The sequence below is a fragment of the Nyctibius grandis genome, chromosome 3 (genome assembly GCF_013368605.1).
Source record: "Nyctibius grandis isolate bNycGra1 chromosome 3, bNycGra1.pri, whole genome shotgun sequence".
Classification (NCBI taxonomy): domain Eukaryota; kingdom Metazoa; phylum Chordata; class Aves; order Nyctibiiformes; family Nyctibiidae; genus Nyctibius; species Nyctibius grandis.
In genome coordinates, this window is record NC_090660.1 from 113296654 (window position 1) to 113368742 (window position 72089).

Below are 72089 nucleotides of genomic sequence, written 5' to 3' on the forward strand. Positions count from 1 at the left end.
GGTTCATCACTGTTGCTTCACCAACCATGTGTTTGTGCTCCGTAGATCTGTGTTTGTCCTTTAAAATAGCCTCATCAATAATATTGTTGTCCCATCCATCACAAAAATGCAGTGAGCTGAGTGGAGCAGTGCCCAGTTGCTGGTTGTTTTAAGTCACAGATCAATATTTTACATCTATTAAGGTGAAGAAATGAACACTCCTGTTTCTACCAGAAGGCACCATGAGGTGATCTACACAGGTAGGGTGTTGTTAACTTGCACCGCTATTAACACAACTGAGATGGCCATTACTACTTCTCCCCCAGTGATACAAAGTAGAAAAAGCCTCATAATTTGTGGCCATTATGGACACATTTAACACAAACAGGGCAATTTACTTCCATGTCCAGCCCCAGCTGCTGCAGTTTCAGTAATTCTACAAAGCCCCAATTTCACTCCTACAGTTTTGCCTCCTTTGAACACTTTTACATCCTCTTTAGCACCCAGGCTTTGTTGCTGCACTCGTCCAAGCAGCTCCCACCCACCTCCCCAGAGCTGTATCCTATCTTACAGGGCCCCCAGAGAAAAGATAAAATTCTATGCAGCTGGTACTTACGTCAATGAGATGCGTGTCTCTGTAAGTAAGGGAAGAATTAAGAATTAGGTTTAGTTTGGCTTTGCACGTAGCTAATGGAGTATTTTCCAAGGTATAAGGTGTTATATAAAGACCAGCCCTTTCATTGTGTTTCACCTTTTATTTGTAAGCAGATAAGAAAAAAGGATATGATAACCACACAACAAAGCACATCATTAATCTCTGGGCCACTTTTTCCCCCTTCTTACCTCTTCTGTTTTTCAAAAGAGAGCTTAATACACAGAACAGAAAATAAAATACCAGTGTAACAATCATAAGTGCAAGGCAAAGGTTCAGTCTGTTTATTTTCCACCGTGAATTACTGGGCTTTGTGTAAATCAATATGTTGTTCCCTTGGCACTTCAGTACATAGCAGAGTGGATTTTTTTAAATATATATATATATCTCTATGCCCGCTGCACCGTGCCATGCAAAACAATTAACTTTGAGCTGGGGTTGTGTGTCAGCAAAAAGACTTGGTATCAACATAAGTGCAGACAACAACTGTTGTGGTGATCCCTCTGTGTGACAAAGGTTGCAATGACCAAGGCAGCAAAGGGGAGACCCAGGAACAACCTGACGCCATTGAGTTGTGTCTCATCATATATTTGGGTGAACAATGGACACATTATCCCCAGCTGACTAGGAACGACTTGCTTGCTTCCCTGAACTTCACACAGAAAGGGAAACCTGTTTTTTTTCCTCTTTCTTTTGGTATTTGATATGTTACGTGTGGTCTTCTCTGTACCTCTACAAGAAACCAGCTCATTCGCACCCAGCATCCTGCAGCCCATTCCTGTCTCTCCTTTCCCATGGGAAAATTTAAACTATTGAGACAGTGCTGGTTTGTTTTCCATGGGAAACCTACTTACTCAGTAGCCCAGCAGCCCTTGTCAAAAATGTTCTAGCATGGATATAGCCATCCTGTGTTAATGCTCTCCTTCAGAAAGTGGGTCTGTTTCCATCTTTGGATGGAAAAGCAAAAACTCTTTAAGGGTTAACACTCTTCCTTGTTATTCCTTTTTGCTATTGTTGGCTCATTCCATGAGATTCTGCTTTAATGAGCTCTCTTTAGCTTTGCACTGAAAGTGGAGATCTCTAGTCTCATTAGCTTGGCTGATTAACCATTCTCTTCTAACTGTCGTCTGAGGTTCATCTAAGTACAGGAAACCTTGAGAAAATAACTAACAATTGCATTATCATGAAAACTCATAGTTAGAAGTGAGCCAAGTTCCTGCTTAAAAAAAAACATGAGAACCTTTAAACTGTGTAGGCAGTGCTGTATTCCACAGTGATTCAAAAATTGCACAAGCAAACCCTCTCTATTTCCTAAAACTGGAGATTTTCAAAAGAATACATACCAGCATGCTCAGAACTTGCATCAGCCTGTAGTTAGGGGGGAGAGCTGATCCTGATGGAAGATTGTCCAAAAACTTATTTCATGCCCAGGTGGACACCAGGTTGAGGACAGAACGTGGCTGACCAGCTCAGGTCTGGCAGCAGTCTATACTTCTATGCAGTATGGTTGCACTATGAAATGGAGCTGGTAAGTCCACATGACATTGCTTTGCACTAGGTAGACTGCCTGGGATCTGCTACAAGAAAAGATGTCTTCATTGCAGCACGTGTTGGATGCAGAATGGGAAAGGAGGTGGCAAAACAGCAATTCTCTCTGAGAGACCAGGATATATTGGTAAGGAAGAAGACAAAACTTCCTTCACTGTTCCAGACAGCACTGTGAGCCTCAATGAACCCTTGGGTGATGAAGGCGTGCTCATTCAACCAGTCACTCCAGACTTCCTTCTTGGTCTTGGAGATCAATTCAATGGCGCCTGCAGAACTTAAGATACAATCACACCATTACATCCAATGGTACGATTGCACCATCATGCAGTCAAGTAATTACATCCTAAAGCAGATTCCAATATTTGGCCAGAAGTATGGTCTCTGTGCTCCACTGACTCCACACATTGACTATCCAAGGACCACACAGAGATCTAGGGCACCCATTCAAAGACAGCCACCCTTCATGGTCCCTGTTGTCTACCCAGGCGATATGGGTCTCATGTCCTTTCTCCAGTTCCTGGCACCCAGACCTCTGATCCAACTCACCTGCAAGTCCAGCTTGACATTTGCTGGGGAATCACACCCCTTCACAGCTTGCATGTTCAGCCAGAAAATGGTCAGGAATGGATTTTAATAAGAAGATCAGACTGTGGCAGTCAGGAGCAGGGTTTGTTTTCACTCGACCAGCTCTCGTTATCCCTCTTTCTCTCCATTTCCCTGTGCTGCTTCTTCCTCTAACTCTCCCTTTGATCCTCTCCTTTCTCTGCCCTTGTTTCCTCACAAATAAAAACTTCCCCAACTACTTTATTCCCTATCAGTCCCAGTTCTTCTACATCCATACCCAAATTTAATATTTCTGAAGCAGTTATTGCAGCACTGTTGGCCTTGTAAAATTCCACTTCCCCAAAAGGTCCCCAATGCTCTCTTTAATTAACTGTGAAGTTTGGCCAGTTCTCACATAACTCCTCCTTAAACATCTGTGAAATCTGTCCATTCCTCATGGTGCTATCTATAGCTTTGTCAGCTTCTCACCCTGTTAATTTGTTATGTTCAGCAATTTATCATGCCATATAGAGTAGTTTCTTATGGTATGTTCACTTAGCTAAACCTCAGACCAAGGCCCCGTCACCTCCTTGCATACCCTAGCAGAAATTATTTTCATTAAAAAAAAAAGGAAAAAATGAAGCCTCAACAGCCAAAACATTTGGCTTTTATTTTTTCCAGGTTTAATTACCTTTGAGGGGGCTTTAAGAAAGTTGCCTTTAGAAATGCAAAATGTTTCTGAATCCTTGTGGCCTCCCATGTGAATGATTCTTCACCTGCTATTTACATAACTCCAGGCTTTTTGAAGGGCATAGCGTATAGATTTGTGTCCACAGGGGCTCCTTTTGCAGCATGATGTTAGATGCTTATGTGGAATAGGGGTTAAAGGATCTTTTTAAAACCTCCTATGCCACTCTTTGCTGTAGATTCTCTATAAAAAGGTGAATCAACAGGAAACTACCCATTGTGTACTAGGATGGGGTTGATTTTAAAGGCAAAGAGAGGGTAATAATATGAAAAAGAACAAAGTGAGTCAGAGAAAAGCATAATTCTAGCCCTGAGGCCACTCTCTTGTGCTTCTCTTTCTTTGAGCTGGTGCCTGTTGGGACATGCTGGGAAGTTGGTAACTGCTCCTAATTACCCCAATAGCTTCCATTCACTGGCTGCAGATCATGATGCCAAGAAAAAAGTTACACATCCTCTCTTTAAAAGAAGCTAGGAATCTGCCAGTATTTCCACTGTGATCTCAGCACTACAGTTAATGCCTTAAAACAAAATTGTACCATGTCCAAAGGTGCTGAGTTGGGAGACCAACACTAGTGTGGAAACCTTACCTCCCTGCTAACCATACTCAGTCAGACTCTCCTGCAACCTGGGAAAGCACAGGACCAGTTTTGATAGTTTGACACCACCACTGATCACTGCTCTGAGACATAAGCCCAGATAGGATGCTCTTCCCTGGGAGATGCTTTTCCCTGCAGAAGGACTGCAAAGACAGATGACTGAAGGGAGGTTGTAGTGGAGTGGGAGTCGGCCTCTTCTCCTGGGCAACTAGCGATAGGACAAGAGGACATAGCGTCAAGCTTCACCAGGGGAGGTTCAGGTTGGACATTAGGAAGCATTTCTTCTCAGAAAGGGTCATTAGACATTGGAATGGGCTGCCCAGGGAGGTGGTGGAGTCACCATCTCTGGAGGTGTTTAAGAAAAGCCTGGACATGGCACTTAGTGCCATGGTCTAGTTGCCATGGTGGTGTCAGGGCAATGGTTGGACTCGATGATCCCAGAGGGCTCTTCCAACCTGATTGATTCTGTGACTGTAACTTCCCCCAGACACGTTTGATCAAGCAAGTTCTGCCATATCAGAAGGCGTAAGGCTCTTCTAGACCACAGCAAAGTGTCCCAAGGGGTGTGATGGTAGCCGTGCTGCTTAGAACATTTATGCCAGGATTTGCACTGAAGGAAACAAAACTCCAAAGTGTCTTCTAGAAAATGAGCCAAAGATAATTTAAGTTTTGCAGTCCTCAAGGTGTGATTCCCCACTGCTCTTAGGGTTAATGTCAAGATATGGAGACCAGTGTTGACCTTTAACACTGCCTCAGAGCAGTTTAATATTTTCCAGATAACAAGTGCCTAAATATTTTGCAATAGACAGCAGCTGATATTTGCAGTAAATTTTGGCCTCCTTGAACTTCATTTTCCAGGTTACCTTCAAATATCTGCTTTGGAAAAATACATGAACAAACAGGCTAAAAATCACTGCTCTAATGTACCAAAGGAAGAAGCAGGTTCATAAAGACATTTAAGTAATTTTAAAAGCTATTTAGGTGTCTAAGTAGAAATTAGAGAAAAAAAATCTCAGAGAAACTGGGTAACCATCTTTTAACTCGAATTATGGAGCTTCATATGGGTAAATCCAGGTGATACCAGATGGTTCAGTAAAAGTAGGCCTCAGAGCAGGCCCTAAAAGGCTTACTCTGTGTAACCTTTAGACAAAATCAACTTTCCTTTCAGTAATTTTCCTTTCAGCTAAAATAACTGCACTTTCTGAAACTAACTGCATGTGTTGTAGGCAGTGTCTGCTTCTGGGACTGATAACACTTAAAGTTATATCTATCACTGACTCTTGCTTGTGCTTATTCTTAGAGAATCCAAAGTCTCTGTTAAATTCCTCACTAACTACAAAGAAGGGCCAAAGGTAAACAAGACTGTGAACAACACCTTTATAGTGTCTAAAATGACTTGGTTCATAGCTCTGGTGCCAGGAGTAGAGATAAATTCCGTAGGAACCAGAACAGGATCTTCTCCTTGAAGCCACCTGCATGTGTCAACAGAGTCATACAGCAGACAGCGTAACTATGGGGGGATTACGACCACCAGAGACCACCCAAAACCCCTTTCCCAATTTAGTACGCATGCGCAAAGACATTACATAATGTATTAGCATATTCATAAGGTTTCTTGGAATAGGTGGGCTCTTCTCAGAAGTGTATGAATATGCATTTTTCTATAATGTATATAATGAGTGTGCTTTTTTGCCTCAGTGGACATGTTAGGTGGAGCGATCCCCCACGTCCCTCGCCCGAATAAAGTAATGCCTGTTTGTTAATGTTAAAATCTGGCGTTAAGGAGTTTTATTCCCAGTTTTGGTGACACAGGGACTTGATTCTCTTTGGCTTGATACCTTACGGCTATATTAGCTTTCACTACGTCAGTACCAGGGTACTATCTGCAGTCTCCCCGGATACTGTCACCTTTAAAACACAAACCTTTTTTTTTTATTATTATTCTCCTAAAACAGATCTGTAAGCCATATTTTTAGAAACATAGCTGAAGCCAGGCACACTGCCATATCAGAATACTCTCCTCTCTTTTCCACACACCTCATGCTTTTTGAAGGGTTGCAGCTTGCCTTCTGCACGCTGATGCTATTCCATGATTGCATCACTGTGATCATATTTTGAGCTAAAAGACTGTCTCAGCCTGGGATTCACTCCTCCAGGTTTTGCATCAGAATTGCTGTCCTCCTCCCAAGACACTGAAACTATTGACACCTCTGTCATTCCTCAGGAGTGTAGATTTATGCTTCATTTGTACACACTTCACTCTGGGCTGACAGATCTCTTTGGCTCCTAGGAGAAAGTCTTTATGAAAAATGTCAGTGATATCAAAATAAGCCATAGTGATTTACTCACATGTCATCACTAGAAAAGACATTGCTCCTGTGTCTTTTATTCTCTGCATTACAATAACAATCATTTTCATATTCACTTCCACTTAAACATTGATTTTCTAGTGACTGGGCTGTGCAGCATGTGTCTTGCAGAGGAAAGTGAATAACAGGTAGGTACCTTCATGTGGGGTGGGCAAAGCCTTTGTAGCTGACCTGTGTGTTAACAATTAAAAGACGAAACCTACTGGGAGTAAATTAAGCCAGACCTCCAAGACAGGAACACAACCATGAAGAAGTCTTCCATACTACCAATTCAGTCTTTACTAGTACAGAAAAAAAGCCAGAGCACAAACCAGTATCAAAAAAATATGGGATGATCATTCACACTGTTTAATGGTTCACATGTTCTTTATCATGATCTGGGGATAGTACAAGCCAGGGACTCTTCCCAAGGGATATAATGACCAGTGTTCCCTCTTTCGTAAGGACAGGGAAGAGAGGTCACATCCATGGATGTGAGCCATGCTGCATCACTTGGTCCTGAAGCCAGAAAATCACCCCCAGCTTGTTTTATTTACTCATACAAATGTTGTGTGTGTGTATTGTTAGGGCTGTATTTTCTACTGTCTCCAGTCAGGACAAGTCTACTGCCTGGTAGAACAGTGTTAGTTTCTGTTGACAAGGATCATGCCCACAGCATGGAAATGATCTTTCCTCTCTCTTGTAGCAAGCCTTATCTGTGATCCTTGAAAAACACAGCAGCACTTCCATTTTATAATCCTAGATGGGCAATAAAAAAAAGAAAAAACCTTAGAACTTCTTCGAATGCATAGTAGAATTGTGATTCTACAATAATGGTGATGGTATTGCACCAAATTCCATAAATAATGCCTTTCAAGGTTTACTGCACATACATCTAAAAGGAGAAAATAAAATTTAAATGATCATGTTACAGATGTTGCACAAAGAATGTCTTTTCTTGTCTAACATTAATAGGCAAATAAGACATATTTATGTTCATACATCACTACTTTTGAACAGAATATATTATTATGCCAAGAATGCAATAAAAATAACACAGCACACTTGGACTGGCAATCATCCACACCAAAAATTACATCCTATACCATGGTTCTTAAACACAAAAGCTAGAGATCTGTGGTAAGTGGGAAAGGGTCAAAGTTAAGCCTATTGCATCTGAATTAATTGCACCTTTGTAATGTGACATCTGGCTTCCAATAGACCCTGTTTACATCAGTTCTTCACCCTTCAGAAATTATGATCTCTAATATTGTCTTGAGAGGTGACTAATTCTACTGTGAACTGAAATCAGCTAGTGAAATCCCACATCTACTGAAAATGAATGACAAAACACACATTGCCCTTAAAAAAAGCAAGATTTTTGCCTTAAAACAGTTTAGTCTTGCTAGCAAGGTAAGAAGCCACACTCTGAACTTGTTTCCTATGAAAGTTGTGATGGAGGCCTGATTCCTGAAAAGTCTGAAAACCAGATAAAAGATCCAGCCTGGATCTGGGGAGCTGCAGGTGTTAATTCTGTTTAAAACCCTGTGCATGGGCAGAAAGGACCATCCTGTAGCTAGTGCCCTTTCTACAACACCATAAAACAGGGCAGGGAGTCAGGGGATGAACTCTGCAGCAAAGCCACAGCATGGACCAAAATGGATAAGGGGTAAGCCAGCTCCCAGGTGACTGCAGGGCCAACTTCAAAGAGTGTAATCCCTTTACAGACCAAGCAAGAAAATGGCAGATAAGAAGAGGATTTGTTGAAAGGAAAAGCCTTAAGAGTTCAACTGAGGATGCCCCAGCATCTGTATCTTAATGTTCACCCTTGCTCTCCAAAAAGGCTCAGATTCCTCCTGTATGTCGTAAACATTTCTGCCATTAAAATTTTGCGAGGGCATCCAGAGGAGAAAGTCCCTCCTGTGCTGTTGGCATGTTAGGAGGAGAAGAGGCACAGATCCAGCAAACCAACTGGATGCCGTTTGCAAGTGTGGTCATCTCCTGGGGTGCTCGATACTCAAGGCACATCTGGGAAGCACTGGTGTGATAAGGGCTGTCACCAGGCACTCTGCTCCAAGCAGTGCAGTATTAACAGCCTGCTGTCCAAGCAAATGGAAGAAACCCTGGATTAACCAAGGCTCTGAAGACACAACAAAATCTGGAAAGTCTCATCTGGGTGTCACACAGTCTTTGAGAACAGTGTGGTAATTTTGCATTGAGAAAGGTGTTAATTAAAACCACAATGACTCCTGCCAAAGCCACAGTACGGTACAAGCAGATGAGAGCCTCTTCAAGGGCGTTTGCTTATCTCATTATTTACACAATTCTTTGTCTTTAAAGTCTCTCTGATGGCTTGTTTTTTTTTCTCTAAATTATTTCTATTGAAAGTAGATTCATGGAGTAGAGCTCCCAAATGAAAGCCACACTTCCTGCTGAGAAACCTTTTCTGAGGTTGGCCATGGGTAGGACTTTCGCCCTTCCAAGCTCTGGGATAACAATTTGGACAGAGAGAAATGCTGTTGTGTGTTTGCTGTGTCAGGGGACACCTTCTAAGTCATGGTTTACACGAGTGCCAGACTTGGGGGAGCTGGGTTTCTTCCTAATTGTCTGCTCTTGAGCTGCTGCAAAAAGAGGGTCTAGAAACACTGAAGGATTTAAGAGGACTGTAACTCCATTCCTCGCACAAAGAAAGAGAGTGAGTTAAAAAAAAAGACTTGCATTAAAAATAGAGTATTGTATTTGGTGAGACCGAAAAAAAAAGTCAGTCCGGATTTTTTCCCAATAGTATCCTTTACCTGAAGACGAGTAAGTTCTGATCTTCCAAAGTGTGAGATGTAAGCTCAGTGTCTGATTATTGACTGTGTGCAAGATTGTTTAATAGAAGGAAGAACAGAGCCAACAATAGATTCAGCTGAAAAAAGCTTAGTTACAGTGTACATACACACACACGCACGTGCACATAGATAAATATAGATAGATGTAGATATAGATATACGCACACACAGTTCTAAATATACACATGCATACAGTGTTTGAGAAAGGGAGAGGATGGTTCTTAGTCACACCATTCTGGCGCAGAGCTATTCAGACCAGAAGGTTGTATGACTGATTCTTTCACGCATGAAAGGGGATGTTGCCCCACAGGGAATGGTCCAACCTGCTGTCACATCACAGACTCATAAAAGCACCCCTGGGCTTTCCACCTTCTTGCCCAAGGTCAGCCAAGACTCCCTTGGGGTAGGTAGGAAGGATGCTGAAAGCTGAGAAGATATTTTAGAAAAAAACATGTTTTTCTCATGGGGCTCAGCTTTAAGTATCAACCCCACACACGTCAAGAATGTCAAGGACAAGAGAGTCAAGCTTAGAAGACAACCATGTGTTGCCAGTAAAATGCCATGGCAATCACAGAGCTGGTTTTCTGGCCAAATACTGACCTCAGCAGTTGCAGCAGGCTGGAAGAAAAGTTCCCCTGGTGTTTCAGCTCAGTACTAGACTGAAATCCCAGTCAAGGGTTTGAGGTGGCCTATATCCCAAAGGCTGCTGAATAGCACTGCCAAGAAATTTCTTCAGATGGTCTAAATTTATAGTAGGGAGAAGGGACAGTCTCTCTACAGAGGAAGCTGCTGCAGAAATATTAAATTGTTATTATATCCCTAGCTTTTTTCTAGCTGGAGGAGAAAGAAAGCAAGGAGCAGCAGAGAGCTTAAGAAGAGCTTGAAGGAAGGTCCAGGTTGGCCTCTAAGTTACACAATAGGCTGCAGAGCTGTTGTGGACTGGATGCATTTCAAGCCTGGATTATTTGGATCTCTGAGCTCTCCCTCCTCTCTTTGCTAATGTCCCTGTAGAGAATTGATAAGGAACCTGTTCCTGATAAGGACAAGGATTAAGAAGGAAATCTCTGGAGGAGATCAGCCATCAACTCATTTTTAGCCTTCCACAGAAATTGGCCTCAGAGCACTTTCAAAGCCTTCTTCCAGAGCAAATGTGCCTGCCTGCCTCTGCGTGAAGGCCCAAATCTTGGTATTTAGAGAGCCACTGTGTATTTGAGCTACTGAATTATTCAGGAGAGGGTTGCAAGTAATTTTAGGTTCCCCTAACCAGCTCTGTCCTCAGTGGCACTCATTATCCACTGCTGCTTTCAGGTCACAGATGCAAAGCAACTTATCCTGTCTCTGCAATTTGCCACCCGGCATCTACCAAAAATTAGGTAACAGCTAATTGTAGGCAAGGATAGGTCACAGAGGGCAGAGCATGGGCCAAAACTGTACTGATGTCTGTCACAGCTGCAGTGGTCTTAGACTTTCAGGTTGGCAGCAAGGATCCTGAACATTATCAGACAGACTCTGGTAATGCAGGTGGTGTTGCTGAATTTAGTTGCAGAGGGGAATATTTGTTAGCAACATCTATCAGAATCATAGAATCATTTTGGTTGGAAAGGACCTTTAAGATCATCGAGTCCAACTGTTAACCTAACACTACCAAGTCCACCACTAAACCATATCCCTAAGCACTACGTCTACTTGTCTTTTAAACACCTTCAGGGGTGGTGGCTACACCTCTTCCCTGGGCAGCCTGTTCCAATATTTGTCAACACTTTTGGTGAAGAAATTTTTCCTGATAGCCAGTCTAAACCTCCCCTGTCGGTTTTCATCAGTGGTTTATTCATCAGTGGAGGACAAAGAAACTGCGGGTGTGGATTCTTCCAGTCATGAATGAGTGTAGAGGTATGGCAAAGGGAGTGAGCTTGGTGTTGCTCTTACCTCTCTGATAAACACTGTATGCTAAAGAGATATATTTGTGCTACTGTCTAGCATGATGTAGCCATGTTTCCCTGATCCAGACCAGTCCTGGTTAACCCTGCTCATGTCCCTAACACAAGCTGACCACCCTGGTCCCTCTGGCCTTGAAGTAGATGCAGCTTTTAAAGTAAGATCCTATGGTTTCTGTTTTCAGTCAGGCTGCAAAGACTAGGAGTTTTGCTCATGAGTATTCAGGACTCAAATATGCATCAGACAATGCTGAGAGTGGGGAGAGGAAGAAAACAAAATTTTCTTTTTAAAATATTCAGGAGTCTTCTCTAGTTAGGGCCCATCATCTTTAGCAGAGCCAATCCTGACAGATCTTATTCATCCTGATTATTTTGTTCTACAGTCTGTAGGATTTATTTTCCCCTTTTAATACAAGGCAAGTTTTCTGGTTCAAATCAAGAATGACCATTTTCACCTGCCATAAAGTGAGAGGTTAATTGCCCACCAAAAGAGAATGACTCTAATGACCATTCCCTATTAGGAATGTCAGAAACAGTCTGCTCTGCACTTTCTCTTTTTGAATAAACTCTGCAGAAAAACTAAGCTGAGCCTACAGTGTATATTTTTATAGCACACAATTCAGTCCCATTTTACACTTATTTCTCACTAACTCTGCTCTGTAGTCATGCAAGTCATCAGTGCATTTAGTTTCTCTGGCAAATCATCGACAAACAAATGGACAGTTTCCCTGCTCCAATCTGGCATGTATTGTTTGAAAGTTTTTCTGTCTGGCTAACACAGAAAGGTGTCCTGCAGTGGTCAAGGACAGCTGTAGTCAGATGAGGAATCTAACACCAGTCCTCAGATATAGACAGATGTGAGTCAGCTTTGGTCTGAAATACTGCCATATATCCGCTGGAGAAACCAATGTTTGCATACATGGCTTTACACCCCCTGTAGCTGCAATGATACACAATAACATATTTTTTTTTGAGAAACAAAAAGAAAGGTCCAGTGTCATACATCTTTGGGCTTCTGGCCTGTAGAATAAAAGGGCCTGACAAGTATTAATGCATTTATCTACGCAAGAGGAACGTTGTCTCCATCTTGGCAGTGGACATTTTAGATACATAGAAAATTCCTGATCTCCAAAATACTTTGCCATCTATTTGAAGACACAACAACAACAAAAAAACAATGGAACCATCTGGAGTATTCTAAAGATTAGGACTGAGTCACTTGTCCTAGAGAAACTATAACAAGTGGAGAATGATTTATGGTTTCAGAGGATCATTTATCAAATCTCATAGCTAGAAATAGGTGGAAAGAATCTTCAAAAACGCAGAGGGAAAACCAAAGGTTTCTCCCTCTTTCTACTCAACTTAGCTAACACACTCCTCTCCTTGGGCTTGGGACGTGGTGCTCCAAGCTGATCCTCCCTCTGATGAACACCCCTCAGATTTATTGGCAACTGAACACCCAAACAACACTTATGGGTCCTCTCAAGGTCAGCAGGACTTGAGCTCTCCTGAACATGAAGATCGCCAGCCACAGAGAGTGTCTCAGTCTCCAGAAGTTGTTCCCACTGTGAATTCTGTTGAAGAACTCTGGTGTCTCCTGAGTTTTGCAGGGCTTCACCATGAGATGTTACACTGCATAGGGCACTATTACATCAAGCAATACATGTGCAGGGATACTTCCATAAACAAAATGAACAAAATATACCAGCAATTCTTCTCAGTCCCTGAGGCTAAGAGGCAAAGGAAGTCTCTATGTAATTCAACTCTTTTTGCCTCCAAAGCAGTGTGTCACCCTCCAGACTACCTGCTGGGAATGGCCCCTGGCTTGTTAGGTTCAATAAAACAAATGCAGCCCTAATATTGAGGATATGTTTTGTGAGACCCTAAAGGATAGGGAGGAAAAATTCAGGGACAAAGTCTGTTCATGGTGTGATGTATTTATCTGCCTACTGACATACAGTGTGAATACAGGAGACAGCTGTTGATCTCAAAACCACTCCAGGAAGACTGGTCTTTAAAGAGGTCAATAATCATCAGCAAGGATAATCCCTGAGTGAAGCATCAGCAGCTCACTTCAGTTATTCAATTTTTGTGTGATTTTGAGCAAGATATAAAGACATTTCAGGGAAGCAGGGACTCACAGAATTATAAGTAAATAACTTGTAATAATATTTTCCAGTTAAGCCCAACAATTTGCCACCACCTATTTCTTCAACTAGCCTATAGCTGTGCTATTAAATAAATCAGTGCAGGGACTGTTCTCTGTCCCTGAGGCTAATCTGCACAAAGTGGCTACATTCATATTAAATAGTATTTTTCCTTGGTTCCCTTGTAGACCTCTTCAAGAGCTGGTTGAATTTACCATAAAGTAATAATATGTGTGCGTGTGTGCGTCTTCAATTCCAAGTATCTGATTTAATGCAGATAATCAAATAATAATTGCTTCTTGATATTTTTTCATTTATTATTTATTGCTGTGTGCTATTTATTAATTGGGATGTCAATATTAATAACCCACCCTAGACTGAGGAATTGCATGCTCTGGGAAATGCTGAAGTGTCTGTAAGTGCAAGAACTGCTGATACAAGGTGAGACTGGAGAGTTCCCAGCCTTGGTGCTTCCTTGTTTATAAGAGCTATTCAGAACAGCTTTGGTCTCTTTGTGGGAAAAGTGAAGGCTGGTGGAGAGGAAACCCCCCAGGTTTATTCCTGACTCTGCTGGGTGACCTTGAGCAGATAAATCCCCCATTTTCTGCAAAGCCGCCTTTGCTGCAGAGCTCCTTTGTACAGCCTTTGGAGCAGTGCCCATGAGAAGCCCTGTAGACATTCTGGTGTGTTGTTCTGCTACAGGAGAAACCTTTTGTGTTTGCACAGTGTTTAGCACAACAGGGCTTTGATCCATGGTTAAACATCCAGGCTCTGACATAAAGGCAGGAATAAATAAGGAGGGGTATCCAAGCACCGCTCTTACTCCCTTTATATCAGAAAGCGTAGGCGAAAAATTACATCCAGAATTATTACACAAAGATATCACCTCTGGCACAAGTTGTCCATTTCTTCACACAGCGCACAGTGAAACTGTGAAGTTCTGGCCATAGGATATTGCATACACTTAAAGTGTTTAAAAAATACTTGGTAAAATTCCTGGGGAAGGAAGGGAGAAGTTATGAATATAAGACTATAAACTACAAAAATCTCACATCTGTGTTGAAAGACCATGGACCACAGATCTCCTGACAAGGGGAAAGTACTCTAGGGGAATGTATCACTGCATACTCACTCTATTATAGTCTTTCGTATGCACACGCTCTTTGCTCCTGGGGATATTGGACTTGAGTTTAGAGGGACTTTATACTGATCTTGTACAGATATTCTTATGGTCATTGATGACTTGCAGACATGGTGGACACAGATCAGACCAACAGCCAGACCTGCTTGCCTCCTGCCTTTCTGGAGAGTGCACACTTGGTATTATCTCACCATCCAGACAATGACTGTCATCTCTTCTTCAAAGAGCCTAGTGATCTCTTGTATTAGCATTCTGGAGAACAGCTCTGGGTTAACAGGTTCCCAACACATATAGTTTTTCTTTGTTAGCAAGTGAAGCAAAGAGTCAAAAGATAAATATGTAGCCCCCAGAGGTCTCTTCAGAAGTTGTCTTTATGTCTGTAGGTAATTTTGTCCCTTTGATATCTCAATGCTTTACAGAATCACACAGAATCACAGAATCAACCAGGTTGGAAGAGACCTCTGGGATCATCGAGTCCAACCGTTGCCCTTACACCACCCTGTCAACTAGACCATGGCACTAAGTGCCATGTCCAGTCTTTTCTTAAACACATCCAGAGATGGTGACTCCACCACCTCCCTGGGCAGCCCATTCCAATGTCTAATAACCCTTTCTGTAAAGAAATTCTTCCTGATGTCCAACCTGAACCTCCCCTGGCAAAGCTTGAGGCTGTGCCCTCTTGTCCTGAGAATTTGACAAATCTTCTTGCTTTTGGTCTTGCCCTAATCATTAGGTCTGTTAAGACGGGTCCCCTTGGAGTGGCTCCATAGAGCTTAAAACAGGTGGAGGGGGTGGAAGATGACGAGTAGTTTTCATAGCTGGTTTGTGAAATCTGCCAGCAACGGGAGCTGGAATGGGTCCTGTACTCTCCCAGATGTCTTGAACACACACCTATGCAGGTTTTGCAAAATGAAGCCCATTATTAGCACGGATTTTGATGGACAGGTCTGAACAGAAACGACATGAACAGAAAACTCACAATGAACTGAATCCCATCTTCAGCCCAAGCCTTGGAGGCATGGACTGACCAGAAACACCAAGGGAGGGAATATCTCTGTAACAAGCCCAGAAGAGCTCACTTCTGTTCTACTTTTTAAAAGCTCACACATGGACCCACAGGTCTCATGGGAGACTGCAATGACCCAGGGAGAGACCATCACGGGTAGTAATAACTTGATAGAGTAAAAAATAAATCAGAGGCAATGAGACCTGAAACTAAAATTTCTCTGAGATAACTCAGCCTGACACTCAGTTTAATTTCCACTTAAAATGGGAATGTTTCATCCTGAATCTACAGAGATCTAAAATCAAACATTTCAATCTGAGAATGTCTAAAATGGCTTTTTTTTTTTTCCTTTTTTTCTTTCAAAACGCACAAGTAGGTGTCCTGGCACTCCCAAATCAATTAACTCCAGCCTGAGAACAATTTTGTTGGGAAAAAAAGCAAAAAAGCTTTCATAATCCCATATCCTTCCTCAGTCAGAGCTGAAAACAGATATCAGGAGTTTCCACAAGACTGGCAATTCCACTTCCTAATTACTTCCATGTGCAAGAAGTCAACCTGTTGTTGAAGTTATCAATGTCAATTTATTTCCATATTACCTTCAAACCCTAGAGATTAAACAAATGAGACCTCATGCAGTGATTACTGATGTTTAAGGCAGCCTTAACTGGGATCTCCTGCTGTCTCCCTGTGTCCTTCTACTTTTTTTCTGTTGTCACCACCTCTCTCTCATCTTGCCCCTTCACTGTAGCACGTTGAGAGATGCAATCTCTTCACTCTGCATTTGTACGGTGCCTACCACCTCCTGGTCCACTCCTGGAATAGTTTAATCATACTACCCAACAAAAGCAATCGTCCTGCCAAAGTAGCAAAGCCACTTCTGCAGAACACGGTGATAACAGCTTGACATCTATGCAGATCATACAGGGTTTTAGTTTTTTACTAGGAGATCCCATCTGTTGCTGGCACTGTGTAAAAGAACAGTGCTCTGATACTCGTCATAGCACCTCTCTGGGTGTGCAAAATTATCATTCCACAGATGTGGCAAACTCTGTTCCATGAGGAGCCAGAAACACTCCAGGCTAAGAACCTGGGTGATTTAAAATGAACTGCCTTGTGACTCAAACTCAGCAGTTTAAAAGGAGGAGGTTTGTTGAGATTTTTTTCTATATTTTCAATGACCTCAATTTAGAGAGAAATTGTATATAAGTAAAGTTAAATATAAATGAAATAAGATGTTGGAGATTAAATCTGCCTTTGCTTTTAGTAATTATCTTACCGCTATGCCTTTTGCGTTATTTCTAGTTGTAAAAACACCTGCCAGTTCCAGCTATGTACTCGGTGCAACGCAAACAAAAAACACAAAGACTAGCCTGACCCACAGTCTTAGCAAACCTTCCTTATGTCTGTGTAGCTGCCCTGGTAGCTCCTACCTGAAGACAAGGAGACGTAAAGAGACTTTGGCTTTAAGGAAGACTTTTAGGATGGATGGGCAGGATGGATGGGAAAAAAAGAAGCAGGGTGATTTGGAGGTGAGTGAAGATGTAAGGGGAATGCCCTTCCTGCTCTGACCAGACCTTGTTTCTGGTCCATCACACCTTTTTCCACAGGCTTGATAACTCCAAGAGTATGTCTTTGAAAATCACATTCTCAACTTCATCTTCCCTTCCATGAAATCTGACTTTCCCAAGCTTCCCCTTTTATATCACTTGATGTTTCTAGAATTGCAAAATCTGAGCAAAATTCCCAAATGTTCCCTCCAAATGATTCCTTTCCCCACCCCACCTCCTGTTTGTGTGTAAATTTATGGAAATGCTGAAGGAAAGCTGTGCATGCTTAAAACTAAAATAAGCCCTTCCACAGCCAGCCTTTAAACAAATTTGTGCCTTAAAGCCATCAAGTTGCAATTTCAGGTTTAGAGAAGAAACCTATAGCTTTTACCACAGAGAGAGGCATGTACGTCCATCTCACCTAATACTAGTGCAGGAACATATTTCCTTCACATACCATCAAAAAATAATTCCTCATCCTCAGAAATAATTAACAAACAATCCAGTCTGGATGTTTTAAATATCTTGCCCTTAAAAAAAATAATTTGAAGAAGTAAAATAAAGTGTATAAACTGATTTAAAGCTTTTATTTGTTTTAAATGATTGTCATTTGTATCTTATAGCAGTGCAATAATGTGTAAGTAATTTCTACCACATCACACAAACAGGCAAAGACCTATTTGGTATGAGTTATTTTAGGTGACATTCCATAAACACTCAGCAATCCATCAGATCCCTGTAATGTATTGGTTTCTCAGCTCAGGCTTTTTGTGAAAAATAATGAAAGAAATAAGTATTTTGAGTGATTTGAATACCTGTGAGTGATTCCTGGCAAGTGTAGGGACAAGATGCCTTGGAAATTCCTGCCATACTTGTTGAGACACTTGAGATCTGTTCAGAGTTAAACCTCTTCTAATGATACTGGGGTCTAAATATCAGTCAACAAATACACTTTCAGGGTGGCTGGTGGTGTCTCCTCCATCTCTTATAGTCAGGGATATCCGCCTCAGATGGTAAGAATACATGCACAGCATCGTTGACAAGTCTAGCTTTGTGCTTTCCCACCTCTCAAACCATGAAAATATCTTCCATGGTGACTTGTGAGAGAGTGGCATGTGGTAGGACATGTGATGGGGAATGGACTACAGATCTAGTCTGTGCAAGAGGAGGAGAGCCTGCAATCATGACCCAACTGCATGCAGCACAATGGCTTCTCTCCCTACTCAGGATTCCAATGCTGGATCTACAGATGAGTTGCATCTGGTATTTTGGGTATCAAAGTGGAAAAGAGGTCCTAATGCTCTGAGAACCAGCTTGGCTGTGGGGAAGCAAGCTATGGGAGTTGGTTACTTGAGTTTGTACCTGAACTCAACACTCCTGAGCTCTTTTTGCATAGCACCATTCTCTTCTGTAGTCCCCCATTCTCCCACAGCCCTGATTTCTCCTCCATGGACATCCATGTGTAACTCAAACAGCATATCTTCCTCCCAGCCTGCAACCCCATCCAGCTCAGCTGGAAGCAGTCACGCTGAGGCTACCTAAATTAAGAAGAGATGGATCACTTCCAATTGAGAGATCCTAACAACCTTTTTTTTTTCCCCAGGAGTAACTCCCCTAAGTGAGAAGAGGTAAGTATTTTTCCTGTAAGACCTTTGGGACAAAGGCCATCTTCCCAAGCAGAAAGCTGTCTTTGTAGCAAGCGTGGTTTCCCTACACCTCTGCCACAGATCAGCTTTCTCAGCATCATGAAAATGAGAAGGGGTTGAGTCTTTTTCCCTATCTTCTTCTAAGGGCTCGGATAAAATCTTTTCAGATGTACTTCACTTATCTCCTTTTCTAGTAATATGGAAATCAAGGGGTTTGCACAGATAGATTTCTTAATAGCTGAGGAGCATTAGCAATGCTGAACGTACGCATGCAGTATTTTTAGAGTCCCCAGCTTTAACTACTGCTTATGCTTCTGTGCAAACTTCAAATCATAAACACAGCTCCGCCTTGGACTAAGACTTCTTGACAAGTATATGTACCATAGAGGCACCCACAAGCTTCAGCTAGGATTGAGGCAAGGATGTGTGAGTAAGAAAAAGCCTGTGATTGATTAGAAACTAAATAATTACAGCCTAAACACTACTGAGGAGTGTCCCTGTCATTGCTTTCCAGACAGGAGATGGAGACAGAGAGGCTGTACACATCCTGCAACCCAGCGTGTTCCACACCTCACTCATTTACTGAGAACATGCTGGAGAGCTGGCACAGTTTTCACCAGTGTGCAACTGTGCCATCAGACACTCTGGTTTTCTCCTCCATGAGGAACCCACAGGGCTGTTGGAAAGTTGCTTTGACTCAGTCTTCATCTGTTGGCTTCAAATAAATGAGGTATCCAAGACCAGCTTGAAACCCAGGGCTACCTTCATCTAATGGTGAGGTCTAAGAGTGGACTTCAGCTGGATTGCGTTGTCTGGTGTCAACAGAGATAAGAGGCGTGCATTTGTGTCATTGTGGAATCAGCCCCTGTCAAGTTGAGCCATTGACCTTGGACTGCTTTGTGGCAGTGCCTGAGGTCCTTGGAGTAGCCCATAGCTGCTCTGCAGTAGCCTATGAACTTGTCAACTCACAGCTGAGCTAGTCCATGAGTGATCACATGTGGGAGGACAGGATGGGCTGAGGATTCCACTGCCAGTCCCACCATCTCACTGTGACGTGCACCACAGTCATTAATGAGACCCATCCATTCTTCTGAAAAGTGTAGGCATTTGCTCCTCTCCTGGGACCAGCCTGTGCCTTTTACTCTCCATCCCATACAAACACAACCCTCATGTTTTACCAAAGGCTTTTACTGATCTGTTCACCCTCTTTTTCCTGGGGTGATTCAGATCTTTCCCTACCTTGGCAAAACTAAGGCTGATTCAGCCCTTGTTCTAGCAGGAGTTTCAGTGTCTCCCTGCCTTTCCCCTGGCTTTTCCTCTGAAAAGGTGATACAAAGGACTTGCTGAAAAATAACACCGTTGACAAAATGTATTATTCAGACAGTGACAGACACAGAAAGGCCGGGGTATGTTGTTAGTTGTCAAGTTAAACAGCCCTTTCACTGCGGCTCTTAACACCTATTACTGTTGCCAGGCATTGAGCAAGCTTTCAGATGATCCCACATCATCGAGATGCAAAGTGACTTGACAGCTCCAAGGCTGCTTATTACATTTGTTAGTGGAACTGGGGAAGCTGGTGCCGGCTGCTGAGCTGCAGGACTACATTTTCACCAAGGACTTTCTGCTGTAAAAGACTCTGCATGTGTAGAAACCAGTCCCCATGGCTGGGCTGTGCAATTTGGTGGTGGAGTCACCATTTCTGGATGTGTTTAAGAAAAGCCTGGACATGGCACTTAGTGCCATGGTCTAGTTGACATGGTGGTGTCAGGGCAATGGTTGGACTCGATGATCCCAGAGGTCTCTTCCAACCTGATTGATTCTGTGATTCTGTAATTGGAGGAACAGAGTTGATTTAAGTCCCTCTTCAAAGAAGCAAGAGATTGCTCTATGCCCTAGCATGAAGATAACTAGATAGGACGTCCATCCACGAGGCTGCTTAATTAGCCACTCCACAAGTGAAAAAAGGGTGATGGGGTCTTAGAGGGGATGGGAAGTACTCTATCCACCTGCTAAGAACACATCCTGGGAATGTGGACACTAAACCATAGCTATCATGGACCAAAATCCTATAACTGGCCAAGTATATCAGTCAAGCATGCCTAGGATGGATAGGGCAGCAATGTGGTCCTTCAGTAGTTCTTCTATGTGATGCAAAGGGAATACATCAGACTACACCTCAGTGGATGCAGAAGAAGAAACCTTCTCGGTGTAAACAACTGTGTGCGTCTTTGCCAGACTTACTGATCAGGTGCTTAAGCAAGCACACAAATACCTGCAAAGTTACACACCTGCCTCCTGAGCAAGCAGTAACCTCAATTAAAAATGCACTACTGATGCAGGGGGATCTAGGGGAAAAATATACAGGCAAGAAATCACACCAATGCACTCCATCGTCCAGGCATAAATATATTCACAGTGATCTCGGGTGTATTTCCAAAGTTACAACTCCTCTGTTGTAACTCCTCTGTTGTAACTCCTCTGAAAGGAAGATGGTTTTGAAAGTCACAGGCTTCTAACAACAGAAAAGCAAGTGGCAATGAGTTCCACAGGGACAATATTGTACCTGTATTAATTAGCATGGGAACAATTACACCTCTGTCTGCTGTATCCGCTGTGAGTCACTGTTAAAAGCAAATATTTTTCTAGCAGTTGCTCTTGTAATGAAGGGGAATGTTGCTGTCCTGCAGGAGGGTGTATTGATAGTGCTTCATTTCCAGTCACCAGAGACCTCAAAGATCAGCTTCCCAGAAACTTATTTATAAGTTTCTCTGCTCCTTATTAAATGTAATTGACATTTTCTCAGCTGTCCTGGTTTTATACTTTGCTGCCATCATCTGTGCTTTGCTGATACTGCATCCTGCTGTTGACAGCACAGACCAAATTCCTTTCCAAATTATTCTCCCTTGAACAATAGTGTGTATTATTTGATAGAGATATACTGATATATCAGCTTTCTAGAACAGCACTGTCACTAATTCCACAGAGCACGGGCCCAGCAGCATCTGTTTTGGGCAGTGCCCACCCCACCGATTGGCAGGACACAGATGGGAACAGAGTCTGAGAGATTTAGCTGGGAGGATCCTTTCATGTACGAACACGAGCAAACATGTAACATCCCCACGGACCAGGTTTACCAACTGCCATCGAAATTATTCTACAAGGTGACTATGTGCTTGTTTTTCTCTGACAAAATTGCATGTCTTTTCGGAACAGTCCAGAGACTGCCAAAGTCAAACCCACTGAAAGGACAAGTCATGGCAGGGCTTTTGGTTGTGACTTCACAGAATCACAGAATCAACCAGGTTGGAAGAGACCTCTGGGATCATCGAGTCCAACTGTTGCCCTGACACCACCATGGCAACTAGACCATGGCACTAAGTGCCATGTCCAGTCTTTTCTTAAACACATCCACAGATGGTGACTCCACCACCTCCTTGGGCAGCCCCTTCCAATGGCTAATGACCCTTGCTGAGAAGAAATGCTTCCTAATGTCTAACCTGAACCTCCCCTGGCCAAGCTTGAGGCTGTGTCCTCTTGTCCTATCACTAGTTGCCTGGGAGAAGAGGCCGACTCCCACTTCACTACAACCTCCCTTCAGGTAGTTGTAGACTGCACTAAGGTCACCTCTGAGCCTCCTCTTCTCCAGGCTAAACAACCCCAGGAATTGACTTAATTGACTTCTGGCTGTATCATTTGTTAGTTCAGCCAGAGGATGTGCAATGAGTAAAGTTTGCTGCCTGTAGAAAAGAAAGGCACCTTCCACCTCTCTTCTAATGGCTTCCTCAATGAAAGGTAGTGATTCGTGCAATCCCACTGAGTTTTTACCCGTCTCTTACATCTGGCACACATGATATTAGAGCCGACAACAGCCATAATTCAAACAGTCACTCTTTGAATTCAAGAAGGGTCCGGCTCGGAGTTATTAGCATCAGACCTGATGCCAAGCAAAACACATTTGCAGCACAGAAACCATCCCACTTCCACAGAGACAAGTATGAATGCCTCTTCTGGGGCGAAAAATGAGAACAGGCCTGGAGAAACCCAGGTTTAAAGTAGCTGCTGAATTCAGCCCATGACTTCAGCAGAACTAATGCAATACAGTCCAAATAAAATGGAGAGCCAGGCACAGGTAAGAAATAGCTGGAAACCACAGAATCCCATTTTCCTGAGCCTGTTCCTTCCCAGTAATTCAAACTAAAGCCTGAATTTAGCCAAAAATTCAGCAAGGTTTATATTCCACTTTGAAATATCTCACTGTATAACATGTCCATGGCCTTAGTCTGTGCTGAAGCACTTGTCATCCTCTGCTAGCTATTGTTGAAGAAAGGTTTATGGATGGACATTAATTCTAGAGAAATCCTTTATTTCTAGAGAAAACAACAAAGAAAAAGAAAAACTGTGGTCAATTCCCCTCTAAGGTCCTGCTGGGACAGGAAGTCGAGGAAGGAAAAGGAAAAGGAAAAGGAAAAGGAAAAGGAAAAGGAAAAGGAAAAGGAAAAGGAAAAGGAAAAGGAAAAGGAAAAGGAAAAGGAAAAGGAAAAGGAAAAGGAAAAGGAAAAGGGAAGCACTATGTTTATATATATATTTTTATATATATATATTTTTATATATATATATATATACACATAAAAACCTAGCCTAGATGTGCTTCTGTGGTGTAGTTCCTGGGGTGGTCTGCATTGTATATCTCACAGATAACTTACATCAGCACAGTTAAAATAACATAGATGCTATTTCCAAATGGGATGAGTTTCACCCACTCAGAGGAGTCCCATGTGCATCCTCCACTCCAAGTACCATTTCGACTGGGCTTACTCTCAAGAGGCTAAAGGATCTTTATTATTCCCACATCTCTTTGGGTAACATGAACTAAGTAATTCACAGGAACTACCCCAGATATTTCACTGCTGTCCCAAGATATGCCACCATCCTGTTAGAAACTCCAACAACTAAGTGCCTCTCAAGATTGAAGAGGCAGAGGAGGTTGGCACAAGTGACAGGATTATGCTTCCTTGTTTCCTATTGCAACACATCTTCTCATGAAAGTCAAGAGATTTGAGTCCTCTTCCCTCCTTCCACCAAGGTCCTTCAAGGGAAGGCATATTCTTCTTTCATTCCATTCCATCAGAGTTTGGTCTCAGTCATTATCAAGGGCAGGTTCTCAGTTTTCAGCTTTTTTTTCAGTCCCTGGGAGAAGCTGGACTCTGCAGTCATAGTTTTTGCCACCTCGTAGAAGTTCATAGCTGGAGGTTAAGCTCATTGATTTCTACAGTGTGTTTTTAGAAAAGAAAAATGAAGTGTCTTTATTTAGCATGGAATACAGTGGGGCTTCCTCTTATTCTCATTTTCCAAGCTCAAATGCTTCTAGTCCAGTATCTTGAAAATACCCTCAGGACCCACTAATTTAAGTAATGAGTGTCTGTAGTGTGACCCTGCAAGCAGATCAGGACTTAATAACCTGTTGTTCTGTTTGGCAGATGTAACTTCTGAGTACCTGCTTTTTGCTCCAACAATGTTTAAATACAAAACAATTATTTGTTATGAAAACTCGATAATGTTTTAATGACTAAAAAATAAATCCCATCTGTTTAGTTTTCCCCAAGAGGAACAGGAAAAGATTTATCAATAGAAATACTTGGCATTTCTATTTGGAAAAAATATGTCTATTTATGTAACCAGGGGTAACCACATGAAATTAAAGATGACAAAAATCCAGCAGAATAACACAAAAAACATCCTACTATGCTAATTTATAGTTTATATCATGCCAGTGGGAATCCCAGGGTTGAAGGTGTTGGAAAGCAGCATAAGAGACCAGACATCATTAACCTCAGGAAGTCATAGCTACAAGAAAGGGATTCAGATGCCCACAAGCCATGTGCCAATGGATTGATACACACTGGAGCAAGTGGAGAAGCTTCAAGGAAAGGAACTGAGCATTGTGCTATGTAGGAAAAGTCTGTCTTAGAGTCATGAGTTATGCAAGTGGTCTAAGACTGTAGCTTTCTTGTAATCTATGACAAAACAGAGCTATTTTGGTAATCATAGAATCAAAGAATCATAAAATGGTTTGGGTTGGAACTGCCATGGGCAGGGACACCTTCCACTAGACCAGGTTGCTCAAAGCCCCATCCAACCTGGCCTTGAACACTTCCAGGGAGGGGGCATCCACAACTTCTCTGGGCAACCTGGGCCAGTGTCTCACCACCCTCACAGGAAAGAATTTCTTCTTAAAATCTAACCCAAATCTCCCCTCTTTCAGTTTAAAACCATTGCCCCTTGTTCTATCACTACATGCCCTTGTAAAAAGTCCCTCCCCATCTTTCCTGTGGGTCCCCTTTTAAGTACTGGAAGGCCACTAGAAGGTCTCCCTGGAGCCTTCTCTTCTCCAGGCTGAACAAGCCCAAATCTCTCAGCCTGTCTTAATAGGAGAGGTCCTCCAGTTCCCTGATGATCTTCATTTGCCAAATCTAAAGCAGATTCATCCTTTGTCCTCATCCAATATGTTGGTGCAGACATCCAGTTTTTGTGAGATCTGGCCCCAGATGTCTTCTGCCTCCCTACGAATGTCGCAGCTTCATTGGATCAGAGGGGAGGACACAAAAATTATTAAAGCTACATTACAGCAGTCAGGGTAATCTTCTGGGACCCAGACCTTAGAGATCACACCTGAAATTGCATGTCTTTTTTTCTGAGCTTCCAAGCCAGTGCCTTGCTAGCTTTTGGGATTTGGCTCAATCACAGTCTGCAGTAATTTGGCCATAAAAAAAATGGAATTCTTTTGATTTTTCTATAAAATTAATCAGTGGATTATTAGTCTCTGCCGCTCGTCCTGAATCTTTAAACCGGGAAGAAAAAAAGTGTAAAATTAAAATCCAAGAATCCTAAATCATTCATGGAACAGAAAGGCAGAGTTACAGGTTTGCAAGTGAAAGATCTCACACACTAATCAGTTCCACCTTTACTGCCATCATCAAATCTGATAGCAGTGTGCCATGATCTTCAGAACCAGGCAGTGACCTTATTAAAGAGAACATGATTACATTCACCACTTTCTAAGTGTCAGAGATATCAGCTGCTCTTACATGGGAAACACAGGATTCATCCTTGGTAAAGCGGTGAAGGAAAAAAATGCTTTCTGCCTACTTTGCATGAAGAATAATTTATTTTGTAATTTACTGACAGAGGTGGACACTTGAACAGGGATTTCTGCTCTTTTTGAAGGATACTCCTCTCTTTGATTTCATTCTTTCTCAACCCATGGCAAAATAACCTTATCTGAGCTTTGTCTATTTCTGTGCTGCATTTAACCAGCGAGTATGAACCCATTCATCAGCCTCTCCTATCTACAGTGCAATGTCTGAATGCAAATGAATAAATTATGCCAGTTAATTTCTCATGAAGGTAGCAGGCACGTATCAGAGAACATAAAGTACAAGACTTAATCAAGACAGGACAGAAGAAAAGGAAGAAAGAGGAAATATTTTTCTTAGAGTTTGGGCTCAGGGAGACACTATGAAATCATCAGAGATCACCCTAAGGAAACCTTGTTCAAAAGGAAAAAAACATTTCCACGCTGATGTTGATGGAAGTAAAACTAGCAGCTGGGAAGTGATTTAGTTAAAAGTGGACCAGAGTTTCTGATTCATGGAAAATTCCAGCACTTACTGAATTTTGCAATTCTGAAATTGAATATCCCCTGAAATGCTGACAACTTCAAACAAAGATGTTGGAACAGAAGACTTTGGCTGAAAGGAAATGTTTGTTTCAGTGATGTCAGAACACACTGGTTTGCTTTTTAGTTTTTTTTTTTTTGTTGGTTTTTATTTTCAATTGCTAGAATATATTTTCAGATAAAAGGGGTCCATTCCAAATAGGTTATTTCAGATGAAGTACTGAAACATTCTGTCCTTTTCAACATTGCAAAGAAATTTTTGAGTACCTGACATTTGTTGCTGAAAATAGTGTTCTTTCACTTGTTTGACTTAGCCTACAGCAGAGTTTTTCTCCCTGAAGTCTGCTGAAGAATTTCTGCACCACACTAAAAAGAAGATAATCACACTCTAACCTCCTACCTCTTCCCATCGGCTTCTTACACTTCGTAACTTCAAACTTTTAGAAACTGGTTGATGATTCATCCTATGCTACAGCTGTGCTGCCCAACACATCTGGGACCTCAGATCAAATAGGCACAAGAGACGTCCATATATCTGTGATGGACACTATACTGCACTAATCCTGACCTGCTTTGGGAGTGAGTGTGTTGTCAGCATGATAAAGTAGTCGCTAAATATCCCCTCCTGAATTATTGTGTTATTTTTTTAATCTGCAGAAAAAAACAAAAGGTGGTTAGAAGGCAGGCAGGTATAGGACAGGGAGCTGTGTTTGCTCTACGTGGCTGTTACATATGCTTCAAATAGGGCTGGAGAAAAAGAGATAGTGAAAAAAAATCTACAGTTCAATATTAATCCTCAAAAACATTTAATTCATGGAACACTGCTTCTGATTCCCTACATGTGATATGTTCCACACGTGTCTGATAACTGCATCTAATGCCTGCCAAATAAAGCATCATCAGCTCTCCAATAATTCATCTCCTCTGGACTTATTCTGTGTGCCACTTGCATCATGTCTGTGTACATGCACACATGCCACGATGTAAGTCGTCTGCATGTGTGAAGCACTGCTTAAAAAAAAAAATTCTTTACCAAAAAAAAATACTTTGAAGAATGTGTAGCAGTTCAAAACAGGAGCATTTTTGTTGGGAAGATAAAGCATCAAGGCTAAAAATACCTCCTGTGATGGGAAGAGGATGCAGATTTAAAGAGGTGGTAGATGGAAGCACTGTGTTTTCCTTAACCCATCACTGATTCAGGGAACAGGCACAGGGAAGGGGCTGAGATTGCCTAGGGTGGATCTCTCCTTTGGAAATGGTAGAGTATGACCAGCTCTGATACCAAGCTGAAGAAATGGCTACCTGCTCAAGACCTCTGTTGACAGGGACACAGGGGTTCCTCTCTGAGTTTCTGTAGACACTCAGGGGACCAAAACCAGGTGAGAGAAGAAACGTGGGTCAACAGTTATGATCTGCTCTTCAAACAGCAAGTGACACTGAGCAGGAAGCCTGTTCTGAATCTTCCAGGGCCAGCAGGGCTCAGGTGGGTAATCACTCCCCCTTTGGTCACTACTTATTGCAGTCTACAACTACCTGAAGGGAGGTTGTAGTGAAGTGGGAGTCGGCCTCTTCTCCCAGGCAACTAGCGATAGGACAAGAGGACACAGCCTCAAGCTTCGCCAGGGGAGGTTCAGGTTGGACATTAGGAAGAATTTCTTCTCAGCAAGGGTTATTAGACATTGGAATGGGCTGCCCAGGGAGGTGGTGGAGTCACCATCTCTGGAGGGGTTTAAGAAAAGCCTGGACATGGCACTTAGTGCCATGGTCTAGTTGACATGGTGGTGTCAGGGCAACGGTTGGACTCGATGATCCCAGAGGGCTCTTCCAACCTGATTGATTCTGTGATTCTGTGATTCTGTGATACTTGGCAAAGTCCTAGAAATCAGCAGGTGGAAGCACTGGGTTTTTTTTTGCTTTTCTTCTTCTGTTCTCTTTCTCCACCCTTCTAGCTTCTAAGGGGTCTGCTCCAGAGAAGGGAAGGAGAAAAAGTCCCTCAGGAGGGATGGGATATGGCAGTGACAACAGCAGAGTCTCCCATGCCCTACATTGAAACACCACCCCTAATACCAAGAACACTGATAAAGGAGAACACATAAAGCATTAAACCTGAGTCTATCTGATGCAGACCCTGTCTGCATCAGCTGCTGGGAGTGCTTGTATCTAAAAAAACCTGTGAAACGATAGTATGCAGTGATTGTTCACCTAGTTTAACTCTGCCAGTTTCTTGTGACCCACAGTTAAATACTCAATATTCAAGCACCTTGAGTTTGTTACAGATATGCTACTAATTATATCTCCTTGCAAAAATCCTACCAGCCAAATCTCAAGAACTAGAAGAACTCAAACTTGTATTTTTTTCCATCCTACCTTTCTTTGGTTTTCCTCTCATATTTTCTTTTTGCTCCTGTGAACAAGCCCTTAAATTAGTTCCCACGCTCTGAAGTCTGACTCCCACTTCCTGCCTCAACCTAGATTCAAAGTTTACCCCTCTTGCCTTCTCCAGCAAGTTCTCATTAACTCAGTGTTCAAATCAGTTCGTGATGGGCCTTGACAATTTTGAAGGAGAAGAGAAAGAAAGAGAAAGAAAAGCAGAAGAGAAGAGGAAAAAAAAAAGCCTTGTAAAGATTAGTTTCTCGAGGGGGAACAAAAAAGAAAAATAACTCAGTCTGGAGGGAAAGTTTAATTAAAAAGAGCAGTGTTTTTAATTACCAGGGAAATCTACTTGAATGATTCATTTGCATAATCCTGACGGCAGTGGGAGAACAGGCAGGAACGAGATAAGGTTTCTTTAGAATCCTTCTCTTGCTTTTCCATATCTCTCCAAAAAAGACTCTGATCCTTCACTCCTCCTGTCTCTCGTTCCCTGCTACAACGTCCTCCCATCTGATTGCACATTTTGGCCTTAGGCTACCTGCTTGTTTGGCTCTTCCCTTGTTATTGTATGATGCATTTTGGTACAAACGATGCACCTTTTCTCCTGCTGAGGCTGTCCAGGTGAGGTCTAACCTGTCCTTGCCTTCTTCTCCCACCATACCCAGAATCTGATGGATTGTCCTGGATTGCTGAGCACTGGCATGCGTTATCGCTTGGTGACATTCAGAGTGAGAGCAGAGAGAAATTTGTCAGTGGAGAAACCAGCCAGAAGGTCAAAACACCTTTAGCCAGCTCTGGTGGTCAGCAAAAGAATGACCTATGAAAATTGGACTCTCATGTCTTAACAGATGGTTCCTATCCAGACTAAGGTAGACTTGACAAGCTTCCCATACACTGTATCAACCATGCATTCTTCTCACCTCCGTTGTCAAATCTGTCACATCTACCTCCAGCATGGCACGGCAGTCGGCCAGCATCCCTCTTGCATGGGATCTGAGGACACCAATAGTGCAGGATGTGTTCGTGGCAAAGGAGGGAAGAAAAGGTGTGTATCTAATGGACTCCACTACCAGCCTTGTCCTCTAGTTGCTACTTGGTGAGATCTTCAACACGCTCTATGCCAAGCCACTCCAGCACCCTGCATGCAATCCCATGCACTGCTGCTTGGTCTATGGTCACCTAATTGGCCTGTCCTATCTGATCCTCTCTTGCAAGAAGAAAGGGAGGCTTGAAATGAACTTACATCTCTGAGTGTTATGACTCACATGCTTTTTATCTATATTATTGACTTGCTACCCATTGAAAGGCTCATTCCTTTGTAGCACACTGAAATGCATAGATAAATGCCTCACGCTCTGTCCTGGAATCATCTACGCTGATAAAATGTCAGTTTGCTCCTTCAAACACTCCTGGCCTGTACCCACAAATGCTTCTGCAGGAAACACCTGATTGAGGGTGATTGTGGTCCAGGAAATAAGAATGGGAAAAGCCATCTTATATCCCAAGTGGGGAGGGGGAGGAAGTTAGTCATGTGGATGGAGCAATAACGTCTCTCTTGTCTTCAAGGCAGACAAGGTGTTCTGGCTAGTTTTATTTACCTGCCTGGAGACAGCCAATACAGTTACATTGCGTAGGAAGAGACAAGTGAGGGACATCTCACGCTTGGGGCTGTTCAGCCTGGAGAAGAGAAGGCTCCGGGGTGACTTTCTAGCACCTTCCAGTACCTGAAAGGGCTACAGGAAAGCGGGAGAGGGGCTTTTTACAAGGGCATGGAGTGATGGGATGAGGGGGAACGGTTTTAAACTGGAAGAGGGTAGATTTAGATTAGATATTAGGAAGAAATTCTTTATTGTGAGGTTGGCGAGACACTGGAACAGGTTTCCCAGAGAAGCTGTGGATGCCCCCTCCCTGGCAGTGTTTAAGGCCAGGTTGGATGGGGCTTGGAGCAACCTGGTCTAGTGGAAAGGTGTCCCTGCCCATGGCAGGAAGGTTGGAACTAGATGATCTTTAAGGTCCCTTCCAACCCAAACCATTCTATGATTCTGTGATCTGCCCGGAGCTGGGGATGGAATTCTCCCTACCGGACCATGGACAGACTTTAGGTATACCACAGTCCAGGGCCTGAGTGAGTGTTGAATCATATCCTGTGCCCAGCGCTCCTCCAGACAAGTCTGGATGTGAGCATGATCACAGAACACAATGCTCAGCCAGGAGAGGCGTTTAGCTCTCCTGGATCACAGTGCTTTGCCCCTGGAAGACCCTCTTTCTCCCTTACTTCATGCTGGGCTGTCTCTTTCCTCCCTTGTTTTGTAAGCCAGAAGAAAAAGAGATTTCACTGCTTTTGTTATAGCAGCAGCTGAAAAGGTCTTTTGTTGTCACTGCTTTTGAGCCTCTGAAGTTGGAAAATTGATGCAAACACTACAGCAAGAAGAGGGTTGTCCGACCTTTCCACACTTCCTGACATCCTTGATATCAACATATGTTAGGGATGCTGGAAACCAAGAAGGGATGCAGTGGGCCAGATGAAAGCAGCCTGCACCTGTACCTAGAATGGGAGAGAGGAAAAAACAATCCATTTAAGAAACACGGAGAGGAGCAAATATAAGTCCAGAGAAAAAGGAGGGGAATTATAAAGATCTAGAGAGGAGAGGGCAATATTGTTCATCTGGGTGCAGAGGGACCACATGTGTACGAATCAGGATCTCACCACAGAGCATTTTGTTCCTCCAGCCCTCTCTGACCCACAGAATGGAGGTGTGGGGAGCAACAGTTCAGTGTCTCTGTCTTTAGGCTGACAGATGAGACGTGAAGCATGGATTTTTCTTGTTTAATTAAGATGAGTAGATGAGAGGCACCACAGGAAACCCCCAGAAAATTGATTTCTCCTCACATATGCTCTTATGCATGCATTGGGATGTGTGCAGCATTGTGTGCAGATGCCCAGAGAGCATATTCTGGGGGATCTGCATGTGTGTTGTGTGTGTGCTTCTGCACATGAAACCAGGCAAGATTTGTGGGAAGAGTTAACACTACTTCAAAGATTAATGTAATAATATCTATATTTAAAATATATTGCAGATAAAAAAGAAAAGCAAAATAAGCTTTGGGGATAAACAAACCACTACAGGGTCTGAAACAGAGGATGTAAAGTGGCGGTTGCTTGTGTATATTCAAGGAGCTGCATGGATATAGCAAGCCCTATGTGTGTGCACACAATAAATTGTATGCGTGCATACACTCTTATACAGAAAATTAGAGTGCTCAAAGTCCTATGGGGAGGTTCAGGTTAGACATTAGGAAGAATTTCTTCTCAGAAAGGGTCATTGGACATTGGAAGGGGCTGCCCAGGGAGGTGGTGGAGTCACCATCTCTGGATGTGTTTAAGAAAAGCCTGGACATGGCACTTAGTGCCCTGATCTAGTTGACAGGGTGGTGTCAGGGCAATGGTTGGACTCGATGATCCCAGAGGTCGCTTCCAACCTGATTGATTCTGTGATTCTATGCCTGGATGTGCTGCAAGTGAGTAAAGAACCAGCACAGGCTGTTTGTGCATGGGCTTGTGTGTGTGTGGATGGATGCCCTCACCACAGCGTGCAACAGAGAGGAGAGAGGAAGACTTCTGATCTTCTCTCCATCTTGAGACTCTTTATGATAATGAGCAATTCCCAGATTGACCTGCATGTGCTGCTGGAGAAGGGAAAAATGAGAAAACTAGAAGGGAAATTTCAACTGCCTGGAAAACGTCAGCTGCCAGTAGTGCACTGCAACTGGTAAAGTGTTGTAGGGACCATCAGTTCCTGTGCCCAAAAACAGATCCTGGAAGGGAACCAGTATTAATGACATGGAAAATCAGGGACCAGGATCCAGAGAGGAGCTGGGCAAGTAAATTTCTTAATGGTGTAATCATGTCCTGCAGGTCCCCCAGCGGATTCGCTGGCCATCACCCCACACAAACAGAGCTATATCTTGGACAGCAGAGCTCAGGTTCTTAGTCCTCCCAATGCCATCCCACAATTTGCCCAGGCCAGTATGATCCAGCATTTCCCCTTATCTATTACCCACTGACCTCCTCCGTCTGGCAAGCTCCTTCCTGCTTTCTGTACTGTCTTCAGCCCCCATCCCATGGCTGCCTGCTCTGCCTCCCTGTAGTGCAGACGAGCCCTCTCCTCTGCTCAGACAGGTATTTCACTAAGTGACTTATACATTAAAGGCCTCAAACCTTTTTTCAAATGAAGTTCAGATCAGTGGAGAGTATGAACACGTACTAGGGACTGAGATAAACAGCTCCCCAGGTGTATCTCATATCTTTCATTTCATCAGGAAACCAGGCTGGAAATGTAGCCAGCCATTAGTGATGCATTTAAATTAATTCTGAGTTAGTGGTTAAACATATGAATCAAAAGAAAACAAGATAAAATAAACCTCCACCAAGTCTGCTATTGCATCCTCAGCATTCGTGACTGCGTTATTTCTGCAGTTACTGATCCCTCTCACACACAGCTCATTGTTAGAGAGTTATGCCACTCTTGACATCAAGCCTCATCTCAGATGTCCCTGAGATAAAAATCCCTCCCGCTGTATTAAGTAGAAAATAATTCAGTGGGCATGCCCTGGGATGGCCCATTCTCATTCATGAGCCAGCTGTGCTCTTAATAAGCCCCTGCAGCACATTTCAGCATCTCATCTATGCTCTCTCACATCCTTCTGTGCTCAGCTGATGTTAAACCACATCAGTTTAGGGCAGTTTGTGCAGGTCCTGGATAGGGCACGCATTGGTCACCCCTTGTTCTGTCAGTCCTCTATAACAGTTGATCTGCTGATGAGATAAAAGGAGATGAAAAATGAATTTTTACAGGAAGATGTAGTTTATCGCTACTTTGGACATCTGGGATTTGCATCTGATTAACAAATTCTAGAACTTCCTTGTTAAAACCACCAGTGGTAATAGAGCCTTGGTCCCTTTATTTTGTCTAAGGACAGTATCTCCTATATGATGCAAAAGACACAGGCACCTAACTACATTTCTTTATGCACTTGCTCTGTCCTGTTAAAAAGCAACTGCCTACTACACGATCTGTAGTAAACATATCACCTCAATAAAGAGGCCAGATTGTATAAATATGCAAATACTCATATGCATCCTCCAGCAGTCATCTCACAGGGTGTCCACACTGTGGTTGCTGTGAACCTCTAGAAGTCCAGGACAGACAAATACAAATATCCAAGCTTTATCCTTTGAGAATTATGCAGGGAACCCCAAAGGAAGCCCTTTTCTTGTGTGTAAGCAAGAAGAAAAAGCTTAAGTCAGGCTTGATATCACCTTTCATGAAATCAGGGAGAATGTCTAGGTAGGAGCTCAGCACTCCCTCCTCTTCATCAAGACTTTGCTTTTCAGCCAGCCCATTTTTCACCCACACAGAGAGCACAGGAAGGCTCATTCCTTTCAGTGTGTTGTATTCCGACCCTCCAATATACTTTTGCATTTGCAGCCCATTTACAAGGGAAACTGAAGTGTCCTGTTCCCCTTCCCGTTCTCCCTGAATTCTTGGAAGCTGGGTCCTCGGGGTTCTCATCTCCACTTTTGCAGAAAGAGGTTGCAACGTTTCTGACAGTCACAGTGGCTGTGCGACAGCCTGTTTTCCAGGAGATGTTTTGGAACCAAAGATGATGATGCTCCAATCAATGCCAGTGATAATCTGTCTGGGCAACAGTAAAACTTTGTAATGGTTTCCACAGACTTCACACAGTTGCTAAAGATCGTTGGAGTACCACAGTTCAGGCAAGAGGATCTATTAAGTCCAAAACTGATGTCATATGGGACAAGAGAAATGAGATGGTAATTATCAGCTGGTAAGCCTGAGCATCAATTCCATACAAAACAGTGAAAACAATGTTACTAGATGCAATCAATAAAGAACTAGAGGGTCAGAACACAATTAATGTCAGTCAATGTGCTTTTGTGGAAGGGGTCAAGCCAGCTTGATTATGTTTCTGATGAGATAACAAGATCTGTGATACTGGTAACCACATCAATGTAAGACTTTTCTAAAGGGCTTGATTCATTTCCAGCAGTCTGATTATTTTTAAGAAAAGATGATCAATATAAATATCAAATCAATTAAGAGCTGTTAAAATGACTAATCTCAAAAAGCACTTGTCAATGGCAAATCATCACTGAAGCAGGTTCGGCAAGAACTATTCAACATCGTTATCAATGATTCGGGACTAAGAATAAAATCACTGCTGACAACATTTCTAAAAGACAATGATTGCCTCTCAGTAGGACAGAGTGATTCTACAGAGACATCTGACTTGTTTGGGAAACTTGTCCAGTTCCAAGATGAGGTAAGTTAGCCTGTCTGAACACAAATTTTTATATCCGGAAACAGGTAATGCAGACCAACTAATCCAAATAGGACTGCTATTCAGAAAATGAGAAATTGTAAAGCATTTAACCCCCAGGGTGGACAGTGCAAACAATTCAACGTGAACTGCTTTCCCAGAGTAAATGTATAGCAAAAATTATGCATGTGGTTATTGCAGGATTAATTAAGTTTTTTTAGCCTGTACACATAATATGTGTGAGTGATACTGGAAGAGTGTGTTTAAAAACCTTCAAGAGATGCACATAAGAAAGGCCAAAAAATCAAACCAAAAATGTTGTTAACCTGCAAAATGTTTTCAGAATCTATTTGGTAAGTGGAAGATTAAGAAATGCCTTGATCATTTTGCATGAAGTTCAACAAGGCCAAGTGCAAGATCCTGCACGTGGGTCGGGGCAATCCCAACCACAAATACGGCTGGGCGGAGAATGGATTGAGAGCAGCCCTGAGGAGAAGGATTTGAGGGTGATGGTTGATGAGAAGCTCACCATGAGCCGGTAACGTGCGCTGGCAGCCCAGAAAGCCACCCGTGTCCTGGGCTGCATCCCCAGCAGCGTGGCCAGCAGGGCGAGGGAGGGGATTCTGCCCCTCTGCTCCGCTCTCGTGAGACCCCCCTTGCAGTGCTGCATCCAGCTCTGGGAACCCCAACATAAGAAAGACATGGAGCTGTTGGAGTGAGCAGTTCCCTCTGTCAGCTGGCAGAGTCATTTTAATCAGCTGGTATATATCACAGTTATCACAAAAATGTATGGTAAATTCTATGGAACAGATGAAGTTGTACAAATAAATATTGAGTGAAATACAGGCATCAGAATCCAGATGATTAGAATTTTTTGTGTACTTTTAGTCACATAATTCTGTGTTTCAGAAGTAAATGAAATCAATTATTAATGCTTTTCTTTCAAAACTAAAATGTATTAGGGAAGTTTTCATGAAGATGAGGCAATAAAATGCAGAAGCAAAATATTACCTGTGGATACTGGCTTTCTAAGTAGCTGGGAGACCTCTGCTTCCAGCTCATTTCATCTCATGGCACAAAATTCACATTTAAACTTGTAAGGGACCAGATCTCAACTCCCTGAGAGCATTTCACTTTCAAATCATCGCCATCACCTTGCTTTCTCTTTACCCACAAGCTCCCACAAGCAGATGCTCAGGAAGCTTCCCAGCGTCGATTCTTCCACTGCATTAGTAACAAAAGTTGTTACTTCCCAGAAGGTCTAGGTGTGACGTATCTTCAAAACTTGAGTGTGCATAAATTAACTGCAAAGGGCTTATTTTTGCTCTGTTTCTCTTTCAGTTAGATGCCTAAAAGCTCCCTCCTAACAACTGTCCTGATTAGAAGAGTAGTCTGTAGTCTATGCCCAGTGCCAGCCAGGAACAGAAATCTTCAACAGAAGAGCAGACAAACATCATTGTGAATAGCTTAGAAACAGCTGTTCTTGCCTTCAGGCCTGCACACTCAGGACTAAGTGACCTGGTTTACCCAGTCCTTCTTTTTATGGTTTATATCCCTATGTCTGGTGATAATTGATGCATATCTAACTCTTATTTAAACTCAGTTAAGGTGAATATTAGCTATTAATTACCTCTTGCTTTGCTGTAGCTGTTATATTTGTCAGTAGAAGTATCTAAAGTGGAGATAAATTATGTTAATTCTCTTGTGAAAATGATTAGGTAGGAGTTTTGTTTTATTTTTATTTCATGAGGATTGTTGGGGGTGTATTTTGTTTGTTGCTTTTTTGTTCCAGGCACTGATCTTGCTGAACCTCTAAAACACTAACTTGGCATGCTGTCTTCAAAGAGCTTTGCAAAGAGGATAAAGATGGAAATAAATAGACATATGGTGCACATGAGCCTAATTCATGCAAAGTTGCTCATCCTGGGCAGATGGAAATGGATGTTTGAGTACCTTGGTTAGAAAGCTGCCTTAAAACTTACCTTCTTTTTATTTTCGCTTTGTCATCAGCTTGGCTAATGAGCAGCTCCAAGGCAACTTTTCTTGCTGCTCAGACTCTTGTGCAAATTAATTTTCCAGTCGTGTGTCCTCCTTGCCCCTCCTCTCCCGATCCATTTGCGAGTTTAGATGACAGACCGATTACTTTAATGGCAGCAAATGTAAAGTATGCTCAAGCTGTTCCCATTGTTAATGCAGAAGAGGTTAGTCTGATCTAGGAGACACAGAGAAAGGGGAAGGAGAGACATGAATGTATCTGAGACTTCCTCACCTCCCAATGGATTATTCCTTTAGTTGTTTCTCCACCACCAGTGGATCTGCAAAACTATCTCATGCTGATTTTTTTTCCCCTAGCATTTGTAGATATTCTGTCTGAAATTATGACCCTGCACTAGGCAAAGCTCATATCGAACTGTTAACTGCCTGGAGTTCGGGGGAATTTTTCAGGGACTCATCCCTCCTTTGTCTTATTTTTTATTTTTTTTTCTTTTTTTTCTCTCATCCTTTTTCTGTTGCATCACTGATCCATCAGACAGTGGCGTTTTGGTCTTCATGTAAAGGTGTAAAGTCCATCAACAGAATCACTCCAAATGCTTATTTTATTAAGCAGCTTTCCACTGGGTATCAAAAGAAAACATGCTGCATCAAAGAGAGTGCTGCCAGTATCCTGGAGTACTCACTCCACCAAAAACCTCCTCTGCGAGTATCAGCAACACTCTGAATTCTCAAACCCCAAAGTAACTCAAGACTTGAGCTGGACCAGGTGACATCTGGTTATTTAAATCCCTAAGAGTAATCCTTAATAGAATGTTCTTTAACTGCAGACCACGGTAGTTCAGATATCTGGCTAGTATTTTGAGAAAGCGGAGCCCACAAGGAGGAAAAATATTTTCCTACTCTACTTATATCTCATCTTTGTACATATTTTCCTCTGCACAGAATTGTAGAGGTATTTGGTCATCAAACTGTGCAAACTGAGGCTTTCATCTTCCCTCCTGGTAAAAAATAAATAATCAAATTATTAATAGATCAATAAATGTGTTGTTGCAATATTATATATTTAACGGTACATTAAAATAGAAGAATGCTAAACCCTGATCAGTTCAGAGGAAAACAGTCCCAAAATTCACTGCTAATCACAGTGCTGTCTTTATGTTTTATCCTGCATAGATGTCCTCGCTCCAAAGCTGCTTGGGTTTGTCAGTGATAGGAATTTCCACTACAAAGTGAGACAAGCTAAGGAGATAATAGAGCAGACTGTGTGTGTCTCTGCTCTGCAAAGCAGATCATAAGGAACTGAGTTGGAGGAGATGTATTCTTCAGCATTATGGCTCCAAAATATTAGAGTTGGGCAATGAAGGCTATGAATAAATTCCCTCTGCATCTTGGCATCCTTGCTGGAAAGAGAAGGAAGTATTTTAGGAGGAAAGAAATTTCTTTGCTCACCGCTTGGGTACCATCAGAGGAGACCATGCACCTTTTATGAGTCTCATAAAAATGGTCTGACCTATCTCAGAGCGCTAGAGCTTGAGCTTAGAACAACTTTGTTTCATGTTTCATATGGAGGTAAGTGAAACCTTGCGCTTTATGGTGCAATCCAGCCTAGAGACTATGTAATCAATATAGACCTGTTCAACACTTACCAAACATCTGGGTTTAAGAGAAGCTACTAACCTTCCCACTGCTGTGCATTTGTGACTCCATAGAAGGAATGCTCACCAGTTACAAACAGGACTGACAATTTCCTCTGTCTTCATCTATACACATATTGCATGCTGGATTTGTATTGGGTACCAATGGCTGAAAAGAACACCACCCACCCTAGCATGAGGCATCCATTTCTTCCCATGACTTCCCCTTTCCTGAACTCCTTCTCTTTTTCTTGTATTCTGTCAACCCCTTCCCAACATATCCACACCCAGAGATGACAGAGGAACTCAAAATCTCCACTTTACTCCTGGATGTGCTTGATGGGGAGAGCACTGAGTTTTCAGAAGGGAGAACAGGCATTAAGAAGTGAATCCACTACTCTTGCTCCTGAACATACCTCCTCCCTCATGAAAACTGGAAGAGTCCTGGAAGATTCTGCTCTTCCTCCTACCACTTTTCTTTACGTCATGGGGCATCTTCTTCTACCTCACCCTACTCAAAATCCTGCACCTTCTCCAGCTACTGCTAGATCCTCTTGCATGTTTGTCTTCTCATCCTCCTCACTAAAATGGTACAAACAGTATCATTCTCTTAATTTTGAATCTCTGTTTAGAAAACATGGTATAGTAAGCTGAAAGCTATTGTTCAGCTGACATTTCATCTCCTGAGAGCTCTGTATGTGAATGTTACCCAAATGGAAGGGGTCATACCCAGCATCAATAACAGGACAGAGGTTACCTTTTGTGTAAACTCCAGCAGCTGCTTTTACAAGCAGCTTTGTTTTGAAGCTATTACAGTTGCTTTTTGTGTCTGGGCTTGTTTATATATTTTGTGAGCTCCTTCCTCTCAATGGGCATTGCTCCTGCCTCAAGATGTCTCCACTAATATCCATTCTTCTCCCTCATCAAATTCAAGCTTTCCAAGAAAGATGAAAAAGAAGCAATTATCTGTTCACTGTACACAACAGTGCTTCGTATAATAATCTTCACTTCCATGTCCTTCAGCTACCCATCACTTTGAACCTGATGATGCCTTGTGTCCTCTCCTTCAATTAATGTCCTTATCTTCTCAAACTGTAAAATCATGACTCTCATACAGCTCCCTTTCCACTGCTGGCAGCACTGGAATTTGGCAAATGTGGAACACAGCAGCAGCCCCTCGAACGTCCTTCAGGACACGGCTATTTTGCAACCATACCTGTCATCTGCACTTGAGGGAGAAAAAGATGGATTGGCTCACCAGCTTAATAGTTCTAATGTTACTGAAAATATATATGTGAAGGGAAAAGAGAGAGTTGTCTATGAGTTGTTTTTCTAATGTCCCTTTACTATATTCACAAGGTTCTTGAGCTGCCACTTTTTAATGGTTGGACTTGATGATCCCAGAGGTCTCTTCCAATCTGATTGATTCTGTGATTTTTTTTTTTCTGAAACTCCTCCCAACTGCAGTATTGTGCATTGAATTCTCCTCTGTGTCACGTGCCACGGGGCACACACCACCTTAATTTTCAAATGACTGTACCAGCTTCATCCCCATTTTACAGCAGAAGGAAGCAGATTCCTTTCCTCTTCAGGCAATCAGGTCTTTTACCTTGAAACTTATGCTTGCTCCTTAGTCCCTCAAATGACTGATGTGTCATGGGTTGGAAAGGAGATTACTCACTGCTGACCAAGCATGCAAAGACAGAATAAGTGCTTCCAAGATACAATCTGCCTCAGGGTGGTTACTCTAGCATCAAGGTGCCTGCTCATTTGACTGTTTTCTAAGGCAGCATCAACTGTTTATTGGGTGTGGGTAGGTCCAGCAATGAAAATGATTTTCTAAGTTAGCACTTGAAAAATTTTAATGTTGATCTTTATCTCAGATCAGGGTAAGTAGGAAGCGTAACCAAAACCTTGAAAAGGTAAAATGAAATGGGGACAGTAGCAAAAGTTAAGGCACTAGAAGTATCCATGTGGCTTGGGAAAATTCAAGCTATTATGTGTAACTGCATTTCGTAAGAAAAATATCTTTTCTTCATGGATTTACAAGGGCTCAGATGCATGGCCAGGCTAACATGGATTCACATGGGCCTGTATGCCATTTTAGGAGGTAAAGAGAGCCTGAGCATTATGCCTTTGCTCTAGGCTGAGGGTCCCTACACGGACGGGTGCTAAAGCCCAGATGATGCACAGCAAGTGGTTGTGCATAGTAACTTTAGCCTGTGCATGAGCTTTGATCCTTAAGCACATAAGGGTTTCAAAACAAGAAGAGAGGAGGTTGTATGTGCAACTGACCCTGGAGTTTTAGCAGATCAAACCATTTCAAAACCTTTTTATTCCCAACTCAAAAGCCTTTGTTTTCTTTCTGACAATGCCTCTGGTTTGAGCAAACATATGAGCTTTGTCCTTTGAGTTGGAAACGTTCCCTCCCTTCCCAGTCATTTGGCATGAGCTAGTATCCCAAGGTTATTATGACTTTTTATTTTTCCTATGATAAATCAGCGAAAGCTCTTGCTGGAGAAACCGCTTTGTCTGTGTACAATAAAGCAAGGAGCTCTTCGCTGCCACTTGCCCTCTGGCATTTTTCGATGGCAGAAAAGAAGGAAGAGAAATGAGCACAACCTTTGGAATGGAGCAAGCCCTCAACTTCCAGTGGAAGCTACTTCCCGTTGCTCAACTTTTCAACTTTTGCCCGGGGGTGAATGTAACAGCTTGTTGCTTTTTTCCTGCCAGACTCTTCCCTGGAGAATGGCTCCTAGCTTCGATTTGAAGCTCCTGGCTAAAAATAAATGAAGTTTGTAGAGGCAATTTGTATTCTGCTAACCCTGCTGCAATGCTCTGTGCCCTCTCTGTGTAACTGGCTGGTTTTCCCTCTCAACACATTACACACACCACATAGAGGAATAATCTCACACAATGCCAGGGCTAGCACAGTTCATAACAGTGACACGTTATGTATAAAGCCAGTGCTCCACTCTTTGGAGTCATGTTGCGAAATAATTGCAGTAATTCTCCATCACAGACAAGGTTAATTAGTGTGGCATCCCCTTCTACTTTTCCAATTTTCTTCTTCAGCACCAGGAAAACAAACTGATTCTTGCATGAATTAAAGGCATTTTGGTCCCCAGTGCAGCAAACGGTTTCCTAGAGCAGTCCTGCTTTGAATTTATGGGATTATTCCTTGGACAGAGACTTTTCAGGGGCAGCTCTAGACCTAAGCAGAAGAAGAAATACCTAAGGAAATAACACGGTCATTGTCTGCTGCCTGTTTTGTCTATGGAAGTTTGCTATTGCTTCTGAGGGAGAAGCTAGATTAATGGGATGGGTTTTGGTGGGATGCCCTCTCTGACCAAGCTCTCTCCTATCATTCCCTATCCCTACAGCAGCAGAAGCAACAAGTCCTGCCCTTCAGAGCTCCCCGTCTTCTCTCTGCCCTCTGCCCTCCTCCTCTATTTTCTTTTCCTTTCCCAAGACCAAAGCCAGCAGGTCCAAACAAATCTTTAGAAGGACAAAAAAATCAACTTTTTCCCTTGTTGCTAACCTGAAAGTATCCAGGTATCTTCCAGTATGTCCTTAAGAAACTTTGTTTTCTGCCTTGTGGGTTCTTAAATGAATAACTCTTCGGGCAGTTCAATCACTTTATGAAGAGATCTACAAACAAGCACAATAACAAACCTGATATTTTCAACAAAATCAAACATCACAACATGTCCTCCCTTTAAAATCTGCATTTTCAGTCCAAATGAGAGCTAAAACACAGCAGTTTCCACCACCTAAGAACCAGTAAATGCATTCTGCATAGTTGCATTTTCTTCTTAGTACCAACAGTACATGTAGGTGTTTTATATGTTTATAAAATAAACATAAAATATGTTTATGTCCATATTTCTTAGTATAGGTATGATTTAAATCTAGGTATTTTCAGTGAGTAATCACATCCCTGCTATATTCCAAGGTATATTAAAGAGGGTGCTAAAGGTTTTATCATGCCTACCATTACCCATAGGGGTGGTCATATGATACATTAGCAGCCTTTGTTCTTCAACCCCAAATATCATTTTAATGGACCCCCTCACATGGATTATCTTGCACAACCTGAGTTACCGAAAACAGTGGAAGATTGGGCCATGCAACTGCATAAATAAAAGAGACACCGTGGTTTGGAGGATGAAATAAGGGGGTGAAAATAAGGGGTTTTAACCAAAAACTTCAAATCCCTTCTCTTGCACAGATGCTGGGAAATTTGGACCTTAGATGGAAAATTAATTTTTTTTCACTTTATGGATCACGGAATAATGGAATCACAGAATGGTTGGGGTTGGAAGGGAGCTATGGAGATCATCTAGTCCAACCCCCTGCCAAAGCAGGTTCACCCAGAGCACGTTGCACAGGGTCGTGTCCAGGCAGGTTTTGAATATCTCCAGAGAAGGAGACTCCACAACCTCCCTGGGCAGCTTGCTCCAGTGCTCTGCCACCCTCAAAGTAAAGACACTTTTCCTCATGTTGAGACAGAACTTCCCATGTTTCAGCTTGTGCCCATTGCCCCTTGTCCTGTCTCTGGGCACCACTGAGAAGAGTCTGGCCCCATCCTCTTGACACTCACCCCTAAGGTATTTGGAAGTATTGATAAGATCCCCCCTCAGTCTGCTCTTCTCCAGGCTAAACAGACCCAGCTCCCTCAGCCTCTCCTTGTAAGAGAGATGCTCCAGTCCTCTGACCATCTTTGTAGCCCTCCTTCCTTCCTGGGGTCAATGTGAGAATAAGTGAGATAAAGTAGGGAGGAGCTCAGTCTTGATGGAAATTATAAGGACATCATTACCTTAGATAAAGTCTGTTGCTCACTGGTGGGGGTGGTGGTGTATTTCCCATGAGAGTTCCCATACCCTACAGATAGTTCTGATTTCTGCTGTCCCACAGCGCTAATATCACACAGAATCACAGAATCACAGAATCACAGAATCAACCAGGTTGGAAGAGCCCTCTGGGATCATCGAGTCCAACCATTGCCCTGACACCACCCTGTCAACTAGACCATGGCACTAAGTGCCATGTCCAGTCTTTTCTTAAACACCTCCGGAGATGGTGACTCCACCACCTCCCTGGGCAGCCCCTTCCAATGTCTAATAACCCTTTCTGAAAAGACAGGGCATTGCAATATTTTCACTCACAGTGTATTTCAAAGTTAATATTTTTATATCATTCATGTCCATTAAATATGTTGATTTTGTCCTGTGTTTTCCTTTTTTCCCCCTTTTTTTTTAAATTTTACCCTGCAAATCCTCCATGCCTCTGCCTTGAAGAGGTATTTGCAGCCCTGACAGGAGAACAAGGTGGGGAGTCAGACACGCAACTTGCTAAGCACTTTGCTGAAGTGTTTATTATCACTGAAACCAGTCTTGCTCCTAATGAGTTCCGGTGTTATACATCTGAATGTCAGCCATGCTTTCAGGGAATCAGGCTGCCATCCATCACTGGTTAATCTCTCCTTAATGGGCAGCATGTGAGGAGCAGCCACCAGGAGAAATAGGGCCATTAATGGGACAGTAGAGATGAAATGGAGGAGGCAACCCGAAAGGCCTCATTAAATATATGGGCAGCCCAAGGAGAGAAGTTTTCTTAATATTGCTGCTATCATGCTATCTGTCAAGGCTGTATCATCTCTCACAGAGTGAGGTTTCAAGTCACCCACATATGCCCAGGCTTTGTGAGAAAAGCCTTTTTTTTTTTTTTTCATAGCTGAGCATGTAGGAATATTTGTGCAGCCATAAAATAAAGGAATATTTTATAGCTTCTATTAATAAAAAGGCTGCACTTGAGATAAAAGAGAGGACAGCAGATCATGCCAAATTGCTTGGCATGCCCTGAGGCATTTCCAAGTCTGGTCATTGCAACACTTAGCTAAATTAGCAAGGGAAAGTTTCAAGCCTAGAGTTTTTCCTACTACAGGTAAAGATTTACTGGGTGTTAAATACCTGCTCAACACTGTGTCTCACTTTGGCCAGAAGCCATGCCTTTTATAGGCCAAGGGAAGGAAAAGGATGATTCGGCCTCACCCTTTTCTTGCTGGATTTTCATGGTCACCCTTTTGTTCAAGACAATCCACACAGATCAAAAGAAAAGCAGGGTTATAGGGTGGTATCCTGCATCCTTGCACATGTATAAAAGTCTGATCTTCCTGTTCCCTGCTTTTCTCACATGTTTTTGCCTGTGCAGAGGCAGCCACAAACCCTTCTCACCTCAACTCGCTTCAGGTGGTGCAACCCGTGCCTTGGGTGGGTTTATTCAGCAGGTTTAGATCTTCCTTTTAGGAGTCTACGGCCAATGGTAAATTGAGTGGGCAGTTTTCATAAGCCGAATTTTGTTCTCTTTTTGTTTTGTTTTTATGTTCATTTTTGCTCCATGAGAAAAAATGCAGGGCATATATGAGAGGAATAGTGGCAAAAAAAAGAAGGCAAAGCTACTGCTTATGTTAGAGCAATTATTAGGCAACAGCTTCACTTCCACAGATGGTCCCGGTGGGTCTGTGTGGTTAATTCTCAGCCCCTGGGTGTTCATCTCTCCACTGAGAGGAAATACCTTTCTAGCCCTCCGATTCTTGGGCTCATTTTGATTCCCAAGCTTTGGCTCTCTCTTCACAATTCCTGGTTCTCCAGCAAGGTGTAAATTCTCTGAAGCCATTTTCTTCCCTTCCTGATACTTTTACTTCTGTTTGTTTCTGACATAACCCCACTGAACAAATTAAATACCCGGGAACCAGGTCAGGGTATCATGTTCCTGTATTATCCAATGTGGTTCAAAATCCCATCTCACTTCCTGTTTTTATTCTTTTTTATTCTGAGGTAATCTGATATAGTAAAGAATAAAAAGGCACTATACATCCCATCTGGGACCACAACCAGGGACAACACTCAGGCAAGGAAAAGAGGCAAAGGCATTTGACTTTATCTCACTGGCCAAACTACATCACCAGTCTTCTACCAAAAAAAAAAGATTAAACCAATAAACAAAGTCTTTTGTCCACAGAAAGAGCAAATTTTAAAGTATAATGAATGTAATGGAGTTAACAGTCTAAGTCATTATTGCATATCAGTATCCTGTGAATCTGGGTCACTTAGAGCAGAAGTGCACACCTTGGCGAGAGATGTTGTTAAGCCATCAGCTTCATGAATGCACAAGAGGACATCCACACCGCTAATTAAATTTGGGTGACATCGACACTGCTAATTAAATTTGGGTATCAGCCCATTCTTCAGTCCAGTTCTCCCTGTGCTCACATTGGTATGCAGAAGCTTACAGTCAGAAAATTTCTTAGCCAGAGCTCTGGAGCACTTTGAAGATGGGAAGTCTGAGCACACTCAACTTCTCTTACAGGTTAAGCTCTCATTGAACCTACGTGCATAAATCAGGGCCAGATTTGGCCCAGTCAGCCAACAAATTTAATCTCTTCCAAGGCATATGTTGAGCTATTCCTAGGCACGGTGTCGACACTTTGAGCACAAAGCACAAACACGCGAGATATATACACAGAGAATATATAGGACATAGGGCTTGATTTACTTCATTCCACCTTGAGCCTGTTCTTCACCGTATACTGTAAAGAGACTCAGCAGCACAAAGTGAGTGAACGGAGTTGCAGGAGTCCACCGAGAATCCACTTGTGTTGCTGCCGTTTCTAGCAAGGTCGGGGGAAAAAAATAACCACATATCGTGTCCGAGCCTTACGAACCAGCCCTCCAACTCGAACAGAGTTGCTGCAATGTGTTGGTTGTTAATTTTGGTGGGTTTTTTTCAACCCACTGGGCCCATGAGGTTTTAGCACTTGGGTGACTTCTTTTTTGAAGATGAAAGATTTGTGTAAGAGATTGGCCAGCATTTGTGCTTGTAAGTCCTCACAAAAATGACTGCATTGCTTTCTCCCAAAACTTTTCATCCAGAATTAACCAAAAGATTCATGGGATATTGCTGAGCAGACGCAAAAACCATCACTAGATGCATTTTGTAATATTTTTAAATGGAAAGGGAAATTAAACAGATTATGTAAGCTCTTTTAAAGCGTTCGAAAGAAAACCTTTTGTGTGTGTGTACTAAACCAGAGCATGGTCTTTTGAATCAGAGCTGGCTAAAACACTCATTTTGAGAAAATGGAAACAAGAAAGAGTTTCTAAATGAATATGACCAAGTTTAGATGTGTTCTGTTTTCCATCTTCTACCAGCTCATGTAGACACATGTCTCTATCCCAGCGAGGCTCGTGACTGGAGGAGCAGAAGGTTATTTAGGTTAGTACCAATGGAGGCTGGCAGAGCTGAGAGGAAGCAGCCCAGCTCAGAGTTTCCATGGTGGCATTGCTCAGAATCATTGAAGATGTGGTTAAATCTGAGGCAATGCCAGTGGAACAGCGTGAAAGCCCGAGTCTGGAGTGAGAAAGGCTTCAGTACATAATTGGCCATGTAGGACTAGCTCTGGGAGGGTGGGGGTTGCCAGGGCATCATGTGGGCTCCATAAATGGATCTAGCCAAGAAGTACTCAGAGAAGGGACAAGAAGTATCACTAGAGCTAACTCCCTCTGTGGCTGGGCATCTGCAGACCTGAAGCTTCTTCCTGGCCGTTTACTTTCCTTGACAGGAATAAATGGTCTCAGTTGTGAATTGTCACTTCGCATTAAAGCAGCTTCCTTTCACTTCTCTGAGTGCCAGAGAAAGAAACAAAAAAATAAATCTGAGAATTGAATAAATATGCCTCTGGGTCATTGGTAACAACCTTTCACTAACAAAGGCCAGCTGGCTGGCAAATTAAGCCCTTCCCATTAATATCTGGAGGAAAGAGCAGGGTCATTTGTTACTGTTTTTTTCCAGTACAGTGGGTCCCCATCTAACAGGCTGGAGGCAGGAAGGTGCTTGGACTGATGTGTTTCGATGCAGCCTCCCTGTGGATTTCCAATAGACCTTCAGTTTGCAAAACTCATGGCAGTTTGACATCTGGATTTAATTCCTACTGTGCTGAGTGCAGACAGTGGTCTCAGAGGACTGAGCTGGTAGCCATGTAGAAAGCAAGTACTCTCATCCACATGCATGAAGGTTGAAATGAGCTACAGACCATCAGCTGAGGTTGCCCTCATCCTTATTCAGCTATTCAATCATATGGAACAGGAGGGGATACTCCTGCTGTGCCAGTACTTAAAGAGTGCTTCAGAGTATTTCAAAAATGCTATTACATCTGGTCTTTACTGTGGACTCAACTTATAAATGAAGAGCTTCTCCTAATTTGGATTATGTCTATATTCACAGACCCAGATGTAGCCAGGCTGAATTTCAACTACATTTCAATACCTTATGTTTTTTGCCCAGCTGTGGGCCTTCAGTCCCAAAGTGGATGTGGAATTTAAGCTTGTCTCCATTTCAAAGAGAAGGCAAAATAACACCTTATGACCATTTGTATACTGCAGACCTTTATCTTGTTGCACATTTTAACTTCTGATAGCATTGTTTTATTACTAGTGAACACAATCTCCTAGTGCATGGATGCTTTCCCTCACTGGCTCAAGCTAGACACCCATGAACTAGTCATAGGTACACAATGTCAGCTCACTGTGAAGCAAGGATTTAGCCAATGCACACGTGCACTGCACAATGCAGAATACCTCAGATCAGGGGAGTTTCAAACTGTTATGGCTCTTCTGAACCTGCAAATGGAGCAGATCTGTACTGCACAGAGAGCACTGACTGAGCTTTTCATAGAGGCAAAAATAGGAATTCACATAACTCCATCAGAGCCTGATGTTGTTGGAGTCCACAGAAAAGGGGAGCCCTTTGAGTCACTGGAAGAGCTTGACTGTGTTGTCTTAGACCGGTCAGACTCACTGTTAAAGAAATGCTGACTGAACATGTATCTTCTTTGTCTGGAAGAGCAATGTCTCAAAATAATAAGCAAATCTTTTCCCCTTCTGAGACTCTGCTTTTTCTCCCAGACTTTTTCATTCTTATCGTGATATTCAGTTCAACAAAGCCAAGTGCAAGGTCCTGCACATGGTTGAGGCAATCCCAAGCACAAATACAGGCTGGGCAGAGAATGGATTGAGAGCAGCCCTGAGGAGAAGGACTTGGGGGTGATGGTTGATGAGAAGCTCAACATGAGCCAGCAATGTGCGCTTGCAGCCCAGAAGGCCAACCGTATCCTGGGCTGCATCCCCAGCAGTGTGGCCAGCAGGTCGAGGGAGGGGATTCTGCCCCTCTACTCCGCTCTCGTGAAACCCCACCTAGAGTACTGCGTCCAGCTCTGGGGCCCCAACATAAGAATGACATGGAGCTGTTGGAGCGAGTCCAGAGAAGGGCCACAAAGATGATTAGAGGGCTGGAACACCTCTCCTATGAAGACAGGAGGAGAGAGTTGGGGCTGTTCAGCCTGGAGAAGGGAAGGCTCCGGGGAGACCTTCTAGCACCTTCCAGTACCTGAAGGGGTTACAGGAAAGCTGGAGAGGGGCTTTTTACAAGAGCATGGAGTGATAGGATGACGGGGAACAGTTTTAAACTGAAAGAGGGGAGATTTGGATTAGATATTAGGAAGAAATTAATTCCTGTGAGGGTGATGAGACACTGGAACAGGTTTCCCAGAGAAGTTGTGGCTGCCCCCTCCCTGGCAGTGTTCAAGGCCAGGTTGGATGGGGCTTGGAGCAACCTGGTCTAGTGGAAGTTGTCCCTGCCCATGGCAGGGGGGTTGGAACTAGATGATCTTTAAGGTCCCTTCCAACCCAAACCATTCTATGATTATGTGATCTGACTTTTGCAGACTCTGGATGAGATTGTCTCTGGACCTCAGTCATGGGCTTCTTCTGCCTAGGCCACAGTCTCAGCAGCATGTTAGTGAAATTCCAACGTTAAATGGCAACCACTACGAATGGGCATAAGGAGCAAGTTGCAAATAAAAGCAAGATTTTATTTTGCAGAGTCGTTTTGCTGTGTAGAGTGAGTTATTTAACTAATATTTGGAAAATGTTTTAAGATTCCATCAATTAATGGAATGAGGATGTACAAATTATCTATAATTATTATTACCTCCATAATCAAAGAACACATATTCTATCTCTTTCTGGGACATTTGGGTAACAAGTTAATGAGGGAATTCCACTTCAGTAAGTGTACTGGTTTTTAGCACTCAGTTTTGTCAGGTGAGTGATAAAGGGCTTTGAAATATTCCTCACTCTCTTGGCCATAAACCTTTTAATGGTTTCAATTTTTTACAAGCCATAGACCCTGAATTACAGTCACCACTACAGTCAGCTTAACTCCTTGTGCTGCTTAATACAGTATAAAATGTCTCTACTAAAGAACATTTCCATGGAAACAGTCCATTAAAAATTAATTTTATATCTTATGTTTTCTGTAAATGGACAGATCACTTAATGGCCTTTTACTATTGCACTTTGCCAGAACGGCTTCAAATTTAACAGTATTTAATTCTTTTATAATTTGAAACAGCACATTTTTTTTTATTGCTATTACAAAATTTCAGCTTGGTTCAATGGGCTCTGGTGTACTTCAGAGAACAAAGAAGGTGAAAATAAAGAATCATGTCCCACATGCAAACAAACTAAACACATCTATAATGAAGTGGGGACTCTCCGATGATTTAAGGGCATAAATCGGTGGAGAGACTTAAGAGTGTGTCGTACTCTGTGTATTCGACCCCGAATCCACCATAGTTCTCATTTCACCAAAAAGTGCAAAAAGATACTGATCACCAGAATGGGCAGACAGACCAATCTGAAAATACTTCTGTCTTCTTCTCTTGTCAAGATGATTTGCCAAAGGGAAGTTTTGATTTGCCTTTATCTTAACCTGCTGAAACCCTCCCGAAATAAAGAGGAGGCAAATTTGCAATGGAAACATCTTCCACTGCAAGAAAAAAAAAACAAAAAAATGGGTCAGCACTTTGCTGTTATCTGGACTCTTCAGGAATGAAATTAATTCTTGGCAGCTTGTACAATTTAGCAGCACTCTCCCAAGAGAAGTCTTGGACAATACTGTGTTTACGGTTCAACGTCCAGAGAGATCTGGAGCTTAGATAAATTACTGCACCATTACAGGATAGTATTCACCAACTAACATCTAACATCAACTAACAGTAATATTCATCAATGAACAACTAACATCATCATCTCCTTAAGACAACTACTAGTTGAGTTAGATTTAGCTGAGCTGTTGTTTTCTCAGAATCTCCCTAAACTTGTTGCCTTTTCCCAACTAGAAATTTTTTTCTTCAGGCTTAATTTGAGGATTTTGCACTTGTGTTGAGAAGTCCACTATGTCCATGTAGAAATCTTTGCTATGTCAATTTGCACGTTGGCCATACATGTTAGTCCATGCCTAGTCCCTCTGATGCCTTCCAGAAGTGCAAGATTGTCTGGGGACACACAGGAGACCGCAGACCCAACTCAGGCCATGCAAACTTTAGCTCTAGAAGATGATTTCATTTCCTTCTTTGTGCTCCAGCCCCCTGACCAGCTTGATGGCCTCCATGAGACTTACTCCAGTCTGTCAATGGATTTCCCATCCCTGAGCAAAAAATGTATCTCACAGAGAAGGAAACCTGCCAAATCTCTGAATAATCTCCAGTGCACACTGCTGCTAAATAGGCTGCTCTGTGCTCCTGTCTCCTTTCCTGTGTCCTTTAAACGCTGTGGCTTGGATATCTACTGGAAAACCCTGTCAAACCAGCAGCTGTGCAGCTCCAGTGTCGTGTTGTTTGCAGTGATTGTCCAAGGGACATTGACGAATGGACTGCCATAGATCTGAATTCACATAATGAATTTCCCTGGGAGTCAGGAGCAGGCATTACTTTTTTTTTTCTTTTCCTTTTTTTCCCCTCTTTTTATTCCCTTTTCTTTTCCCCCCCCTGAGATGAGTGAACGCAGGCCATGATCACACACTCAGAGTAAGGGATACGAGAAGGGGAGCACAATATTCTCTTCCTTTCCCAGTCAGACTTTTTGACAAATAAAAAGTATATATCCTGCTGTAGGTGCCTGGGCACTGGAACTTAAAAGCACTTAAAGACTTAACAGCTGACAGGTATTAAATTTTGCTTCCTTTTAACCTTTTTCATATTTGTATGTTTGTGTCAAATGGTCACATGGAAGTTTTGGTGCACAGACATGTCAAGGCTAAAATATTTTTAATTTCACTCAGTATAGCAATTTGCCTTGTGTAATCCTGGAAAGAGAATAATGGAGTTTGGCTCATGTTCCTAAAAAAAACATTAGGCAACCTGTAATGTTGCCCTAAAAGAGAAGAGGCACTAAAAGCTGTGGGAATGTGCTCTCTGATTCAAAGGGCATCACTTCTGAAGACATTTATCTCTAGTTAGAGGGGGGAAATCAGAGGATCAGGATTTTTGACCTTTAAACTTTTGTAAGACAATAAATTTCTTTGATCTGTGGACCACATTTCTGAAACTAGCCATTGGATTTGATACCCTAATATACACATACACAGATATTTCTGTGTAGGGTAGGAGGATAATTAGATCTAAGAGAAACTAGAACAAAATTTTTCCAGTGAAGGAAAGCGAAATGTTATTTTTTGTTCCTGTTGTTTCTGGAAAAGAAAATAAACTAATTAACAAAAGTGAATATGTCTGCTGACTCTGTAGTAACGAGCTAGATCACAACAGGGGAGGTCTTTCTAAAATAAGAGCTATTACCTGAAAAAAATGCCAACCACAGATCTGAGAAAACTGCTTTCCATGTTGCTTCCATCCCAGCTTTGTCTCATTTGTGTACCAGGGATCAGCCACTGGCTGAAACTGCGTGTTGCCCACAGGGATACATAGTGACTGAATAATAAAATATGTATATAAAGAAGTTGTGGATGCCCCCTCCCTGGCAGTGTTCATGGCCAGGTTGGACGGGGCCTTGAGCAACCTGGTCTAGTGGAAGTTGTCCCTGTCCATGGTAGGGGGTTTGGAATTAGGTGATCCTTAAGGTCCCTTCCAACCTAAACTATTCTGTGATTCTATGATTCTATGATAAAGTTTGGCATGATGATTAACATGTTAAATGGAATCTATATTGAAAATATGTCCTTAAATAATGAAAATTATTCCTGGGAACAAAGGGGGGTTTTTTGAGCATTAATGATATCATTGATATCTTCAGAAGGTTTTGCGAGAGCGAAGTGCAGTGTGGGTGTTACTGAGTAGAAAGAAGTAGTAGGTTGTAACATCTGCAACTACGATAATTTATGGGTATCAAAAATAGATGTGAATATTAACCTTTGAGAATATATCACATATTACATATTAAGATGAAGATAGATGAATCTGTGTGGTACACGGCCAGAAATCACTGTAACTATTAAATTCTGCTTATGAAAAAGCAAATAACACATGGGATGAGAACATGAAGGGGAGAGGAAATGGGAATAATTTTAATTGCCCATGAAGCCCCTGGGATCTGAAGGTCTACACAGAATTTATGATGAAGCCCCTTCTTTTCAACATGAGTTAAAATACATACATGCATGGCAGGACGTTCTCCTGAAAATAGTTCTCTTTAAATATGTGTATTTATCCTTTAAAAGGAATGGGAAGGCAAGAAGTCAACAGGCCACTCTGAAAAAAACACATCCAGAAAGCTTATTAATGCTTGTCAGCAGAAATCAAGATGGGGAGCCACTGTGGGCATGTTGTTGAAGTCTTGTCTCTGATACAGAGCCCTTTGGGGAATAAGGAACCTGGGATAATTGTAGGCACACTATGATAATAGACTGAAGTCAATTGCAATTTAGGTCAGATGATCAATAGAAGTTCCTTTCTCTTTCTTGATTCAATGTCTAATAAACAGAGGTAAAAGATATTCTACTTACTCTCAGGTTAACAAATAAAAAGTCTTCGTTATTTTCTTTCCTATTGATTTTGTGCTCACAAGGGTGGGCAGGGAGGAAACTGGAAATCTTTATGGTGGGCAAGGGTAAGAACTATAGTGCCACAGCTTGTTTCCAAGAGGAAAGATCCATTCAGCAGGAAGGTGGATAGATATATAGGGAGAGTTAAAAGTGTTGGGGGTCAACACTGCAAACAGAGAGTTAAAACGGTGTTGGGATATCAACGACAGGTACTAAGTCAGAAATATTTGGTAGGAAGGACAAGAGAGATGTCAGTGGAGACTACCAGACATGGATATTTCAGTGTTAAACTGGTCAAGACCTCCTAATCTACACCCTTCTGGGAAATTGGTTCTGCAATTCCCCAAAACAAGTTCAAAGGATTGGAGCTGTTCTTTCCAAGGAGCTCATGAATGCAAGTTACACCTTCATGGGAATGGTCTATCAAGTGACAGGCCCACCTAACCAGAGGAACTGCATCACAGTCAGAGCTCTGGATCCGAGATCCTCTGAAAGCCTGAGTTTCTCTCACATCACAATGTTTCCATTCTTGCCATGAGTTCCTTGCAGTGGAGTAGCAAGTCAAATAAGAGTTCTCCACTAACTTGCCCTTCTCGACAACTTCTGGGCTGCAGCATCCATATACTCACCTTGGAGAAGTGTCTGCAGATCTTTGTCTACCACTTACCCATCTGGGGAGGGTACAGTCATTCTCCCTTTCTCCTTGGCAGTTAGACTTGTGAGGAGGAAGGTCCTCAGTAGTTCCTAGCTCTAGAGAACTCCTTGTACTTTTTTACCAATGTCTTCAGTAGCCATGCTCCCCTCATGGCTGTGCACAGAGGAGCCCAATAAAAGAGCTCTGAATTACTATAGGAGTATTAGACCACCTGCAAGTTTGGATAGCATGACACCTACCAAAATTTTATCTACATAAAGCTTCACCTCTGAGTCATTCAGACCCAATGTAGTGTTGGATCCAGAAGGTCTTTCCAGTTTCCATGGCTAATATCCTGCATGTATTTTACCCCTGTGCTGAAATGGATTCCAGAATTTTGTTTTTGCCCTCTGCATCCCTTCTTGCCATGCAAAGGAAAACCAAGCACAAGATGGAGATATTGCCACATCCAAGAGGCTTTCTGCTCTGTTATGCAGTGCAGACACAGTCTGAGTGCCTCAGTTTCCATTTTTAAAAGGCAGAAAGAGATAGGTGACTTGATTGTGAAGGCGGCCACATTAAAGAAGACAGCAGCTGAGAAATAAACCTAATAAAGAGGGTGAAATGATCTAAGAAGAGATCCTGATATATTGACACTTCATTAATGCTACAACAAATAGTTCTATCACATTCCTAATGGAAACCTTTTGTCCCATAACCACCAGCACATGCCCACTGGCTGGTGATGATGTGAAATGGGTGGGTAGATTACAGCATCTCCAACTCCCCAATAAAACCACCCTTGGTGCTAACTAATCATCGGGCTTCCTTGTCATCTGAAGTGCTCTTTAAGTCTAACTACCTTGCTGTTTTCACTTTGAGCACAGCGTAAATCTGAGCGAATATTTACCTTCCGGTAATTGCAGAATATTAGTCCTCAGGGTCCCAGTTGCCTCAGGAACTGCAGTTAATTTTCATGATGTTCTGCTACTCTGTAATTATTTAAAAGTTGTCACTGGAATGTCAATGCAATTTAGTTATTAATTGCAAATTAGCATTTTGGGCACGCTTTTGAAATGGTAAAGCAATTTGCCTGGAGTATAGTTTGGGGAACTTACATTTTGGAGAGAAGAACAAACACATATAAAAGAGCCCATCTCCTTCGCACTTGTTTCCCTTTTTCACACTTTATATTTCAGACAGGATGGATAATCTGTTCTGCCCCGAGATAAACACAACTTTCAGTTTACTAAAACATCCTTAGCTGTGAAGTGAAATGTAAGATGCTAAGTTAACGGTTGGACTTGATGAACTTCAAGGTCTTTTCCAACCAAAACAATCCTAGGAGTCTATGATTCTATGAAATGAATGTTGTGAGAAAGCCCATGGGGGACCTGCTGCAGGGCCATATCTCCCACTGAATTCTGGTCTCAAATTGTGAAGAAAGCTTTTCTTTTGGGTAGTTCACACTAAGTAATTGGATAAGCAGTGAATATTTCATCACAATGATCAAGTAAGGTGGCTGAAGTCCAGATAGGGTGTTATTGGTGATCAGGATCATCTTTCTGCATAAATCAAGTTTCAACAAATATTTTGTCTCAACAAATATTTTGTCTCATCTCTAGAACAGTAGGTAAGAACAAAGGCTGATATTTTTAAAACCTGTTCGTTTTTTAAGAGATTTCTGGGTGGAAAATTTCTTTCAGTGGCTTCCAGACACTGTTTCTTGTATCTCTTGCAAAAATTGTCTCCTTCACACAGGTTATTTGAAGACCTTCCATTTGGAGAGCAATTTGATTATCTGATCAGAGACTTCTAGACCTCAGGACAACCCTCCAGCCTTCAGTTGCTAGTCCAGAAGGGGAGATTACCCTTATTCAATGCCTCCTTGGATAATCATGGCTAAATTTCTATGAAAACAACCCTATGGACACTCCAGCTGAGCTAAAGGATGTGAATTTGATCTCAAATCCAACCTCAAGGCCATTTTTGCCATGCAGAGTAGAGACAGTTTCTACAATTGATCTTGAAGGCATGGAGTTCACTGGGATCTGTTAATTCAAAGATTGAAACTGCTCAAATTAGGTACTCAAAATCCAAGTTCCTCTATGATATAGGCCATCCAGCAGTGTTTTGAATAGTTAATGCTGAACAAACAGAGGGAAGAATACAATAACCTTATTTGGGAGATCAAAACTGTATTAGAACTGAAGGCTACAAGGTTATATCATCCTGACTCTTCAGACTTCTTTCATCCACGCATCCAACTATTCTCAGTATCACTATAGTCCTTCACTACAGTGGCCAAGTACTTTCCAGAGCAATTCATTCTCAGGATGACACTGTTCATGAGATCTGGGCTTGTTCACCCAGAGAAAAAAATGAAACAGCAGAAAAAATGTGAGATTTTAACCTTTGGAGATATTCAAAACTTGACTAGACAAGTCCCTGAGCAACATGCACTAATTTTGAATTTGTATCTAGCTTCAAAGGTAGTCTTGCTTTGAGTATGGGGTTTGACCAGACACCTCTGCAGTCCCTTCTGACCTCAATAATTGGCTGATTCTTCTGTGGAGAGTTACCAGAGTCTCACTGAGTTTGCATGAGCAATAGCTGTGCTCCAAAGACCTTGTGTGTCCCCATCTACTTCTGGGTATCTCCTACCTCCAATCTGGTAGAACTTCAGTTTTGCTAAGAACAAGCGATATTGGTGGCACAGTGAAGAAATCAGGGTTCTGTGTAATTGGTTTCTAAAGCAGGTGTATTTTCTTTTCTTTTTTCCATCCTTGCTAACCTTTCTGATCCTTCCCCTCACATTTTATTCCCTCTAAACATGCATGGTGAGGCTTCAATGCAGCCAATCCCTATTGTTACAGGTATTCAAATCATTTTATTTAGAACAATAAAATGCAGAAGGGTGACTTAAATGCTAATGATGTGTGATGTGGCTTTTTTATATATAAAATCCATCTCTGCTTAATGATCTAAGTCACTGCGGACTCCTGCTTAAGGTAGATAAGAGCATGTGGTCTTCCTGGAATAACAGAGAATGAAGAGGTACTTCAATTAACAGTTACCTCAAGTTTATATGGTAATGAATAACAGAGGATATATGCAATGAACTAACAAGAGATCAGAACAGCTTAGGGCTTCTCAACCTCTGCAGACCCCTTCTGTTTTTTAAACCTACTCATCCCGAAAAAGTGTCCCTTGTTGGGGGTGAAGCAAGATCATTCATACATCCCGAGGGTTGGATGCAATCCTAGGAAAGCCCACACTTGCTCATTTGTCTGTAGGCATTTTGGTGCATATTGATTATTCATTTCTGTACTATCTTAGTGCTGTAAAATAGCTCCTAGTTCGTTTGCTTTGCAAATGGAGAAGGCGGCCAACAATTCTGAAGATGTGACTAGAGGTGCAGTATAAGACATTTACCATTTCAGTTCTGCAGGCTTAAATGTTATGAAGATCTTCTCCTGATTAAGCAATTAATGAAGTAGGAGGGAAACAATATTACCTGTCTCCAGTTCCACATTTCTGTCTGTATGTGGATTTTATATTTTCTCCTGGCTTTCAGTGCTGAATGCCGCAGCTGAGCAGTTGCTGCCACTCATGCCTAAGGTAGTATCCATCCCTGTGATAAGCAAAGCAGAACATACATAACAGTGGTAGATGTATGAAAGACATTATAGGATGATGCAACACGAAACAGCTGATTCAGTGAAAAACAAGGTCAAACATGTAGCTGGTATGTCAGCAGAGAAACAGAGCAAGGCCATGTGTCTCTCTGGTCTTCATGGACTGCTATGGTCTGGAATAAGAGTTGAGTTGACAGCTTCCCTTTGGGTTTTCTTACACTTAGCACCATGCAAACCACAGCCACATTACTTCGAGTTCACAGCTGGCTCAGCCCCAGCCAGGGCAATGCACAGCTGCTTGAACAGTTTGCATAGTCATTCCGAGTCCATTGTCTAAGAGTGTCTTTTAGCAGGTCAGTATGCTCCTGTGTGTTGAGCTGAACTTGGGCTGTGAAGGGAAGGTGGCCACATGATGGAGATGGACAAAGATTTTACTCTTCGGGGCATAATTTTACTCTTATTCCACAGTAAAAATGTGTGTATAGGAACTACTGCATTCTACCTCCTATCTACTGTTACTGTAGATTATAGACTACATTTATCTACACAGAGTAATTGTACCATGAGCAGTTTCACAGATACCAGCAGAGTAGCAATAGCATGAGCCCAAGAAAAAGGCAGCAAATGGGTACTAATGCACAGCAAAAACATGTGCTTAAGTACTTTTGCTCTTCAGAACTGTTGAACCGAAACAATTCAGTTCCATTTACCAGCTGAATTCCTCAGTTGAAAAGAGAGATTTCAATAGTGATGAGATATTTTGTCTTTCCTCATAGACAATATTTAATTTAGAAATTTAGCCCCAAACAACAAACCATTAAGAGGCAAAAAGCTTTTGATCCAGACTGCGTAACTGTTTCGCTCAACCCAAGCTGAAGATTTATTTCAAAAAAAGTAGTTGATTGTTTAGGGTTCATTTAACCCAAAAGAGTGTTTATCCTGCCTCCATTTTTTGACTTTATCCCCTGAAAAAGAGCAAAGAAAGAAGCAAGAAAAAAATAAATGCACCTTTTAAATACAACCCTTAATTCGTAATACAAGCTAGAAACCACTGAAGTCTGATCCCTCGCTGCCTTAGGTCTTACCTGCAATCAGCAGCATGTGTACTGAAAGGTATGTGACTGTTCCTTGTTCCCTTGTTTCTTTTTTGATGACTAGAGCAAGGACCTGCACTCTTCCTGAATGTCTGTTTTCTGCACTGCCTCTGCCCTTGCATTAAATCCAATGGAGAGCTCAGACCCCCAGCAAAGTGCCCATGTTTCCCTCCCCATCTTGCTCAATCATGTCTGGCACAGACATAAAAATTTCATAGCCACTAACAGCCTGATTGGCTTCAGCTTTATGATCTAATTTGGAAGTAATCTCTTTTATTTTACTTTTTAATGGGCCGGTTTTAACAAAGTGTGCAAAGAGGGAGGGTAAAGGCAAAGCAGCACACCCATAAAACAGGCATTTATTGGAGGAATTGTTCTTTGCTGACTCTGCTGCAGCCTCAGGCAGGTGGTGGCTGAGGAAGAAGATGTGGGGGCTAGGGTCAGTCCAAGCACGAATAGCTCTCTCTGGCAGACCAGCTAAGCCTAGGAGAATGTGGAGACTACAAAACTTCTATGTGTAAGTGAGACTAGAGCAGTGTCTTGGGTTTCACAGACTATCAGTAGTATCCCAGCACTGAGCCCTTCCTGCCTGCCCGCCTGCCCTGCCCGTGCGTAACTGCCTCGCAAACTGCCCCGCAAACTGTTTGCGCGCTCCGGGGCCTCTCACGCTCCCCAGGGGCCCTTCAACTCTCCGGCGGTGCCTCCGGCCCTGCCCCCTCCTCTCCTGATTCGCTGCCGGGAACTTCCGTGTCAGACAGGACTCGGGGCTGCTGCTCAGGTGGTGCTGGGTGCGGCACCCGCCCAGTACAGCCCGACCTCACCCTCGCCCGCACTCACCTCAGTCGCTGTCACCGCTGCTGCCGCCGCCACCGACTGACTGAAATGTTTATTAACATTTTCGTACATGTCTTGTATTTTATCTGTTGTATTACTGATACCAATCTTGAATGTGAGGCTCACTTACTGCCAGTTAATTAGCTGTTGTTAATAAATCAATAAACGGCTAAAATTCTGAATTGGTTTAATGTGAACTGAGTAGCTTTTTCCCTGCCGCAGGTACTTTTCAAGTCTCATCAGGGACTCAAAGGCTATTTGGATACTCTACTGGTAGTATCGTTCCTGGTGTGTTGTTGGCCATAGTGGTTTATGTGTTTTAACCACTTGGATGTGAGGTGCACAGCAGTAACGGTGTGGGGAGGATTAGCCAAAATTCTTAGGTGCATGATGGAAAAACACTGGGAAAATTGAATTTGTGGACACAGCTGAAACAACAGCGCAGAATAGCAGGGAGCCAACAGCCTCCAATTTGACTAACTGCTTTGTACTCCCTCCTGATATAAATAATAAATTAACATCCTTTGGGATATACTTTCTACAGTTCACCCCATAGGTGAGATGGGGCTCTAAGTCCTTGCACTAATGACAGCTTAATTGCTCACTCACAACGGGGCAGCTCTAGCAGTAATAATTGCAAGGCTCTAGCTTTATGTAGCCCTAAACCTGAGGCCAGCACATTCTCAGCACGTGTGTAAGAAACTCCAAATTTAGTGCTTGTTTAGACAGGTGATTTCACACTTAAACAAATGTTTAACATGAAATTTTGAATGTTCTCAGTACTGCAGAATCAAACCCTGTCCACAATGTAGGAGACCTCATGAGCTGTCACAGAGTTAAACTGTTGCTGTTTGCCCAGCTCTGTAATGAAGGTAATTTACTGAGAGCCATTTGTGGATTAAGGCTTGCAGGTGCCTAAGCAGGCTGCTCTGGTGGTTGCAGAAGGCTGAGAAGTTCTGGGCTCACAGATAGGGCAGGAGAAAGAGGATCAAGGAACCAAGACCATAGCCAGGCATTTCTGCCCCTGTGAGGGCTTCAAGTGCAAGAGATTTTGCTCCAGTTTCAAAGCTGCTGTCTAGAGTTACTCCATTTCTCCTGCTTTTCCTCTACAGCAGTAATAACAGCATCCTACGGTAACAACTTGTTGAGATGAGTCATTTTCCTGTTTTGGTTTATCCATCAGCCTGTTGGCATCTGGGGGTCTGAAGAGAGATAATTCTCACCCCTGATCCCCTTGTAGGAACCAGTGTCTTGCCTCGGAGCAGCCGTAAAACCTGCTGTTGACAGTGAGTATGACAATTACATGAGGCATAAGAAAAGCCCTGAGGTCTTTATGTATCTTGACTTTTAGTGGGCTGCCTCTGTAGACATTAATCCAGAATGAAATACGATGAACAACAATGGAGATGCAGAGCAGGGGGGAAATCCCTGTGCAGACACAGAGCCAAGCTACTTAGATCTATCACAATTCTCTTCTCAGAGCATCGACTGGGAACATTCGTTTCCTCTTTAACGTCACCAGTGACATTTCATTGTTACAAACCTCGCTCCCTCTTAAATGCCTCTCTCTCTCAGGGAAACGTTAATGGTGGCTGAGAGATTATTTACTTCCCTGGAGCTTTTAGAGTGGGAAACAGGTTCGTGGGCAAGTTTGCTGCGTTTTTCTCCACTAATGCTTTAAGCCTGTGGAGGTGTCTCTTCTTCTTATCATGTCAGCTAAAAGTTGCCTGGTAAGTGATCAGTTCTGACTTAGCCTAAGTCTTGATGTGAATTCCCCAAATCTTGGAGACACTAGTATTTGGAATCAAATCACAGGTTCCCTTCCAGATGCTTTTCCCAACCTACCTTCGCAGTAAAGAAAAAGACCTCTGTGCTAATCCAGGATGCTAAGGCTTCATTCAAGAGCTGTCTCTTTTTCCCTGCTCGTAACAGGAATGCATTGAGCAATGTGCAACCACACATAAACATTACAGTCTCAGGCTCCTAAGGGCTTTGTTCTCACTTTGTTGTCCGCTTATTTAGCAGTCTGGACACACGTTCTTATTATCTTTGTATCACATTTCATACAAGGGACATGTGCCCTTAGTATCTTTGTACCACACCTCTTCTCCAGTTATTCAATCAGATTGGTTGCACTTAAAAACACTTATCGAGGCAACTAGCAACAGGACTAGAGGACATAGCCTCAAGCTTCACCAGGGGAGGTTCAGGTTAGACATTAGGAAAAATTTCTTCACAGAAAGGGTTATTAGGTGTTGGAATGGGCTACCCAGGGAGGTGGTGGAGTCACCATCTCTGGAGGGGTTTAAGAAAAGCCTGGCCATGGCACTTAGTGCCATGGTCTAGTTGACATGGTGGTGTCAGGGCAATGGTTGAACTCGATGATCCCAGAGGGCTCTTCCAACCTAGTTGATTCTGTGATTCTATGATCTCACAGCATCTTTTATCTGCTTTTGAATAGATCTTCATTTTAAAAAGCAGGATTTCCAAGTGAATGAAGTAAAATGCAACTCTACACTCAGGAACCAAAAGAAAAGAGAAAGTTAAATGCTCCATGAGAGAGAGCCATCTCTCTCTTTGGCTGCACAAATCTGTTTGTAGACCTCTGTCAAGAGGAAGAGCTCTTCAGGATTGAGAGAGCTATTACAGCAACTGAGACAGGCCTTGTTCAGTTACAGCTGCACACATCTTAATTCATAAGGTTGGAAAATCTGTATTCTTTTCTTATCTTTTATTTTTGACCCATTTGAATGTAGGCAGGTCATGCTGGAAAGACTGTCTTGGCAATTATTTGAGGGTTTTATGTATGAAAGTAGTGATTATCACCAAATAGCATGAGTCCAAGATCAAGAGCTTTAAGGAAAGTACCGGTCATCAGGAGGCTCTTACTAAAATTATTAGAGCTGGTAATACTCTACTCTGTTAAGGAAGAACTATCAGAACAGCACAAGTCACACAGAAATTCATTTTAAAAGATGTAGACACTAAGTGTGCATGAGCTCAAGCAACTCACATTTAGTCCTTGTTTCTTGGTCCCTGATAATGAAGCTAGCTTGGACATGATGGCAGTCTAGGCTAAGCCTGGGTCTAAATCCTTTGAGCTTGTCATAAATTGACTTTCCAGACTCATTGGCACATGAGGGTGTTACACTAAAAGCAAGATCACAGCTGAAGGCATAAGGAGGTAAATAAGTCAGTTGTCTTTCCTAGATCTCCCATCTCAAGTGAAAGAAAGTCAGCCCTTGCAGGCAGGTAGCCTCCCAGCACAGTGTATCTCACCACATTTGCCTCAGTTTACCTTTTATTATTATTTTTTCACCTTCAGTTAAAGCTAATTGCCAGCTGTCAGGTTTGGGCACAGTCCCACCTGACCATGCAGTCAAGTCAATGTGCAGTACAAATGAAGGTCACATGACATGAGTCCCCAGTTTGCCTGCCAATACCAAGAATTGTCACTCTGGCAAAGATTCAGGCTTCCTGGTAAATCCTGTGCTGTCTCACTGTGTCTACAGGGCCCAGGAGGGATGTCTAAGGAGGAGTAAGGAACCAGAAATCAAAGCTGTGGGGTACTAGAGTAAATCAAAGCTGTGGAGTATTGGAGTAACTCAAAGCTCTGAGCTGCAGTCAACTGGAACAGCAGAGGCTGGGCTGAGCAGCACTCGTCAATGACTGCCCCCAAAAGAGTCAGTTTTCCCAGCATTATCAAAAGAAAGATTCCAGTTTTTAATACCCACCAGCTCTTTCAAATGGTATTGATGCAGCAACTCTAGGGCTCCCTGTGTTGCTGGTGGTGAACTGATTTTCCCTAGAAAACCCAGAGCACTGGGGAAAGAGCATGGTCAGGTGTGCTCTAATCTGTTTGGCTCTGTAAGAAGGGCCCTTTCTCCAAGACAGTCTTAACAGGAGCTAAAGTCATTGTGCTGGAGAAGCTGGTAGAGATTTGCCTGGAGCCCGAGATCCCCCATGCTCTCAGGAATGGCTTAGATAACCCACAAGGAGCTGGTTTTCCCTCTAAATCAACATTGTTCACCCTTCTATTTAATCTGCAGCTCTCTGCAGGCAGGTTTAGACACATGAAGCTCAGGTAGACAGATTAGCTTAGTTCAATCAAGGAAAACCCTTAGCTGAGCAGTATTAGATCATAACTGTATTCCAACCCACATGGTAAAAGATACCTACTCTTAGCTGAGCAGCTACTAGCAGCATGGTTCAGCTATCCATGGTTCAACGGGTGCCCAGGCCTATCAGAGATGCCTGAGGGCCAGGATGTTCATGTGGGACAAGCACATATGACACGACCTACAGGAATTCAGCACGACCTACAGGAATTCAGCGCTCTTGTAGGCACTTGAATTTAGTCCAGGGCTCACACAAATATTTTACCTTACCATGCTTTAGCCAACACAATGACTAACAGGATCTTACCTGACTGCAAAGTTAAATAACTTCCCTTTCACCCCTTTCCCCATTAGAAAACTGAAACTACAAAGAAGTTTCAAACAGAATCTCTTTATTTCAATCAGACCCTTCTAAACACCAGTGCATAGCCAAGTGACACATCTTGGCTGAAAAGTGACACCTTCACTGAATGCTAATGTCATTGCACAGGGCTGGGTGATCATGTGTGGCATCTCCTCCCAGACTTTAGTGCTGGTTCAAGAACCTCAGTGAAGTTCATTCTCTGTCATGCAGCCTGAAGTTATACACTTCTGTTGGAGGAGTCTTGCAGTCTAAGGCATTGATGCTTACACCACTTGTCTTCCTGCAAGGTCTTTCCTACTTGCAATGTGTATCTACGGCACCACAAAGAGATCCCAGAAAGGGGAATATGTCTGTTACCTTCCATGAATTCTTTGACTCCCACTTGCTCTGGGAAAATTAACATCCATCCTGAGAATAGATTTCACTGTGATATTTACAAAGAGAATTAAAAAAAAATGAAATGAAAAGAGCACAAGCCCTCACAACCCTTTAGCTCAATTGAACAGTTCTATGGCACTAACAACAACAGAAAAATAAGTATTAATATCTTGAAATAGAGCACGTGGCCAAAAAAATAAAATAAAAATAAAACCACAAATACAAAAATGCAGCAGCAAAACAAACAAAGAGAAATAAAAAAAAAATCCTGGAATTGGAGCAGCCTAGCAACACAACTCCAGGCTTTCAGCAGGTGCATTGACAGAATCCTGGAAAAGCTTTCCTAAACACCACAGTCACACTGCATTAATGTGTACTTCTTATTAAAAGAGTTTCTGAAAAGTGCCTGGAGGCTTAGGCAACATTCAAAATGGCAGTGTTGTTCAAGGGGGAAAGGGACCAGGCCAACCCTGACTCAAAGGCCCTGTGGGGCAATGCTGACTTTTTGCAAAGGAGACAACACCTCTCCATCTGAAATGTTAACCCACATTCATCAAAGAGGAAAGAGGCAGAGGTCTCAAACTTATAATGCCCTAAAAGGTAATTAAGTCCACAATCCAGATCAGCAAGTACAATCGTAAATCCTTGATACTGGCACCTTAAGCCAGGGCAGCCTCCCATTCCTAAGAAAAACAGAGAAGAATAAACACAAAAAAGGTTCAGGTTATATATATATATATATATTATATATTTATTTTGCTGCCCAGGGAGGTGGTGGAGTCACCATCTCTGGAGGTGTTTAAGAAAAGACTGGACACGGCACTTAGTGCCATGGTCTAGTTGAGATGGTGGTGTCAGGGCAATGGTTGGACTTGATGATCCCAGAGGGCTCTTCCAACCTCACTGATTCTGTGATTCTGTGATATGCAATGTTCTTCAGATTATAGCTAATTACCTGCTGATTAAAGTCTTCCTGTGGAGATAGTACCTGCCTGTATTTGTCTGATTGCAAAAATCTTAAATATTCTGGCTGGATTAGGTAGCAAGGAATATCCCATAGATATTATGATGTCCCTCAGGACAGAGGAGTGGTACCATTCCATGTACTGGTATCCTACCATAAGTTTTTTACGGTATGCTATCATGCTGCCAGTTTCATTCTAGTAGCAGCCACTAGTCTGTATTAGAGGGAAATTTCCCTTAGATTCCACGAAGTTCTGAATCAGGAAAGTATTTCATTTGCTCATTGTTTGTTACCATTAGATTTAGAAAATAGCAGATGTTCATTTGTTAATAAAAAAATATGGAAATATAGATTTGTCTTTATTTTCAGGTTCTAAAGACTGAGACTGAACAACATCATATTACATCAGCCGAGGAAACAAAGTCCAGCAAAGTGTTATTATAACAATGTCCTGAAAAGGAGGTAACAGTACTCACCTTTTTCCACCAATGATGTTTACACTGTGGTTATAACACTGCAGGTTGTGAAACATCCTCTCAGCCCACATTTTCATAGTTGCACCATTAGTAAGACCCATATTACCTGGTTTACAGTTCAGTTTGACTCTCTCCAAAATTTCTTATGCTGGAGTGAACCTAGAAGCATACACCGGAATTCGGTTTGGTTCTTGACAAAGCATCATGCAAAGTAAACTTTCATTGATCCATGTATCTACAAAGCCCTAATAGGTAAGTATTCATCTCCAGCTTCAAGAAAGAATATTTTTTTTTAGGAAAGTAAATGGAGTTGCATAAAAACCATTGTAAACAATTCCCGCAGTATTGGAAATGTCAGCTATTATGCATTCAGTGCACTGTTACTCCCACAGGCATTTCCCTTGACTGATATTTCCCATGGCTGAATGAAACGATCCAACCCATTATTCGCACTATTTTACTTAAGTATTTTTCTTAAGCAATCTCTTCTAACCTTTGTGAACAGGTGACTTCTTGCACTCATGTTGTGACTAACATGTAACAAGAGCAATAAAATGGATTAAAAACCACCTAACACTCAGATCTCAAGTAGCTGTCGATGGATAATCATTAATGAATGGAAAAGGCAAAAAAGCTCCCAGTAGGTTCTGCAAGGATTGCTTCCAAACATGACGTTATTTTCAGTAGGTTGCTAGAGGTGAGTATGAATTTGCTGGTGGTAAAATGTATGAATGATGCAAAGACTGAGGAGGTGGTTAAGTCCTTGTTGCAAGAGAAGCGTGGGGGGGACCTGATTAACATTCAGAGATGTAGTACAGCTAAATGAAAACTGTGCGCCCATGGAAGCAAAAGATGGGGGTTATACATACGAAGGGAAAGGGTTTTGACAGGGGGTTGCTTTTGCAATCCAGTGGGACAACAGCTCACTTCCCGTAGCCATGTCACAGAATCACAGAATCAATCAGGTTGGAAGAGACCTCTGGGTTCATCGAGTCCAACCATTGCCCTGACACCACCATGTCAACTAGACCAGGGCACTAAGTGCCATGTCCAGTCTTTTCTTAAACACATCCAGAGATGGTGACTCTACCACCTCCCTGGGCAGCCCATTCCAATGTCTAATGACCCTTTCTGAGAAGAAAAGAATGTCAAGAAGTCTTAAGTGATCCCTGGAGGTGTGAAGAAATGCTGAGCAAGTGAAAGGGACTCCTGTTGTTCGTGAATGTTAGTCTTCTCTCTGCTGGGATTGTATGTAACATTGGCAAAGTAGGTGAAGAAAACAAAGAAACAAACAAACAAGCAAACAAGGGGTGTGGTTTTGAAGACTGGAGAAAATGCCCTGCAGTGAATGACCAAAGTTAGCTGTTTTCTAATCATGCTAATATGACAAAGAGGTGACCCAATTATTACGAAAAGATACTTTCTTTAGTGTATCTTTCTTTTTCTGTCCTGATGGGCAATGTAACAGGAGCTAATGTCTCACAGTGCTGCCTGATACATTTTCCCTGGAAATAAAACCAGATTAAACCATGAGTCTGATCAACCATTTGCGTGAAGCATCAAAGGAAGAGGTAGAGTGTCCATTTTTTGCTGTCTTCAAAGAAAGTCTTTATATCCTTCTAGACATTTTATCAAACGCAGTTAGAATCAGCAAAAAGGGAAACTCTAGGCTCTAAGTATGAGAGTTTCATTAACTCCTGCAGCTGGGGATTCTATCAAATTTTTCATCTATATATTTCACATTACAAGGCTTTTGCTTTACCTATTAAACTGTCTTTATCACAACCCACGAGTTTTCTCACTTTTACTCTTCCAATTCTTTCCCCCATCCAGCTGGGAAGGAGTGAGTGAGCATCTGTGTGGTGCTTAGTTGCTGGCTGGGGTTAAACCATGGCAAGGTCCTGCAGCAGATCTGCCCAGAGCAATGAAGTGAGTACTTCTGCCAGGGCCAACCTTTACCTCTACAACCACCTGCCACCACTCACTTTTTCTTATTAAACTTCTTCATTTCTTCTTGTCTTAAAATTCAGGTGGTGAGACTGCTAATCCTGACTATGGAAAGAATGTAACACTTTGTATGGCCCTTTTGGGTAAAAGTTTGCATGATTTTGTAAACTCACTCTAAATTTGTTGAGTGTTGCAATTCCCTGTGCACAGTCCTCTCCGTAGTGGGAATGCAGGATGCTTCTTGGCCCCAGGGTACAATTACATCAGCTTTGAGCTGACACTAGAGCACCTGGGTTTCTTCTCACCTCCATTTGAGCTACCTAACTCAGGCAGTGTTAAAGTAGAAGAAAAACTTCCAAGAAAATGTTATTGGAAAAAATTATATGATCTCAAGTGGTGGCAGGGGGGAAGTGTGGAAGAGGTGCTGGTGAGAATGACCTATCACCATTCAGACTCCCTGCATTCACAGCTGAAGCATGTGCCCTGGCTTCTCTCTTGTGCTTTCATGGAAGGGCAGCAAGTGCTGAAGCTGTTGCTGCTGCATAAACCGCAGACCGCTCTCATTACAGGTATTCCAATAATGAGTAAAGTAGAGCACGTGTAGCTGACACACCAGGCTATCAGCTGCCTGGCCCCCTTGGCTTTCTTGGAAGAGGGAGAGAAAGGCAGGGGCAGAGAAGCAACCTTTGCTGCTCGTAAAGACTGTTCTCTTCTTTAGTGATTTTCCTGGCCAAATCCAGAGGTGGTTCCACTAGAGCTGAAGGAACCTCATTCATAGAATCATAGAATCATAGAATCAAAGAATGATTTGGGTTGGAAGGAATCTTAAAGATCATCTAGTTCCAACACTCCTGCCACAGACAGGGACTCCTTTCCACTAGACCAGGTTGCTCCAAGCCCCATCCAACCTGGTCTTGAACACTGCGAGGAGGGTGCATCCACAGCTTCTCTGGGCAACCTGTTCCAGTGTCTCACTACCCTCACAGGAAAGAATTTCTTCCTAATATCTAATCTATTGGGAATGACAATTGAATTCCTCATTCAATATCCAGACTTGCTGGTCCTACAGACGTTACAGAGGCACCCACTGGATTTAATTTTCATCCTCTTCTAGGGAGTATACCAGAGGAGGAGGTCAGATGAGAAAGACCCACAGACAATCTGAGAAGGTGATGTTTGCACTTTGCTTAGCAAGAGATGTACTGAAACAGGACAGAACTTGGAGCCCAATGACAACCCAATTTCTCACGTGATGTTCAATTGTTTACTGCTGTGGAGGATGGGATTTTTGCAATGAACTGTCCAAGCCAGTGGTCTGGCTTGTGGTGGCCATGTACTTCTGTGCAGAGTTAAGCTTTGCAAGCCATGCTGAGCAGACTCCCGAGAAAAAAAAAAAAAAAAAAAAAAAAAAAGAAATTACAAAGCTGTTAAGGAGAAGAGCTTGTCTTCATACTGGGAAAAATACTTTTCTATGCTCCTCTCTTCAAAACAATCCATCTGCACCATGTGCTAATGAAATATGAATACTGACATTTGTTCATGACACAGAATATGGGACTTGAGGCAGGAGATAAGATGTTGCTGGACCATGGCTGATAAAGGTTTGTGAAAAGGAAGGAGGTCTCTTGGTACCAGCTGTGCTGGCTGAAGAGGAGTCAGTGTTGGTACAGGAATGGCAGTCCTGCTCCGGCAGGGGGATTGGACTAGATGATCTTTCGAGGTCCCTTCCAATCCCTAATATTCTGTGATTCTGTGTGTGTGAAATGTCTGGGGGAGGTTGTGGTTCCAAGGAGCTAGTGATCATTCCCCAGTATATTTCTCCCAGCAGCTGTTAACCTGAGAAATTAAGACTGCCATATTCAATACCCTACAAGTTACAATATAGATTATATGCAGACACCAAGAGATGAAAAAGTAGCAACAGATTCTTTTAAATTCCCAGAATGTGGTATTGATATTATTTCTGGGAAGTGCCACCTTCAGTATTGTCTTCAACAGGAAAAAAAAAACTTGAACTGCTTCTTTTGCAGACTACACAGAGCTCTTTAACTGCTGTTGAACTGCCCTGGAGTGAAGTGGGAGAGAATACAATGTATTTGCTAAACCCATTAATCAATTGATTACAGCGCAAATTAATTTTTATGTATATTTCATCTTACCCATCAAAACACAAAGCAGATGTTTCAGTGAAAAGGGAGTCTACTCAGATTATTATCATATGATGTGAAAGGAAAGCGTGGGGAGATGGCAGTCTTTCACTGGGTAGCTTTTCAGGTGAAAAATTATTACTGAGAATCGCACAATGACTCTCTCTGCTTTAAACCCAAGCCTCAGCAAACTTAAATTATATATTGGAAAAAAAAAAGTTGAGCATGTTAGCTATATTGTTTCTGACTTGTCATTCTTTATCGGGCAATTAAGTGCAATGTGACATTTTCTTGACGAAGCAGCTCTGTACAGCTGTGTCTTTCTCCAGACGAAACATAAAGCAAATTAGACTGCGTGCATCCATAAATCTCCATGGCTGCAGCTGTAACAGGGGTGGAAGAGAGGGAGGAGGGAGGGATGACGCATGGAGCTCTTTACAAAACATTGGTATAATCTCCGGTTTAGTATTCCTTTTGGTTTATTTTCTTTTTATTATCATCCTCAATTTAAAAATGATAAGCATTATGTTGCCCACTAATAGTCCTTTCTGTCTAAGGGTTTCAGCACACGGGAGCCAGTGTAGGGCATCTTACAGCTCTCTGAGTTTGGTAGCAAACCACTGTTCTGATGGACAAACTGAGACTCTCAGTAACGAAGCAATTTCGTTAAAATTAGAATTGTGGGGGAAAAAAGCCCAACACCAAAAGCCACATGAAGACACCCCAAGTACATCCTGCTGCCCCAAGGCGAGATCAGCTAAATCTTAATCCTTCTCTAGGCAGAACCCAGGCTTGTTCTTCCAAGCCCAGTTCATTAATTCAAAATCCACCCTTCCCACCTGCGCCAGATGAATGTGTGTTGGCTACTTTCCATTCAACAGACACGCTCTGACCCTGGAAAACACAGAGTTTCTGTGCTAAATTGGTTTTTGCCTGGCGCAGATGCAGTCACTCTCTGGACTGAGTTGTTTGCAAACCTCCAAGATGGGAGGAAGTGAGGAGATTCCAGGTCTCCCCTGGGTCTGTTTTCCTGAAGCAAAACTGATTAGCCATTTCCCTGTGCTAGCTGATGAACCATCTTGATGCTGTGTTTACATAAATCACAATAAGCCTAATTCAGGCAGCAAGCCATGTGCAAACAGATATCACTGCCAGATGCTCCTGCAGACGAGGACATTGAAGAAACCATCAGCTAATTCAGTCACCAGCTCCCACAATCCCAGATTTCCTGTTGGTAAACTTGGGGTAATGGAGCCCAGGAGATGTGAGTAACAAGGTTTGGAGATTTACAACCATTAAGTGCATCCACGATAGAATGTCAGAGAGCACTTAGAGAGATAATGTTTTGTGAGTGAATACAAGTGTCTCACATGACAGTTATCTGGATTTTATCCTATGCAAAGTTCATAAGGTGTCATCCTAAACAGACTATTCTGCCAACAGTTTACCAGTAAAATGATGTTATATTGCTTAAAATTAAGATTAGTAGAGAGCCACAACACTTGTGAGCTTGAAGGAAGGAAGCCCAGATTCACCATGAGCAGCCTGAAGGTTATCACAGAATCACACAGAATCACAGAATCACAGAATGTTAGGGATTGGAAGGGACCTCAAAAGATCATCTAGTCCAATCCCCCTGCCGGAGCAGGATTGCCTAGACCATCACACAGGAACGCGTCCAGGCGGGTTTTGAATGTCTCCAGAGAAGGAGACTCCACAACCTCTCTGGGCAGCCTGTGCCAGTGTTCGGTCACCCTCACCGTAAAGAAGTTTTTCCTCATATTTAAGTGGAACCTCCTGTGTTCCAGCTTGCACCCATTGCCCCTTTTCCTGTCAAGGGATGTCACTGAGAAGAGCCTGGCTCCATCCTCTTGACACTTGCCCTTTACATATTTATAAACATTAATGAG